General features: G+C 35.2%; 3 protein-coding genes and 3 long non-coding RNA genes across 13 annotated transcripts in view; 4 read left to right on the plus strand and 2 right to left on the minus strand.

Moving 5' to 3' along the window:
* The window catches only part of LOC109799022 (uncharacterized), a 3346-nt gene extending 2649 nt beyond the window's left edge, over positions 1–697 (plus strand). For all 4 annotated transcript variants that reach the window (XR_014428659.1, XR_014428658.1, XR_014428657.1 and 1 more), the window contains exon 5: positions 162–697. This is a non-coding gene — a long non-coding RNA (uncharacterized LOC109799022). The remainder of the gene's footprint in view (positions 1–161) is intronic.
* Positions 698–11555: 10858 nt separating this feature from the next.
* On the plus strand, positions 11556–13726 carry LOC145950872 (uncharacterized). The gene is made up of 2 exons (XR_014428705.1): positions 11556–13073; positions 13153–13726. It is a non-coding gene; the product is annotated as an uncharacterized LOC145950872 (long non-coding RNA).
* A 3284-nt stretch (positions 13727–17010) lies between these two features.
* Positions 17011–17562, plus strand: LOC114915901 (uncharacterized). Its single transcript, XR_003804089.1, has 2 exons — positions 17011–17283; positions 17395–17562. It is a non-coding gene; the product is annotated as an uncharacterized LOC114915901 (long non-coding RNA).
* An 8740-nt stretch (positions 17563–26302) lies between these two features.
* LOC109793961 (phenylalanine ammonia-lyase) lies at positions 26303–31699 on the plus strand. The gene is made up of 2 exons (XM_020353436.3): positions 26303–26781; positions 29727–31699. The coding sequence occupies exons 1-2, from the start codon at positions 26450–26452 to the stop codon at positions 31495–31497; spliced, it is 2103 nt and encodes a 700-aa protein (XP_020209025.2). The 5' UTR covers positions 26303–26449; the 3' UTR covers positions 31498–31699.
* Positions 31700–37396: 5697 nt separating this feature from the next.
* LOC109790060 (uncharacterized) lies at positions 37397–53932 on the minus strand. Of its 5 annotated transcripts, XM_083062235.1 has the most exons (10): positions 53778–53932; positions 53279–53689; positions 52095–52743; positions 50298–50407; positions 50172–50225; positions 49047–49171; positions 43322–43426; positions 39274–42516; positions 38966–39179; positions 37397–38384 (listed from the first exon to the last, which is right to left on the minus strand). In XM_083062235.1, the coding sequence occupies exons 2-10, from the start codon at positions 53670–53672 to the stop codon at positions 37699–37701; spliced, it is 5580 nt and encodes a 1859-aa protein (XP_082918361.1). In that variant the 5' UTR covers positions 53673–53689; positions 53778–53932; the 3' UTR covers positions 37397–37698. The 5 variants fall into 5 exon arrangements, with proteins under 5 accessions (XP_082918361.1, XP_082918362.1, XP_082918360.1 ...); XM_083062236.1 differs by having other exon boundaries at positions 50172–50210; positions 53279–53931; XM_083062234.1 differs by having other exon boundaries at positions 53279–53931.
* A 9596-nt stretch (positions 53933–63528) lies between these two features.
* On the minus strand, positions 63529–64185 carry LOC145950225 (uncharacterized). The gene is made up of 2 exons (XM_083061280.1): positions 64000–64185; positions 63529–63858 (listed from the first exon to the last, which is right to left on the minus strand). The coding sequence occupies exons 1-2, from the start codon at positions 64183–64185 to the stop codon at positions 63529–63531; spliced, it is 516 nt and encodes a 171-aa protein (XP_082917406.1).
* Between the last annotated feature and the right edge of the window lie 7904 nt (positions 64186–72089).

A 72089-nucleotide genomic window follows, 5' to 3' on the forward strand; every position in this document is an offset into this window, starting at 1 on the left:
GTCTCAATTATGCCTTTTTTTGGACAAGACTTATTGAGCAATTCCACTCATCCTTTGCACCATTGCAACATAATTGTTCTCTTTTTGATTCATTTTGTGTGAAGATATAGCTAACCCATAATTTAGCTAAAAATACCTTAATATACCTCATTTTTGTGCAGGTATTGAGCTAGAGACTTGAGGATTGAAGACCCTTAGGATTGGAAATCTAAGGAGTAGGGAGCAGAGCAGAGTGGCTGCGCCGGGCGCAACATTACCCGCGTCGGGCTTGAGAAGAACAGAGTGTCTCGTCTTTGCAAGCAATATGCGTGCCGGGCGCAAAAGGAATTGCGCCGGGCGTGTTCTGAGGCAGAGAATACTTGACCTCACTGGAAGGCCCTGCGCCGGGCGCAACAATTTATACGCCGGGCACGTAAACCCTAATCTAACTCCCCAAGCTCGTATTTGAAGGCATTTTCGGGGACTTTTCTCCCCATTCACGCAGGGGCGCCTCCAGGAGCTGCGGAAGGGATTCCCAGGGCTTGAGACCGTTCGTGTGTGGATCTTTCCTTCGGTTCTTCACTTCTCCCTTCATCTCTATTTTGTATTTACCCTCATTGTTGAGTGGTTCTACCCATTTTTGTGGGGTTAGATGTAACCAACGTACTCTATTGTAATCCTTACGTTTTTAATGATATATATATGTATTGTTTCATTCTTTGTTGTGTACGTTTCTAAGCTTAATGGTTGCTTTGGATTGATCACCCTTTGCATGATTTCAGGTTCCATTGAGTATTGGGAAATACCATTGAAACTAGTTCTGGAACATATGCCTAGTGGAGATTGTATCTAGGGATAGAGCTTGACCCATTAGTAGTCTTAAACCCTAATCTGTAATGCGGGTGTAGGTATTGGGTACTCAAGGGATTGATATTCAATATTCGCACCTAGGCTCTTTCTCTAAGGGATTAGGTTTGAGTAAACTTATGGGTTGACTAAGCAATGTATGTAACAAGAGATTAAGGATTCATTAGTTTGACGTTCGGTGAAATCTAACCCCCACAACCTCACAAAACCATTATACCATCTCTAACCTTTTCCACTCACAATCAATTATTTTTGTAGTTCAACATTCCAATAGTCATAACCTTGAATTCACATGACAACTATGAAATTGGAATCATTCTTTAGACACGAATAGTCAATAAATGCTTATTTTACCTTCTAATCCCTGTGGATACAATATTTTCACTACTTGAACGGCCGGTATACTTGCCGTGTTTGAGACCGTTGATAGAATTAAACTAATTTACAATTATAACAAAAGTACTTCAACGGAAATCTCAACAAAAATATGTGATGCTTTTGGAGCAAATCGTTATCCTTTCTCAAATGACTTGAGTAAACAATTTCAGACGATAACAAAGCTATACGTAATTTTTTCTTAATGTTTGTGCATAGCTTTCAATTTTCGTTATAAAAAATTATGATGAATGCCTTAGAAAGTAAGTTCTCAACACCATCATTTATAGGTTCTATGGAGCAAAAATGAAAAATATGAGATGCTTCTATCCTGAGAAAAAATTGTTTCTGCAGGATCTTATAGTTGTTTATCAATATGATATCTGGTTGTATTTAGTACTAGTGATGTGATAATTCTGTGGTACTCCTTCCATTTCTTATTATAAGACATTTTAACTGAATCTATGGACACCACTACCCTTTTTTCCTACCAAATTTGTTTCTGAGTGGGCATCTTGCATACGATATGCAGTTACCGGTAAAGGAAAGTGTTCTTACCGGAAATCTTCTGTAGAGATGATCCTCCGAGTAAGATTGGTGAGCCTTCTTCGCTGGTACGCTTGATGCTCCAAGATGGGGGTGGTACCTGCAAAAGAGACTTCGATGCTAAAGTTAGGGTTTGTATGAGTGTGAGTCTCGTATAAATAATGCACGTACCTTGGTGTTAATTAGGGTTGTGTTGGGCCTTGGGCCCGAGATCAGTTATGATCTGATAAGGATGACGAGCTGACGTCACACAGCGCGTGTCCGAGGTCATCCTGCGCTGTGGTGCCGGGCTCGGCCCTTGACTTCGCAGTACGGAAAGTACACTAGCCCCCCGAGCTCCGAAGACCGTAGGTTGAGGAGTTAAGACCGAGCTCGTCAGGGAGCAGTGACCTTTCGCGCATGCTTGCCTGTCAAGATGCCATGTGTTGCAACTGTCACCTCGTTCTCGAGAACGTGCAGGCGACGTGGTAACAAGATTGTATTTTTATCTGCTTGATGACGTGGCCTCTTTGGGCCGATGTCGTATTCCGATGTCCATATTTCATGGCCGAGCTGAGGAACTCGGCAATGATGAGTTTACTACTTGGTCAGGCTGGAAAACCTTTAATTGAATCAATAGATTGGTGAGGGACAAGTCGGCAACTTGGCTGGCCAGTACACTTGCCCCCCAAGCACCGAGTGATGTAAGAGCGAAGGGGCTTCTGAGGAGCTCCCAAATTTGTTGTTTGAAGGTTCGAGCTCGACCTTGGTTAAGAAAATGTGATCTCAAGGTTTGGACTCGACCTTGGCATATCAAGGTTCGAACTCGACCTTGGTTAAGAAAATGTGATCTCAAGGTTCGGACTCGACCTTGGCATATCAAGGTTCGAACTCGACCTTGGTTAAGAAAATGTGATCTCAAGGTTCGGACTCGACCTTGGCATAACAAGGTTCGAACTCGACCTTGGTTAAGAAAATGTAGTCTCAAGGTTCGGACTCGACCTTGACATAACAAGGTTCGAACTCGACCTTGGTTAAGAAAATGTAGTCTCAAGATTCGGTCTCGACCTTGGCATATCAAGGTTCGAACTCGACCTTGGTTAAGAAAATATGATCTCAAGGTTCGGACTCGACCTTGGCATAACAAGGTTCGAACTCGACCGTGGTTAAGAAAATATGATCTCAAGGTTCAGACTGGACCTTGGCATATCAAAGTTTGAACTCGACCTTGGTTAAGAAAATGTGATCTCAAGGCTCAGACTCGACCTTAACATATCAAGGTTCGAACTCGACCTTGGTTAAGAAAATGTGATCTCAAGGTTCGGACTCGACCTTGGCATATCAAGGTTCGAACTCGACCTTGGTTAAGAAAATGTGATCTCAAGGTTCGAACTCGACCTTGGCATATCAAGGTTCGAACTCGACCTTGGTTAAGAAAATGTGATCTCAAGGTTCGGACTCGACCTTGGCATATCAAGGTTCGAACTCGACCTTGGTTAAGAAAATGTGATCTCAAGGTTCGGACTCGACCTTGGCATAACAAGGTTCGAACTCGACCTTGGTTAAGAAAATGTAGTCTCAAGGTTCGGACTCGACCTTGGCATAACAAGGTTCGAACTCGACCTTGGTTAAGAAAATGTAGTCTCAAGATTCGGTCTCGACCTTGGCATATCAAGGTTCGAACTCGACCTTGGTTAAGAAAATATGATCTCAAGGTTCGGACTCGACCTTGGCATAACAAGGTTCGAACTCGACCGTGGTTAAGAAAATATGATCTCAAGGTTCAGACTCGACCTTGGCATATCAAGGTTCGAACTCGACCTTGGTTAAGAAAATGTGATCTCAAGGCTCAGACTCGACCTTAACATATCAAGGTTCGAACTCGACCTTGGTTAAGAAAATGTGATCTCAAGGTTCGGACTCGACCTTGGCATATCAAGGTTCGAACTCGACCTTGGTTAAGAAAATGTGATCTCAAGGTTCGGACTCGACCTTGGCATATCAAGGTTCGAACTCGACCTTGGTTAAGAAAATGTGATCTCAAGGTTCAGACTCGACCTTGGCATATCAATGTTCGAACTCGACCTTGGTTAAGAAAATGTGATCTCAAGGTTCGGACTCGACCTCGGCATATCAAGGTTCGAGCTCGACCTTGGTTAAGAAAATATGATCTCAAGATTCGGACTCGACCTTGGCATAACAAGGTTCGAACTCGACCTTGGTTAGGAAAATGTGATCTCAAGGTTCGGACTCGACCTCGGCATATCAAGGTTGTGACACCCTCTACCCCATTATTAATATACAACAAATGTAACAATAAAATATTTCTTTTCTTCTTATTAGGTAAATAAAATTTTTCATAGTTGACAAATATTTCAGATATCACAAGGTAGAAGATTCACATTCGTAACTCATAAATCATAACTCCAGTGTAAAAAATTATAAAAGAAAAGAAGTTAAGATTTTCAATACAATTTAGTGAAAAACAAGAAATCATATATATACAAATAATAATAAAGGAAATATAAATTAACTCCAGTAAAGGTGGCAATGCCTCCTAGTTAGGAATCAATTTATATTTTCCAAATCATGTAATAAAATATAACAAGGATATTCATTCTGGTCTTTTATCAAGAACGTTCAAATTACAAATCTTAACATACAATTTCCTTGAATTATAAACTTTATCTACGATATCTCTTCGTTAGAAATTACAAAGAAGAGAAACTAAAGTTATTAAAACAATAACATATTAAACTAAAAATAACTATGCCCCGATGTCACATCCTATCAGAGCATGCCCAATTGAAGCCTTTAAGCCTCATTACCAACATCCCCATGATGCTGATTATCTGCAACATAATTTAAAACATATACAAAAATAACAAGGGAGTGAGAAACATCTCACTTAGTTTCAGATGCAGAAATAAAGGTTAGATAGCACACACACACACAACAAATACAAGTCATATGTAAATAATACACATAAATAATCAATATCACATATATACTCATTTATCATGCTAGGATGTCATGAACTCAACTCATAAATACATGCATGTGGCGCCATAAGGAAGTTTCACATATCATCACTGGTGACCCTAAGGCACACCTGCACAACTGTCGGTGACCCTAAGGTACACCTGGTTAGCATATCATCAACTGTCGGTGACCCTAAAGTACACCTGGTTAGCATATCATCAACTGTCGGTGACCCTAAGGTACACCTGGTTAGCATATCATCAACTGTCGGTGACCCTAAGGTACACCTTGTTAGCATCAACTGTCGGTGACCCTAAGGTACACCTTGTTAGCATCGTTGGTATGCGGCCTCAGCGGCACACCTGGAGTAATATATGCATATGATGCATGTCATACATTCATTATTTCATGAACTCAATATTTAACTTATTACAAGATTTCATCAAGTATATCATGTCATTATTTGTCATAGTCTCATAATCATATCATGTCTCAATAGTCCATTCATATGTCTCATGTCATTTGTCCATATTTCACAAGGTCATGTCATAAATACTCCTCTTAAGGTCCGCATAGGTATTCACAGATATCCAGAGAGCATTCTTGTTCATATTAAACCTCATTTATTATTAACATTAATTTCATATTCATTTATTACTTCAACAAAGAAAAAGGTAGAGTAAATAGAAAATCAGATAGAACAACGACACTTTCAACAAAAACAAAGAATAAATAGAAAATCGGACAGAAAAACGGCACCTTCAACAAAAAGCAAAGTAGAGTAAATAGAAATTTAGACAGAACAACGGCACCTTCAACAAAAAGCAAAGTAGAGTAAATAGAAATTAAACAGAATAACGACAAAGGATTGGGGGCCAATCCGACAAACAACTATCCAACAATTATCCCCACACCCTTGAGCGAGGTTCTCACTCCCCCCTTACCTGGATAGGCGGAGTTGGAACTTGGGCAGGGTCTCCTCCTCTGGATCCCCTCTTTTTCTTTCCCTCTCTCTCTTTCTTTCTTTCTCTCTCTCTCTCTCTCTCTAAAATTTTCACTTCTTCTCCTCTGTACCAAATTTTCACCCCCTGCCCCTATTTATAGGCCTCCTGGCGCAACCGGAACGGCCGTACTGATTTCGGAACGGACCGTTCCGGATCCTTCAAACGTGGGCAAATTTCTCAACTGGAACGGCCCGTTCCAAAATCGGAACGGCCCGTTCCGAGACTCAGCAGAACGGCCCGTTCTGTTTCTAGAACGGCCCGTTCTCCATACCAGAACGGCCCGTTCTCCATCCAGAACGGCCCGTTCCAGGCCCGTTCTGGAACTTAAAAAAAATAGCATATTCGCTCTTTTGGGACGGCCCGTTCTGCATTTGGAACGGCCCGTTCCGAAACCCAGAAATACCCTTGTCCCTTTATTAAAATTACGAAAATGCCATCAATAATTACGAAAATGCCATCAATAATTACGAAAATGCCATTACTAATAAAAATATCCTTTTAAGGAAATTGGGGTGTTACAAAGGTTCGAACTCGACCTTGGTTAAGAAAATGTGATCTCAAGGTTCGGACTCGACCTTGGCATAACAAGGTTCGAACTCGACCTTGGTTAAGAAAATGTAGTCTCAAGGTTCGGACTCGACCTTGGCATAACAAGGTTCAAACTCGACCTTGGTTAAGAAAATGTGATCTCAAGGTTCGGACTCGACCTTGGCATAACAAGGTTCGAACTCGACCTTGGTTAAGAAAATGTAGTCTCAAGGTTCGGACTCGACCTTGGCATAACAAGGTTCGAACTCGATTTTGGTTAAGAAAATGTAGTCTAAAGATTCGGACTCGACCTTGGCATATCAAGGTTCGAACTCGACCTTGGTTAAGAAAATATGATCTCAAGGTTCGGACTCGACCTTGGCATAACAAGGTTCGAACTCGACCGTGGTTAAGAAAATATGATCTCAAGGTTCGGACTCGACCTTGGCATATCAAGGTTCGAACTCGACCTTGGTTAAGAAAATGTGATCTCAAGGTTCGGACTCGACCTTGGCATATCAAGGTTCGTACTCGACCTTGGTTAAGAAAATGTGATCTCAAGGTTCGGACTCGACCTTGGCATATCAAGGTTCAAACTCGACCTTGGTTAAGAAAATGTGATCTCAAGGTTCGGACTCGACCTTGGCATATCAAGGTTCGAACTCGACCTTGGTTAAGAAAATGTGATCTCAAGGTTCGGACTCGACCTCGGCATATCAAGGTTCGAACTCGGCCTTGGTTAAGAAAATGTGATCTCAAGGTTCGGACTCGACCTTGGCATAACAAGGTTCGAACTCGACCTTGGTTAAGAAAATGTGATCTCAAGGTTCGGACTCGACCTCGGCATATCAAGGTTCGAACTCGACCTTGGTTAAGAAAATGTGATCTCAAGGTTCGGACTCGACCTTGGCATAACAAGGTTCGAACTCAACCTTGGTTATGAAAATGTAGTCTTAAGGTTCGGACTCGACCTTGGGATAACAAGGTTCGAACTCGACCATGGTTAAGAAAATGTAGTCTCAAGATTCGGACTCGACCTTGGCATATCAAGGTTCGAACTCGACCTTGGTTAAGAAAATATGATCTCAAGGTTCGGACTCGACCTTGGCATAACAAGGTTCAAACTCGACCGTGGTTAAGAAAATATGATCTCAAGGTTCGGACTCGACCTTGGCATATCAAGGTTTGAACTCGACCTTGGTTAGGAAAATGTGATCTCAAGGTTCGGACTCGACCTTGGCATATCAAGGTTCGAACTCGACCTTGGTTAAGAAAATGTGATCTCAAGATTCGGACTCGACCTTGGCATATCAAGGTTCGAACTCGACCTTGGTTAAGAAAATGTGATCTCAAGGTTCAGACTCGACCTTGGCATATCAAGGTTCGAACTCGACCTTTGTTAGTCGTCATGGTTAATGTGCCAATACCGAAAATGTATGGGAATGAAGTTGCTTTGTTGATTTATTTCTGAGGGGTGCCTCGTTAAAACCTTCCTTGGCCAAAAACCCTTTTCTTTAGTGGGAAAAAAGGCTGAGGAGGAAAAAGAGTACATCCCCTGAATTTACAAGTTAAGAGAAATAAAATTTGAGGTGGGTGGAATTCCAAGTTCCAAATTTTCCTTTGGAAGGGTCTGTTCTTGCTTCTCCCCGTAATCTCCAAACAAGGTCGCCAGCTTTAAATGTTCGTGGCCTGACCTTGGTCTTGCTTTCCTTGTGGTTTGTCGCGAATTGCCTTGCGAAACTCTGCATGCTCCTCCATCTGGATGTACCCAGCAGCGCGAGCTTGGGGCTCGTCCATATTGTGAGGGGCCTCACGGCATAAGCTGTCGACGAAGGGCCCGAGCTTGAGTGCCATGAGCATGGCATGCAGGGCGACCTCGGGGTTCAGATTTCTGATCTTAACCAAGGTGGCTGCAAATCGCTCCATGAACGCCCGAAGTGGCTTGTCGTCGTTCTGTCTGAGGCTGGCCAGGGCGGCCGAAGTGATGTGGTGAGGTCGGCTCGTTGCATACTGCATTGTGAACCGCCTGACCAGAGTGTTAAAGTTGTCGATTGACTCGGCAGGTAGCTGGGTGTACCAGTTGAACGCGGCCCCTTTGAGCGAGGTCGGAAAAACCCTACACAAAATAGCATCGTTATTGGTGTAGAGGTTTACCTGTGTGGTATATAGGTCGATGTGTTCATCGGGGTCCGTCGTGCCATCATAGCGATCGAGGTGGAGAGGCTTCCACCCCTGAGGGAGTGGTGTCTCCATGATGCTGTCCACAAAGGGATGACGGAGGAAGGTTGCTTGACCCCCTGTGACATGAGTCGGGGCTTTGCTGACTTCATGGACCGATTTGTTCGTTGGAACATGAGACCGATGCGTGGCAGGTCGTGGAGTCGGTGCCCTAGTTGCAGTTCGGGGCTGAGAGACCGAGTGCCCTTCTTTCTCGTGGAGGTTGCTCGCCTCAGGAGGATGATCAGAGGGGCGCCGAGGGAGCTGGGCGCGAATCCGCTCGTTTTCAGCGCGTAGCGCCGCTAGATCTGCTTCATTGGCGGTCCGCATCACAACTAGGTCAGTTTCGTGCTGGGCACGCATGTTTCGCAGATCGGCGTCGTGTTGTTGTCGCATCTGTTCGACCTGGTCGATCAGTCTCCTCAATGTGGCTTCGTTGTCCATGGTAGTTGAGTGGTTTGCGTCGTCTGTTGCGCAACTGCTATGGCTTCTGGTGAATACCATAAGCGTGGCCGATAAAAACTGTCTTGATCGGCCCCACGGTGGGCGCCAAATGTTCTTACCAGAAATCTGCTGTAGAGATGATCCTCCGAGTAAGATTGGTGAGCCTCCTTCGCTGGTACGCTTGATGCTCCAAGATGGGGGTGGTACCTGCAAAAGAGACTCCGATGCTAAAGTTAGGATTTGTATGAGTGTAAGTCTCGTATAAATAATGCACGTACCTTGGTGTTAATTAGGGTTGTGTTGGGCCTTGGGCCCGAGATCAGTTATGATCTGATTAGGATGACGAGCTGACGTCACACAGCGCGTGTCCGAGGTTGTCCTGCGTTGTGGTGCCGGGCTCGGACCTCAGCTTCGTAGTACGGATAGTACACTAGCCCCCCGAGTTCCGAAGACTGTAGGTCGAGGAGTTAAGACCGAGCTCGTCAGGGAGCAGTGACCTTTCGCGCATGCTTGCCTGTCAAGATGCCATGTGTTGCCTGTCAAGATGGTAACAAGATTGTATTTTTATCTGTTTGATGACGTGGCCTCTTTGGGCCGATGTCGTATTCCGATGTCCATATTTCATGGCCGAGCTGAGGAACTCGATAATGATGAGTTTACTGCTTGATCAGGCTGGTAAACCTTTGATTGAGTCAATAGATTGGTGAGGGACAAGTCGGCAACTTGGCTGGCCAGTACAGAAAGTATGGAACAAGAGTTCCTCTATTGAGACAGAAAATTCTGGATTCTTTGATGACACCTTTACCTCCAACAATAGCTACCACTGTAACAGCCGAGCGATATACTTTTCTGCCTGCTGCACTTATAGAAATATCCCCACAGAAAATGCCAGTAGATGAAATCCAGCTCCACAATACACTTCTGAAGGAATTTTTTGGTAATATGTGCCACTCATCAGCCCAAGTAAGTATAGTGCAAAGATTGCAAGAAATTTTATCAAAATAATTGGTCAATTCATTGACTAACGCATGGTCTAGTTGTATATAAAATATAAGATCTCCATTTTTTTCTCTACACATCCCTATTTTAAGTTGAAAGTGTGTCAGTGGTATAAATAAATTGACTCTGGATCTATTTTTTGGGTGAAGTAATATGAATATAAAAGTGGGTACTTGTTTTATTTTTTGTTTATGGTTCTGACCTGTTTCAATTTGTCTGTACAACAGGTGAGGAAAGCTCTAGGGGTTACCCTTTCTGTATTATGCTCTAACATTCGGCTATATCATTCAAGTCATCAGGATAATGCACAGGGTGAGAGAAATGATAATGTTGATAGCTTGATGAAAAATGAAAGCTGGGTTTAGTTTCTTACAAAGCGTGCTGCTGAAACAGTTGCGAAAATTTAGATTGCTACCCAATCAGATAAAGTGGTGAATCCCATAGATATTAGTTCTCAAAATGGGCATCTAGATGGTGATTCAAAAGATGACATGAAATGGATGGAAACGGTACCAATGTGAGAAAAGTAAAAAAAAAATGCAATTTTGTGGCGGTTTAAAACCGCTAGAAATGTTAAATAAAGAAAAATTTAGATGAATTTTATGACGGTTTTAAACCGTCATAAACTGTAAAACAAGTAACATTAAAATTCATTTTGTGGCGGTTTATAACCGCCACAAAGTGATTGAATTTTCTGACGTCTAAAACCAGCGTTTACAAAATCTACACTACAAACCGTTTTTGGCGATCGTGGATCCGACGGTTGTTAATGACGCTGGTAATACCATTTGTGGCGGTTTTTAACCGCCAGAAACGGTCAAAATAACCGCCACAAATCACATTTTTTTGTCGTGGTTGTATTTGTGTTGAAAGGGAAAATTGTGTTCGCTGCAATGTTAAGTTTGAAGTTAGATTTAAAGGAAACACCTTCGAAGTATGAAACTATAGTGTCTTAAACTTAAAAACACGAGATGATAATAATGGGACCTTGTCTTAATAGATTCGAAACTTGTACGAGTCAAACTATGGCTAATAATGAAAAATCTGGATAACCTGCACATCACATTACGAAAACATGTCCAAATAATGTATAATTATAATAGTTTATAAGCTAAACATTAAACTTCATATAGTGCATAGAATTGGGCAGAACGGGCCGTTCCAAAAACAGAACGACCCGTTCCAAACTACTAAAAAGGGCTAAAATCCCTAGTTAGAACGGGTTGTTCCAACATTGAGGTTATGTGAAAAAACTCAACTATAGAACGGCCCGTTCTGATTTAAGAACGGGCCGTTCCAGTTGCAAAATAACACGACGAGAATGCATGCAGAACGAGCCGTTTTAGTTGCAGAACGAGCCGTTCCAGTTGCAAAATTCTCAGATTACCTGGACTTAAAACGGAAAAAAAAATGTAAACAGTAAATGATTCTAATTGGGGAAATAAATTTGCACAGGTGCTATTTGGGTAAATTTATTTTAAAAATATATTATTTGAGTAAAAAATTCGACAACTTTCTATTATTATATCACATATAATTACATCATAAGGTTTCAAGTTTCTTTTCAAACATAACAGAAAAACTTATTTATTAATTAATTAAATACTGTATTAAAAAATTTTAATCAATTAATAATCTGGACTAGTTAAATTAATATAATTCATTTAAAAACCCAAATTCACTAAAAAGGTTAATTCAAGAAATCGTGAATAATCCTCTTTTAAACATATACAACTTATTTTAAGAAGAAATTTAGTATCCCAAATTTATAATCAAATAGAATTAGAATAATTTAATTTCTTAAAAAAAATAAGCCAAACATGAAAAGAAAAAGATAGAAAACAACAGTAAGTTCCTTAGTTTGTGGTTGGTAGCTAGAGAGGAAAAAAATAGGTAAAAAATAGAGGAGAGAGAAATTAAAAAAGTAAAAAAGAAATAAAAAAGTAAAGAAAAATAGGTAAGAAATAAAGTAAAAATTTAGTTATTTAGTTGAATAGAAATATGTAAAAAATGTGTAGAAGTAAGATATATATAAGAGAGAGGAGAGATAAATAAATAAATAAGTGAAGCTCACCACCTTTTAATTTTTCTCCTTTCTATTTTTCTTCAACCAAACAATCTCTTTTATTTTTGAGAATTTCTACGGTACCTTCTATAAAAGAAGGGTACCGGTACTGTCGATGACGTGTCAGATGATATGTCATTTATATAGATTTATGTGTTTTATATAAAATCCATGTCATTTTAAATTTTTTATTTATTTAAAATTTACAACTGAAGTTCTCAGTTTTATAATTTTTTCATTTCGTATCTTTCTGGCTTCTTTCTAGCTTTCTGTAAATTTCCTCTTTTCCCGGTTTCTTCTCGCTGACGATCTGGTCTTGCGGGCCGGCGAGTGGCGAAGGCGGAGAGCGCGACCGCCGGCGAGGCGTGGAGGAGGAGCGTGGCGGAGAGGGAGAGGACATCAAAGCGGCCGTCTTCTTTCTGTGGCTGAACCAAGGCCAGGGCTTCGACCACGTCGCTTCCGCCCGGGATTTCTAAACGAAAAAGGGGTCATAGCGGTCTCGGGCTCCTGAGTGGCGGTTTGGGCTTGTTTTTGGAGCCGGGAGGGCGGCCCCTGGGGCGCCTGACCACTTCAATTGTGGCCCCGTCGCCGGCGGAGGCGGAGGCGGAGGCGGCGTTGGGGCGGGCGTGGTGGTCCACGGGCGTTTGACATTCCCGCGAGAATTGAAAAAGTTGGTGGATTCTTCTTGTATAGAAAGAAAGCGCTAGTTTAGTTTTACCGGATTTGTGAGTTTAGGGTTTAATTATTTCTGTTTGTGATTTATGTGGTTTGTGTAAAAAAGAGGCTCTGTTTTAGATTTTCTTATGTGTTTTTTGTTCTCCTTTCATGTTTGGATTAACTATATTGATAAAATGTCTTGGGAAAAAATGTTAATTAGGTTAGGATATGACTTCCTGATAACAGTGCTTTCTCCTTGTTATCGATAATTTACATAATCAATCATTGATTCATGTGATGTTATTATGATTATCATGTATATACAATCTTGCACAATCTTGCATTTCTTAGTCCCAGTTCTGTTTTTGAGCAAAGGGGTTGTATATCAGAGTTCCCAACTAACACATCAAATGTAAATGCAATTGTTGGAGGTATGTAGAGTTTTTTCACTTTAACTATCTTCATTTTTCCAGCCCTTTAGTCTATATTTATTATTGCTTCTACTACCAGGTTCTGCTCTTTGCTTTGGACATGATGTTAAAGAGATGGATTGCAAACCTGTAGAGGGTAAAGTGGCAGGTGGAATAAATGGCCATAGGGCATTGGGATTTCACAACAAGAGAAACCGGACAATTGGACTTGGCGAGTGTGAGCAACTTGATCTTGTGTTGACTGAATCAGTTATTCGTTGGTCATCATGCACCCAACTTCCCACATCACCGAGATCATCTCTTGTCTGTTGAGGGTAGACTTTTGGAGAGATTGATAGAATAGCCTGATGTGGTGACTAAATTTGGCCTACTGATGCAAATTTACTTAACCCGATGTATATGTTTTCCCAAATTTTTGCATTCATGCTTCTGTCTTCTGCTTGGTGCAAGTTGTGGTTCGGATCTGTCACTTTAATCATGTAATGACTTCTAATTGCTCACTATTATTGTGTTCCTTTCATCCTCATTTACCTTTCCGTGTTTATTATCATGCATGAGTGTGAGTAATAGGAATTCTGCCTGGTTTGTAAAGGAAGTTGTATCTTGATGGTACTCCAAATGCTTGGAAATGAATTGTAAATTCATGTGTTAAATTATTATACTTTTGATTTTATTTTTGAGGTGGTGAGGGATGTTGGTTGGTTTGGAATTTGGATGATCATTGACTCAATAAAATAGTGTAACATGAACCGAGAGTAAGGAGGGTGCTTGTTATTTGTAGCAGAACTGATATGGCTATAAGCAGTAAATATCACCATGAACCGAGAGTGAAGGTTGGTATCATTGGTGGGACGGTGAAGGTTTCTTCTTCTTCTTCATTGAGAGGGAAAATTGTTACGAAAGAAAGGAACTACCGAGAGAAAATCTCGTAAGGAAATCAATGCATACATTTAACATTAACAATAAAATTTCATATAACTGACGTGGATGGAGATTTTAAATAATTAAAAAAATTATAAATGATTTAGATTTACACGTAAGTGACACGTCATCGACAGTACCGGTACCCCTCATTTATCAGGGGTACAGTAGCAACTCCCTTTATTTTTATTCTCTTATTTCCACTCTCCACCATATTTCCCACTCATTTATTCTCTATCAAACAAGACAAAAATTGGACTGCTACTCTACTCTTTCAATAAAGTCGTCTTAAAATTATGAGCTTTTTTTTATCTAAAAAAAATATGACAAAGACAAAACGAAAATTAAACTTAAGTTTTTAATTTTATCCTAACCTCTTCTCTATAACCAATAGACTAATCCTAATAGTGTAAACTATCAACGCTTTTATATATAAATAGTAGTATTATTATCCTACAACTATTTCTCTATTTTGAATTTTTCTTTCTCATCCAGCCTCCTTTGCATAGTAATCTCAAAAATCACAAACAAATTAAAATGAAAGTAGATAAATTTACCAAACAAATTAATATTGGTTGAGGTATTGCATTTTACCATTTGCAAGTACCCTATACCATTTGAAAAAAAAAAAAGAAGGAAGAGCTAGGGGGAAAATAATTAGACAAAGGATTTACACAAAATAAAAAAACAATTGTTACCCATATTTATTTATTAATATCATGGCATGCATATATATTATTTCCCCTGGCAGTCTTTTTCTTCTACATTCTTCGGGTTAACATATAACAAGTTATTACTTGTTTTGACATTTTTGTAAGCAAGAATCTACCATGTAGACAACATGGTCACGAGCATCTGACATGTAAAGTTAATTATCAAAAAACGTAAAAACATAATTAACTTAAAAGGAGATCAAAGTTGTAAGAGAATAAATACCAATGTTGTTAAGGAAGGTGTTCATGCCACAAGCAGTGATACAATATATTGTTCATATCGGTAGACATTTTAGGACATTTTGAAAGGCAAATATCAAAACATATTGGGAACGGCATTCCAGATATTAGACATTGTATGCCACATAATCGAGGACATGTGATTTCAAAATTTGATACAATGTTTGGTACAATTTTCCTAGAGGAAGGATGGTAACTGGCTTGTGCCAAGCCCAACATAATTAAGGCTGAAATTGCAACTACCATTGTTTTCATCTCTTTTCATGCAATAATTTTTCTCAAACTCCTCGTAATCTAACTCAAAATTTCTATAAATGTGAAATTAAGTCTTGTTGTGATGTTTTAAAGGAAAATAAACACTAATTTATAGAAACCAAGTAATGTCGGTAAAATATATTTCTTTTGTCTCATAAGAAATTTCACCTTAAATTATTTTACACAAATTAAAAATAATAATAAATAGATGAAAGAAAATATTAATTTATAAAATTAATCATGTGATTATTTTTTTTAAATGATGCAACACAATAATCACACTCTAAAAAAAATTATTAGGTGTATAAATAAAAAGTTAATAAAATACTTTAACACTACGCTTATTAATATTAATATTATTATTATAGGATAGAAGAATTATAAGAATAAAAGTTGACAATTTTGCGTATGCAGACATAATATTTATTACTGAAATTAATTATGAGTGTATTGTGTATTTATTAACACGTTGAATCTTTTTTTATTACATTTAACACATTAAATATAATTAAACACATTGAATATATTTATAACACATTAAATATTTATTAAATTAATACATTAAATACGAGATCAGAGAATCACCGTTTTTACCTGCTGGCTTAAAAAAATATCTCATTTTTAATTATTAATTATTGTTTATAAAACATATTTTGAGGTAACTAAATTTAAAAAGCATATTAATTAATATATGGCTTTAAAATTAATTTGATCTAATTATTTTTTATCTATCAAAATTACAAAAATATCCTAAAGTTTAAACTTAAAACTTTATGCACTTTACTTGAATCTCCCATCACTATATGAATATTATATGTAATTTATAGGACTTTTTTTCGTATTATAAATTAAATCAAGGAATTAAGTATAAATGATTAATGTACCGGAATTAAGGTTGAATTGTTTGGATAATGTCTAAGTTTAATCCTTGATCAAACTTCCTTATCTTTTGATTGAAACATATTAGTTTAAAGCAAAAACTTCATTTTAGAACACCAGTATGAAAAAAAAAATTATAAATTAATTCACATAATTTTATATAGAATGAATAAAACAATAGGATTGAAAATTTTAATTTACAAAATGTATTAATTAAATTTTATAATAGTTATCTTTATTTAATAATAAATTATACATGTATATATGTAAATTTAATTTTAAAGTCTACATTAATTTGTTAAATATATTTTAGTGTAGAATATATAACATATACATTCATTTAATGTGTTATATAAATATATAACACATTCATTCATTTCGGTAAAAAAATATTATTAAATATATAGTCACATATGTAGTCTTTTTATTAATAATTATTACACTAATTTAGTCACACTACAAGAAATGTTATACAAAATTATTATTATAAATATGATATATGTAAGTATAAATCTATTTAATATATAGTTACACAGTTTTAATATTTATTTTAAATGAGAGTTAATAACATATATATTATGTGTTATTATAATTTATACTTACATTTTCTAATAATGTACCAACATAGATTATATATATAATATAGGTAAAATAATTTTTAGTGACAAATATTAATTATCATTATTAAATATGTACATGACAATTTCTTTTTTGGTGTCAACTTGTTATCCTTATATATTTTATCAGCATTATTTTGTGTCTATAAATTAATATTTATTTTCCTTTAAACATCACAATAAGAATTATATTTGTGCAAATTTTTAAGACAACGGGAACTTCGATAAAATATATATATATATATATATATATATATATATATATATATATATATATATATATATATATATATATATATATTATGGCACGAAATGAGATGAAAATAATGGGAGTTCCTATTTTGGTCTTGATTATGTTGAACTTGGCAGAAGCTGATTATAATCCTTCACTTGTAAAAGTTGTACCAAACATTGTGTTTAATAAACTCACATGTCCTGCCCAATGTGGCGTAGATTGTCTATTATCTATCCTTGGGTATCCAGTATGTTTTGCTATTTGTGTTGCAAAATGCCCTAAAACGTCTATTGATGTCGACAATTGTATCGCTACCTGTGGCATAAACAAGTCCATTATCATCAACATTGGTACTCAATCTTTTACAACTTTGTTTTTTTATTTATAAATATTTTATAATTATTCCTTATATTTTACTTAACTATAATTTTAATTTTTTAATAAATAATTTTACATGTCAGATGCTCGTGGTGATGTGGTCTCCATGGTGGATTCTTGCTTACAAAAATGTCAGAGAAAGTAATTTGTTAATTTTAATAATGTTGAAGAACAAGGTTATTAGGGAAAATAATACATATGCGTGGCTGTAATAAACAGATATTAATCAATGAGTAATATTTGTATTTTTATTTTGTGTTTGTCCAATCATTTTCCTTCTCTTATTCTTTTTTACTTTTTAAATGGTAGCTAGGATACTTGCAAATGGTACAACGCATATACTGTGTAGCCTCAACCAATTATTGTTTGGTAGGATATATCTATTTTAACTTTTAATTTTTAAGGCTTAAAGACATTTTTATTCTTCAAATATTATGGTTGTTCGATTTTAGGGATTCAAAGAATTTTATTAAAAGATTTTTTATTATAAAGTATTCAATCAAGATTTTTTTAATATAAAAAAGTTATGTGATATTTAATTAAGACAATTATTTTTTTTTAAAAATATATCAAAATTTGGTTGTATTCAACTATCAAAAAGAAATTTAGGAGTACATTAAAATATGATAATATTAAATTAATATAGAATTTTTTACTTAAAAAATCCGTTGATATTAAAAAACATAAAGATTTTAATTGATTATTTTAAATGATGAATTTTGTAAGATTTTTTAGTAAATTTTACATATAGTCACTAGTACAAAAGGGGTCTTTTACGTCGGAAAAGGCTCCGACGTTAATACGGGAGACATAAATTTACGTCGCCTCTGAGAGACGACGTAAATTTACGTCGGATATGCCTATGCCCGACATAAAAAGGGCTTGAGATTTTACGTCGGACCAGCCCTAGTCCGACGTAAAATCTGGCATTTTTAAATTTTATTTTATTTTATTTTTGATATATCCAATATAAAACCTGCATATATAAACCAGGCAGTCCAGAATACAAATTCAAATTATATTTCAAAATATTTCAAAATTGAATGACAAAAAGAAAATAATATATAAATCTTAAAAAACATAAATTATGACAATGTAAATCCTATTATCCTAAAAAAGCTATAAAACATATGTTTGTCAATTCTATCAAACTAGAAACATAATATCTAACTAACTAAACTTAGAAATCTAACTATTGTATACTTTGAAGAAAAAAAGTTGTCCATTATTCTCTTATCTTGATGATCTCATCTTCGGGCAATGGAGATGGATCTTGAAAGACCTGAAACATTAATTTAAGTGTCATTAATATGCAATGTTAATTATCGTAAAGGTAAATATACTTAAATAAATTTTGATATGAATTACATGCACCCAAGAATCAGTAATACCCGCAGAAACTATGGCTCTCATCCAATACATGATGTAATAGCCATATTCAAACGAGTCTTGTTGCTTATTACACTAAAATGAGAAACAAATAACTATTATTTCCAAAGTCAATAAATTTAAATATTATTGCCTGTATTAATTAATTTGCTAACCTTAGGGTATATGAAGTGCAATGTCTTTGATGATTTGCTTCTTCCACTTAAAATATTAGCTCCAGACACGATTCTAATTAATTGAAATAAAAACATATGTTAGCGAATATATATAATTACAATTTTAAAACATAATGAAAAATTTTAGTTATCCTTGTAATTGGCATTTAATTTCGTGGCTTGGTTTTCGATGTAGTGAACAAAACCACACCACGGTGTATTCTTTAGGAATGATTACCATTAACTGCCAATGGGACCTACATTGTATGACAAACAAATTAGTTATAAAATTACCATGATTAAAAAACCAATTATCAGTGTAGTCTGTTCCCCTGAGGGATCTGGAGCAGCACAACTCCCTTTAGTGCTGACTCGAACACCATCATGAGCAACTGCAATTTGTTGCTGAGAACGAGGCAAAAGTTCAAACTTCTGTTCAAACTCTTCTCGAATGTTCTTCAATTTTTCTTCAAACTGCATCTCCATTCTCTGCATAGCCTCTTGACTGCAAGAGTCAACAGTACTGCTCCTCGATGATCGTGCACCAAAGAAATCTCGGTGGCTCCAAGAACCACCAACACCACGCACACGGCCTGCGTGCTCTGGCCTTCCTATGACCGTTGTGAGGATATCATCCTGACCATGGGAAACAAATGAGCCTTGGGTGGTCTGCTCAACTAAACCCTCCTGCAACATATTAACAATAAGTATACCTTAAACTACACTTATGAATTAAATGAGTTGAAATGAAGAGTCTTAATTTATATATTTTTACTTACTATTTTATCAGCAACGACCCTTGCAGACTCAGAAGTCATTTGCCCATCTGATTTTGTTCGGGCTGCTATCCACATCTCATGGCGGGGAGGTGACTCCACACGGTCAGCAGACTCAACCCCAGCTGCCTCTGCCCTAGCCTTCATCATTTTATTTTTTTTTAATTCATATCCCCCTCTTGACAATAGATGGGGTGCATCAGTCTTGCTCTGTCGTTCTTGTGCAGCTATTCTTTTAGCCTGCAATAATACAAAAAAGAAAATGAGATTAATTAAAATATACCTTAAGTATTTGTGTCAATGTAAGAGTTATCAATAACTAACCTGCCAAGAAGGGTCCAATCGAGTGGCACGAAATTGCATTCACTCCTCATCAATGATCTGGTACTTTAGATAGGGAGTCTCATTTTGTCGCTCTCCAAATACATACTCCCGTGTCAAGAAAGTCTTGAAGTCTCTCCACCTGGTAGCAAGTGCAGATAACATCTTCCTCCTCATGACCTCAGTGTTGGGAATGTCAAAATTTTTCTATGAAAATAACAACAAATAATAAATAATGTATTTAAGTTATATAATATTGAAGGGATGTGAAAGTATATACCTGAATATCCTGCCACATGAGGTTCTTATCAGCCTCCTGAACGTCACCCCATGATGGAATGATAATAGAAACATGTCGTCGAGCTAGGACTCCCAAATAGCTCTTAAACTTGGCAGCATTTGGGCCTGACGCCTTACCAGAACGAGGATCCACCTCAATCGGTATCCTCTCCTTGGCAATGCGTCCAGCTGTCAACCTAGACAATCAGGTGACAGATCTACCTTCCCTCCTTCCACTGCTAGACCCCGAATCCTCCATAATCCTGAAAAAATTAAACTCTCATTATTAAAATAACGAATTAACTGAATAGACAAATAAAGTAAAAAAGATAATAAAAATATAGCAAAACAAATAATAATAAAAAATTATTGCATCTGGAACAGGCCGTTCTAGATGAACATCTAACAGAAAATTTAAAAAATAATTGCGTACAACAAACTTACCTCAAAGGTTGAATGTGCAGCTCTTAGAGTAGTCAGAGAAACATCCAATGTGCAAGTAAAACGAACGAGAGAACGAGAGAACAGAGAAGTTAAAAAGTTTTTGCAAATGGGAAGCGCGCGGGAAGAGACTGAAACGTTGGCATATAATCACTAATTTACGTCGGACAGGGGTGGTCCGACGTAAATTATACAATCTACGTCGGCTACACACACTGTCTGATGTAGATTGCATAATTTACGTCGGACCCCATGTCCGACGTAAATTATTCACCCTTTATTTACGAAACTGCTATCGCGTTTTTTTTAACGTCGTATTTAGTATTTTCTGACGTAAATTAGGTGACGTAATAGCCCCTTTTTCCACTAGTGAGTTCATTCATCAAACAATTCCACCAAAATTTGAGATTTCACATTACTTTTTTTCTGGTTTATTTCTCCTCAACTTTTCCTCCCTCATCTTTTTTTTTTCTTTTCTCCTTTCCTTTCTCTCTCTCTCATCTTCTCTTTTCTCTATGTTTCTCTTCTATCTGTCAATATTTTTTTGTTGTATTTTTATTTAACAATATTGATGTATAATTTATCCATATTTATTTTTCAATTATTAATATTTAAAATTATTTTTAAATTAGTAAATATAATATATTTTAAAATTTTTAAATTATTAAAATTTAATAAATATTTATTTTTAACAAAAAAATTTAATTATATATAATAAATATGTCTATGCATTACACAGACTAAAATAATTGTCAAATACTTAAAAAAAACAATTAAACTGGGATTTGAAAATCTTATAAAAAAATTAGGGATATGAAAACCAATAGATGGTGGAAAACATATGGCTTTCTCCATAAAATTAGAGTTTAGGATTTAGGGTTTAGGGATCTGAAAACCAACAGATTGTGGAAGACATATGACTTTCTCCATAAAAGAATTTTGGCTAAAAACCTATTTTGGTCCCTTATAATAATTGTTTGTTTCAATTTAGTCCCACTTTTATTTTTAGTTTCAATTTGGTCCCAAATTAATTAATTGGTTTCAATTTGGTCCTAAATGAATTAATTGGTTTCAATTTGGGACTTCCGTCCAAATTATTTAAACGGAGTTAACTATTGGCCATGTGGATGCCACGTAGATGCATGCGTGGATACCACGTGGACGCCAAATTTTGTGAAAACACCTGGAACCAAAACGGCCCGTTCTGGCTTCAGAACGGGCCGTTCCAGATGCAAAATTAACACACCACCAGTACATCAGAACGGGCCGTTCTGGATTCAGAACGGCCCGTTCCAAAACTAAGAATAGAATATTTTTTATTAATTTTATTAAAAAATATAATAATTTTGAAAAATATTTTTTTATTGTAAAAATTTTAAAATTACTTATTTTTATAAAATACAATTGTCTTATAAATAAAGTAATAACTTTTTTTTTTCTCTTTCTGTCTGAAGAAATATTTAAGTGTCACTTTATAATTTTTTGCAACTTATTTAAAATTAGAGGAATAAAATGATAAAAATTAATAGAATAAACATAATAAAATTATTAATTTATTTTCTTTTAGTGTCCTCTAAATTTTTACATTCATTTAAAACAAAAATATTTTATATGTTAATTTGAATTAATTTAACGAAATATCATATGATTTTTAATTTTTTAAATTTTTTTATAAATTTGATCTATACATGAAAAACTTTTTAATTTAACAATTAAATTCTTAAAAATTTGATATAGAACATTAATTATTAAATAGAATAAATCTATCAAGACTTACTCTTGAAGTAAGTAAATTTTTTCTTCATTAAAAATGAAGATAATTTTACCACAAAATAAAAAATAATTAAATAATAAAATAAAATATAAAAATATTAATATATTTATTATATTAGATATAACAACATAATTAAAATATAATTAATAATATATATTTTATAAAATTATTAATATTTTATATATAAAAAAGATTGAAAAAAATTCTGGAACCAGAACGACCCGTTCTGGTTTCATTTTTAGTGTGTTAATTTTGCTCCTGGAACGGGCTGTTCCGGATGCAAAATTAACACACCAAAAGTGAAACCAGAACGGCCCGTTCTGGTTTCAGAACAGGCCGTTCTGGTTTCAGAACAGGCCGTTCTGGTTCCAGGTGTTTTAAAAAAAAAATTGGCATCCACGTGGGATCCACCTATGCATCTACGTGGCTCCACGTGACCAACAGTTAACTCCATTTAAATAATTTGGACAGAAGTCCCAAATTGAAACCAATTAATTTATTTGGGACTAAATTGAAACCAATTAATTAATTTGGGACCAAATTGAAACCAAAAATAAAAGTGGGACTAAATTAAAACAAACAATTATTATAAGGGACCAAAATAGGTTTTTAGCCAAGAATTTTAAAAGACTTTTTTTTTATTTAATTGAGACATTTTAGTCTCTTATGTAACACCTAAGTTTGTATAAAAATTAATGAGTGTTTTTAATAAAATAAAATGGGTTTTAGAAGTAATCTAGAGGTTTTTGAAAATTAATAATTGTGCTCTTCACATAACTAAGTGTGATTTTATTTAAATAATTATGGCTCATGAAATTATATATTATCATATTAATTTATTTGAGAGAGATGTATTTTATTTATTATGTTTTCTTTCAATAAAAGAAAAGGGATGGTTTTAAAAAGAGAAGTTTTAAGATGAATCAGTCAGTTTACTCTTCGTGTTTGTCCCCTATATGTTCATTTTCTCTGCAAACGAAAGAACTGTCTAGAGAGTAGGAAATTGCTAGAATAGGATCGATCCTGATATTTCATGGACCCTAAGCAACACAATAAATTAAGACCTCTTAAATATAAATATTAAAACATAAAAATATATTTTATAAAAATAATAGACACATATTTTTATTAAAACAATTATACATCTTATTATATTAAGTTCATAATATAGTTTAGTGAAATGAAGTATATTAATAACATGTAATACACTTTTATTTTTAAAATAATTTTTATCTAAAAGATATGAAGTTATCTATACCTAATATGATTGCAATAGGTCAAATGTTGTGATTTAGTAGGGTCTATAGCCCATTGCTCACCTCTACTATAGGAGATTTTCATAATTGACATTAGTTACTTATTGTTGTACCTATGTTGATTATGTTGCTATGAGGAAGTCGTTAAGATGTTTTGTGATCTTGTAAGTTGTTGAAATGGTATGATAATGTTGTTTATAAGTTGAAAATTAATGTGTAGAGTTGCATAAGATGTTGAACAAGTTGCTTATGTTTTATTGTTGTAATTATCATGTATTTTCTTTGTGATAAGAACTGCTATAATCATACTTGGTATAAAAGTAACGCAAGATTAACGAGTTGGCATGTCTAGCAATTGGAGGATCATATTGTGATGACCTCTTTTGGTGGTGTCATTATACTCTGTTGTGACTCAGTTGTTGTATAAATACTTGACCGATGACTATGGGTCTTTTGTAAACAATTATGTAGGCTTTATATTTGTACAGGATGTGTATATATATAACTCCATAAGGGAATTTATGATTTTAGTTTTATGTTTTTGCCTCATACATGTATAAATGTCATAAATGATTAAATAATTGATGCATAAGAACTCTAAGATAATTGGAAGTTCTTCACCTTTTTCCCCTACCTAGTAGTTGATCTATAGTAAGTGTAGTGACAAATTGTTACACTAATTGGTAAGGGAATTTTTTTTTCATATTCAAGAATCATAATTCTTGGAAATTACAAATCCTAACAATTATAATTCCTAGAAATAGCTAAAATATCTTTGGTTACTCATAAAAGCTCGTGAGAATATTTATATTGGATTCTTGGGAATTAAAAATTTTCATGCTACACTACTATATTCCTACTAATATAAATATTTTTTACAAAAATATCTTTTATTAAAATAAACTTATTAGATATGTTCATTTACTCAAATATTATTATAAATATGACATTAAACTGATTTTAAGAAGTTACAAATTTATAGTTCAAATTATTCAAATACAGAATTCAACAAAAAAAATAACACAAAGGAAAATGCTACATAATAATTAAGAAGGATAAAAATACATATTTTATTTCATCAAATTAATTAATTAATTAAAAAGTATTAACGAATACCATCAAACTATAAAAGTAAAATAAATTTTAATAATATTATTGAAATTGACAAGGTCAAGAAATAAATACAAGAAAGAGAGAGAAATAAAGATGAGACAAAGATATGGGAGAGGGAGAGGGAGAGAGGGGGAGAAAGAGAAATAGAAGAAGAAAGGGAGAGGGAGAGACAGAGGGAGAGAGGAAGAGAGGGGAATGAGAGTGAGAGAGGGAGAAAGAGAGAGAGAGAGAGAGAGAGAGGAGTGAGAGTGAGAGAGATATAGAGTAGATAGAGAGAGAAAAGAAATAGAAACAAAAAGAGAGAGAAAGAGAGAGATTTTATTTTTAAAAAATATATTATGGCATTTTTATATCCATTAAATTTTTCTCCTAATTTAAAAAAGTTGGATTCCAATCTCCATGATTTTTTTTTTTTTGTGAAAACATAAGATAAAAGTAATTCTCGAAAAATTATATTTCTAAGTAATTTTTAAAAAGTTATAAAATATGATAAAGTAAGATTACGCTTCCTAAAAAAGGATAAAAAATTAGTAGTGGTAATAATTTTAAAGTTAGAGATGAAAATAGGTCAAGTCCTAAATATAGTCTGACTTCTTTAAAATCTAGTCTAATCTGACCTATTAAATAAAAAGGTCAAATTTAGACTTTTAAAAATTCTATTTATATAAAAAAGACTAAACTTAAATTTATAAAAAAAAAAAGTCTGTTAGATTTGATAGGTTAAACTATTAATTTATATAATATAATAAAAATTAATATATATATATATATATATTATTTAAAATATAAATAAATAATTTATAAAAACAAAAAACAAATATTTTCAAATATTTTTTATACAATCATCTTTTTTATAAAATAAAAATAAATTATTAATATTTTAAAAAATCATACAATTATTTTTTTAATTATAAATTTATAGAATTGACTCAATTCATATATTCAAAATCTGATATCACATGATATATTCCTATCTATATTTAATATGATAAGTTATGAAAAAGAGGAGAACCCAATTGGACTTCAGATCGATCCCATTCTCTTTCATATTCATTCTTTGTATGTTTTTGTTTGACACAGCATTCATTCTTGTCCCCAACCCATTCTCTTTCATATTCATTCTACGTATGTTTTTGTTTGATACAACATTCATTCTTGGCTCGTCAATCACTTGAAACAACGTCAAACATACATAAAAAAAAAAAAGTTATACAAATACTTTATTATGACCTAGATTATATATTTATAAAAAAAAAGTAAATAATTAATCTTATTTAATAGAAATCAAATTACGTTGAATAAGTTTTTCGGAATCCAATTTGTATTGGTCCAACATTTCACTACATTATGATAATTAATAACTCTTAACAATATATTTTATAACATTATTTTAGACATATTTTCTTGATCAAAATTTATTAAAAAATATCAAACCATAAATAATAATAATATTATAAAATAAAAAAAGTAACCTCAGATAAAGATACGTTCGAAAGTGAAGTTATGAACAAACAAATTAAACCCAAGCATGAGCACACGGTTTTCTCTTCTGTATCTATCTATAAAACGAAGGAACAAGAAGTAAAAAAAATGGAATACAATTTCTCACTGAACCAAACGCTAACAACTCACCGATGCGGAGCGATCCGTTAAAGTGGGGTGTGGCTGCGGAAGCATTGAAAGGGAGCCACGTGGAGGAAGTGAAGGCGATGGTGAGGGATTTCCGGGGGAAGGAGGTGAGGCTGGGCGGCGAGAGCATGAGGGTGGGGCACGTGGCGGCGGTGGCGGCGTCGACGGCGAAGGTGGCGGTGAAGGAGGCGATGAGGAAGGGAGTGAATGCGAGCAGCGAGTGGGTGATGGAGTGCTTGAAGGAAGGGTGGGATTGTTATGGGGTCACAACGGGCTTCGGTGCCACCTCACACAGGAGAACCTCTCACTTTAGGCCTTTGCAAATTGAACTCATTAGGTACTTGCTTTTTTTTCTATGTTATGGGTATTCTTATTCTATTCCTTTTCAAAACATTAGGTAAGTTATAAGTTTTGAAATTTTTCATGGTTTAACTTGATTATTAATCATTAATCATTAATAATAAGAGAATATTTTTAATTACTTTTAAAAAATATTTCCTCTATTCCTCCTGTTGAGACACGTAAGAATTAAAAATGAACTTTTTTTATAAAAAAAAAAAAGAAAAAGAAGAAGTAATGTTATATTGAATTTTAAAAATGATATATAAATAGAAAAAAAATTAAAAAAATAATTGACAATTTAAAAGAAATGAAAATAATGTAAAATAATTGTCGGAATAGTCTTATGTACTTTACATAAATACATAATTAGACAATAATATTTATATTACCGATGCATTCTAATTAACTATTTTAAATTTACCCCTAATTTCTTCTTAGTTACATAATGTTTAATTATTTTATAATATCCTATAATTTTTTCAACTTTTCTAACTATATTTTATTGAATCAATGTATGGTTATTAGAATATTAAAATTGATGAGACATTATAATGATAATTAAAATGGAGTGAAAAAAATAATAGAATTGGTGAATATTTTAATAAAATTAATTTTGAAGTTTATAGGGTTAGCACTACTAGAAAAATGTCATTTTCTTGCGAATTTTCCTACAAAAAAATATTCGTAGAAATTTTTTATGAATTTTTTTGCAATAATAATTTCACAAAACTTTTTTATGAACTTATTTGTGAAAAATAATTTACAGATATTTCTTACAAATTTTTTTATGAAAAATAATCTACAAGAAATTTTTGCAAATTTTGATATAATTTTAATGATCATAGAATTTTTTTTCCAAGGTAAAAATTTGCAAAAAATATTGTAAGAATTTTATTTTGTTTCTTGCAAAAATAAATTTGCAAGTAATGTTCATTAAATGGTAGAAAAATTTCGCAGGTAAATTTTCCTGCGGATTTTCCTGCCAATTTTAATCCGCAGGAAAAATAAAAAAAATATTTAAATTTATAAGTTCAATATTTTAAAAAAAATTCAAGTCTCACATCGATTAAATATAAAATAATTAAAGAGTATATAAGTTGGGACAACACTTACCTTACAAGTTGATTTGTATGGTTGAGTGTTAAGCTTATAATCTACAATTTTAGAATTTAAAAGATTATGTATCACATGTTGGAGGCGTGGAAACAAATGTTTCGGATGAATTCATTATGAGTATTTGAAAGTTGAAGAATTATTAGTAGAATTTGTAGTAATTTCTTTAATTTTCTTTTGTAAAAAATATTCATGCATAATTTTTTGTAAAAAAATTCTCAGGAAAATTTTCTGCGAATTTTCTTTTATAGGAAGCTTTCCTGCGAATTTTTTCGCAGGAAAATTTCTTTTAAATTTAAAATTCACAAAAATATATTATACATGAGAGTATTACTTGCAAATAAAATTTCGCAGAAAAATTCATAGGAATAATGTTTGTTACGGATTTTAATACAAAATTTACAAGAAAAGTCGCATGTAATTAATAAGAGAAATTCTAGTAAGGTAGGGTAAAGTCTCTCTCGAACTCAAGTATTTGTATTGTAGCTTACTATTTCCGTTCTAATTAATTTATCATATAAAATGCTTAGATTTCTATATATTTAATATAAAAAAATGTAAAGGTATAAAACTTCAATTTTTAAGTTTGCGGTAAGCGTCATATAAATCTGGCTATTTATTTCCGAGTTTCATCTAATTTTATCTAGGAAAATATGATATTTATTTTTGAGAAATTTTTATTATATTCTATTTCTTTTAAGAGATGTGATTTTATATATATTATATTTAATATTTTTTATGTTTCTTAAATTTTATTTCTTTTACACTAATTATGTGACAAAATCTCAAATTTTCAAAATAAATATTTTTATATTATTTCCATTTTAAATATTAAAATATTCATTACATTTATTTTTAAAAATATATCCTATTTTTTAAAATATGAGCTACTTATATAATTATATTGATACGAAAAACACTAGATAGATAATTAGAAATGTGACATGCAGAAGCGAATTTCAGATTTTCTACTACGGTGAATAAAACTTCTGAACCCCGTAATAGTTTTTCTTTTGTCTACAAACAATGTGTTTACACACGAACCAAAAGGGTAAATTTTAATTCAATGAGATTTTCATTACAAACATAAAGGAGGAGGAAAAACTTGTCACAAAAATATGCTCATCTAGTAAGATTTTATAAACCCTGAGAAGAAAGAATATTATATCACATTAATATGGAGAAAATATTTAACTCCTTAAAAAAAATCCACTTTATACAGACAAAACATAACTAATACATTTGGGTTTTAATTACAACCCAATTAATACAAAAACTAACCAAAAATCCAAAAGAACTAGTTAAAGTACTCTTAATTATTAAAACCCTAAATTATATTGATTAGAGCTTATTCACCATGCTAGATTCATATTAATTCCAAATTATTATTTAAATCATATACTTTAATTTCTTATAGACCAAAATATTCACTTTGTTGTATCAAAGCTTCAATCAAGTTCACCCAAGTTATCCCATTTGCTTATACCATGACCAAAATTTGCATCAATTATAATAAACGACGCTTGTCATGCCTTTTATAACTCTCTTAGTTTGAATTCTTGTCATTGGACATTCACCAATGAATTGCTTCTAAATGGCTTTGGTTGGTCTTCTTTATGTCCAATTGTCCATCATATAGTTTTATTCATTTGAATTATGTATATTTCTTATTTTATATTTTAAACTTCAAATAAATTAAAAAAATGCATGAGATACTTGATATCATGCTTGTTACAGGCTTTTAATGTCATTAGCAACCCTAAAATATGTTAACCATGCACTTCCCAAGCACATTGTGGTTCATACTAGAAATCATGTTTGTTACAGGTTTCTGAATGCTGGAATTTTCGGAAACGGGACAGATCAAACTTGCCATACCTTGCCACACAGTGTTACAAGAGCTGCAATGCTCGTGAGAATCAACACCCTTCTTCAAGGCTACTCTGGCATCAGATTTGAGATCCTAGAAGCCATTGTAAAACTACTCAACCACAACATCACACCATGTTTGCCCTTGCGTGGTTCAATTTCAGCCTCAGGTGACTTGGTTCCATTTTCATACATAGCTGGACTCCTCACAGGAAGGCCTAACTCAAAGGCCGTTGGTCCCAATGGTGAAACCCTAAGTGCTGAAGAAGCCTTCCATCTTGCTTCTATTGGGGAACACTTCTTTGAGTTGCAACCTAAAGAGGGTCTTGCACTTGTTAATGGAACTGGAGTTTGTGCTGGTTTGGCCTCTCTAGTTCTATTTGAGGCTAACATCTTAACCATCTTATCTGAAGTCATGTCTGCAATTTTTGCTGAGGTCATGCAAGGAAAGCCCGAGTTCACAGACCATTTGGCACACAAACTGAAGCACCATCCCGGTCAGATTGAAGCAGCAGCAGTGATGGAACACATCTTGCATGGAAGTGCTTATGTTAAAGCAGCACAAAATTTTCATGAGATAGATCCTGTACAAAAGCCTAAGCAAGATAGATATGCTCTTAGAACTTCACCACAGTGGTTAGGTCCTCAAATTGAGGTTATAAGGCAAGCCACAAAATCCATTGAGAGGGAGATAAACTCGGTTAATGATAACCCTTTGATCGATGTGTCAAGGAACAAAGCTTTGCATGGTGGCAATTTTCAAGGTACCCCAGTTGGGGTTTCAATGGACAACACAAGATTAGCCTTGGCAGCCATTGGAAAACTCCTCTTTGCTCAAATGTCTGAGCTGGTAAATGATTTCTACAATAATGGTTTGCCTTCAAATCTCTCGGGGGGTCCTTGTCCAAGCTTGGATTATGGATTCAAGGGTGGGGAGATAGCAATGGCTGCATATTGTTCTGAGCTTCAGTATCTTGCAAACCCTGTCACTAATCATGTACAAAGTGCTGAACAACACAACCAAGATGTGAACTCGTTGGGACTGATCTCTTCCAGGAAGACATCTGAAGCAGTAGAAATATTGAAGCTCATGAGTTCAACCTACCTCGTTGCACTTTGTCAAGCTATAGACTTGAGGCACTTGGAGGTGAATTTGAAGAACACGGTTAAAAACACGGTGAGCCAAGTGGCTAGAAAGGTCTTAACCTTGGGCGTTGATGGGGAGCTTCATCCCTCTAGATTTTGTGAGAAAGATTTGCTCAAAGTGGTTGATCGTGAGTATGTTTTTGCCTACATTGATGACCCGTGTAATGCCACGTATCCACTCATGCAAAAACTAAGGCAAGTGTTGGTGGACCATGCATTGCTGAGTCATGATGGTTTGGAAAGTAGAGATGCTTCCATGTTCCTGAAGATAGGTTCTTTTGAAGAGGCACTGAAGAATGTGTTGCCCAAAGAGGTTGAGTGCACATGGAATGGCTTTGAGAGACGGAGTTTACCTATCCCTAATAAAATTAAGGAGTGCAGATCCTATCCACTTTATAAATTTGTGAGGGAGGAATTAGGAACTGAGTTTCTAACTGGGGAGAAAGTTAAGTCCCCTGGAGAAGATTTTGATAAAGTTTTCAATGCAATTAACCAAGGAATGATGATAGACCCACTGTTTGAATGCCTCAAAGATTGGGATGGTGCTCCTCTTCCTATACGTGGGGAACCCATGATAGACTGATCACTGTAAGGGACACATTTATCGGTGGAATTTAGCACGTCTCACATTTTGAAAGTTCAATAATGTTTTAAACACGTGCAGGAGAGGAGAAATGTAATATCTATTTTATACTAAAATCACACGTGATAATTGATAGAATATTTAAAAAAGTAAATAAAATTTATCTAGTTGAAGTTTAAATTTTAAAACTTTTTCTTCAAAATTGTGAAGGTCTAATGTGTATCCACGCTGAAATTAATCTTTGCTTGTCAATCTCTTGATCGAACAATTTTTCAACAAAGAATATAAGAAAGAAAAAAACTAATTTTCTTATGCTTTTTCTGTGTGTATATACCTCCACAGTAGAGTTGTATATTTATAAATATGTAAACATATTTATTCTCTCAGCAACGGCATCCATATCCTATCTTTTAAAAAATAGGAATTATCAAATATCTAAAAATTAATTTTTATCTTTTTTTTTTTATCAAAATCACTTTTGACTAGGTCAAAATTCAAATTGTCTTTCAATTTGAAATTGAAAAATTGACGTATTTTTCTATCTTAATATAAACTAATATTATTTATATTTTGATGCTAGTAAAAAATAAATAAGTAATATTTTATTTATATGAAAAATATTTATTTGATAAAATCAAATTCTTTAATTTAATTATCAAATAATAAATTTTCGTGAGCAAAGATTAAAACACTTATTAGTGTGTGACCCTGTAAATTCAAAACTAAACCGGTAGTAAATTAACTACATTAATTTACTAATCAAGGTTAGCGTCTAGCAACACTCTTTAACATCTGAATAGTATAAAATAATATTTTCAAGAATCTTTAGAAGATTAACATAAAATTTCCCTCCATCATTTTACCGCTCTAAATTAACTTTAGAATATGGTTTAATTGTCAAATTCTAATAAATTAACATATAATGAAAAATACAAGAAAAATCCTTTTTTCTTTATTATTATTTCAATTTCCTTGGCCAAGGTCTTTATTTTCATTATAGAGCTCAAACCAAGAGTCGATGAATCCCTTCTTGATTAATCATTTAATTCTACAAGAATTTAATTGCACCCAATAATCATTTAACTAACACATTTAGGTATTAGGTGTCCGAAATCAAAATATAATAAATATCTTGTTAATTATTATGATAATCTCAAGTCTAAAGAAATTATATATTTCTTCTTAAGAATTTTCTATTGACAAAATTTTAAGGTAATACATAACTATTAGGAATTCTCTTTTATAGAGTCTGTTCAATAGTCATATCCATATATGCACTATTTATATGAGTAATTTAATAAATGAGATCTATTAATCTCTATCCAATAAAGACTGTTACATATATATTGATCTATGTAGATTAATAATGTTCTATCCTCAATAATCCTACGATTAAAAATAATTTAGATAAAATTAAAAAAAAAATGATAATAAAGCACAATCTTATTAATGCATATTAAATAGATTGGATCTTGGGCATACATCTTATTTCCAACACATTTGTCTCTAAATACATACATACGTATTGATTTGGTACATATAAATCCAATCATATATTAAAATTCATAGATATATAGTAAGAAGTTTATATGGAGTCATGGGTTGCTGGTGTGGAAAAATAGAAAAAACTCAATAAAATAGAGGAGATTGTATTACTCTTGTCGCACAAACTACATGAATTGATACTGTGTTTATAGTAATAAAGTGAGGATAACCATGACGAAACCTTTTAGTTAACAGACAAAATGTATATAATTTCAACAATCCATATATTTGATAGTTACATAAGAATAATGTCCTTTCTAATACTGATTAACGACCCTTTGTTTTCTAATTATTATTTAACATCCCCTTAATAAGAAATTTTTTAAAAGAAATTGCATGCCAAAGTCTTGCTCTCAATTTCTAAAATCTTCAACTTTGAGAGACTTGATATAAATATATACAAGTTAATCTTGAATTTCTTCACATGAACTAGATCTACATCTTTCTTGACAATATATCCTTATAAATGAGATGGTACATTATGTTTATGTGCATGCTTCGTTTATAAAACATTTAATTTTTATGCTGTAAGAAATTGTAGTCACATACTCTACTTTACTGGTAAAAAGTATAAAAGTGATTCTTAGAGTTGTAAGTAAAAATAGGATCACTCATTAAAAATACCCTTGATTAATTAGGAAGTCTTGTCTTTAAGGAAATTAAAAAAACACATTTCTCTTATGTTCTTACCGGAAATCTGTTGTAGAGATGATCCTCTGAGTAAGATTGGTGAGCCTCCTTCGCTAGTACGCTTGATGCTCCAAGATGGGGGTGGTACCTGCAAAAGAGACTCTGATGCTAAAGTTAGTGTTTGTGGGTGTATGAGTCTCGTATAAGTAATGCACGTACCTTTGTGTGTATTAGGATTTTGTTGGGCCTTAGACCCGAGATCAGTTTATGACCTAATTGGATAGCGAGCCGATGTCGCCTAGCGTGTGTCCGAGGTCACTCCGCGCTGTGATGCCGAGCTCAAGCTCGGCATAGCGGTACGGATAGTACATTAGCCCCCCGAGCTCTGAAGACCGTAGGTCGAGGAGTTAAGACCGAGCTTGACAAGGGGTCGTGACTTTTCGCGTACGCCTATTTGTCATGACGCCATGTGTCATAACCGTCACCTCGTTCCCATAACGCGTGGGCAGCGCGGTGACAAGATTGTATTTTTATTTGTTTGATGACGTGGCCTCTTTGGGCCGATGTGGTGTTCCGATGTCCATGTTTCATGGTCGGGCTGAGGAGCTCGACAATAATGAGCTTACTGCTTGGTTAGGCTGGTAAACCTTTGACCGAATCAGCAGATTGGTGAGGGACAAGTCGGCAACTCGGCTGGCCAGTACACCTTAGATTTTCACATTAGAAGAATCACTAGAGGAAAAATTCCCTATTGCCATTTCTTAAAGCATTGAGAATATGGAAGAAACAACTACAACAAAAAGAAAATATCAAAGAACTAGAGACAACCGGAACTAAGAAGAGGAGGGACGAATATAAAACAAATAACAGGGAAAGTTGAGAAGAAGAGAGAAGCAAAGGAAGTTGTTGTTGCTGAAATGGTACAATGAATGAGAAGAAAGAAGCGTATAGTTTTCAAACAATTAGGATATGGATAACAAACTATCATGGCATGTTTTTGTTAGAGAATGTTCAAAGTATCTTACAAGGAGATAATACTAAAACAAAAACCTTATTCCGCTTGGTGAGGTCGACTACATGGATTACACGATTTCATTAGGGTTACTTAATCCTCATAGATCTTATTCATCATGTGATTCCTCTTAAAAACTTCCTGCAATGTTCTTCTTGGTCTGTTTTACAGAACTAAAAATCATGCAATCTACTCCTTCGGCACAACCATCCCCCACATGTAAGACGTTTTTTGCCTCACCTTATTTACCCACGAAACAACTTATGCCTCCTGCGTTTCTTATATCCCCTTCGTTTCCAAAATTAAATGTTTAGGACTACTGGCGTTCTAGTTAGACTGTTGCGAGCGTAACAAAAAAAAAATATGCCGGTAAATATAATCTTTTAAATTATTTATTTTAAAAATATATTTTTTAATTTAAATTGGCCAAAAAGACCCATAAACACTTATCATTATTTTTTTACGGTGGTGAATACTCTAGAGACGGAAAAAAAAAAACACTTATCATTATTTTTATTATTGAGTGCTTGCAATAGTATTGACTCTCCATCCTTTTCTTTATCACGCATAGTAGCTCTTTCTTTAACATTAGCTCTACAGCCCAAGAAAAACACTATACTTACAACAATTATAACATTCGACATTAAGTTTATCATGTTTCTTTTCATTTGTTTCTACCAAAATTTTCTTTTTCCTCTTCCTCTGCCATGGCCACTTTGACTTTAAAGACTTATTCCAATGGTTCATCATATTTTCTCTTAAAACCCTCCATATGATTGAAGTAAACTCGTCATTATTGATACTAAATCATTTGACTCTTTAATCGCACGAATCACATAATCAATTTTTTCTATTAAAAAAAAAACTCTACTACATGAACTTCTTCCACCGCTTCTCCATAGCGCTTTATTTGATTCACGATCATCATTATCCTACTCGTTCATGTGCAAAGATTCAAGCCATCTAAGCGGAAGAAATTAACATTTGATTGGAATATTAATGCATAATAGAAAACTATCTAAAATTTTGGATTCAATATTTACTCGAGTACCAAGACATTCCACCTTAAAAGGGCACTACGTAGGTCTATCACAAACTCCATTTTGAAGCAATACCACATTATAGTTACATCTATTTGTCTCTTCCAGATCAAGAGATATGGTATGATGCGTTAGATGATCCCAATTCTTCGTGCGTTGAGGATGAATTATATGTTGGGCTATGTTTTTCATATAAAAGCTGATGTCTAAAATAAATGACTGTTAAATACTACTCTATGAGTGCTCACCAGACAATTGTAATTGTTGAGTCTGGATTGAATGTTTTGTCTGTACGATACCTTAATAGTAATGAAGGTTACCCTTGGAAATTAAGGACCATTATGTCCACCAAATACAATAACAAGTGGGTCATAAAGAAATAGGATGGTCGACACACATGCATTAATGAAATGTTGTCTCGAGATCACAACAAATTGGATTTCGAATTCATTAGCTTTGGCATATTAGATAACTTTATCTATTTATACTCTTCAAATATTTAAAAATAAAGATTATTTTCGAAATAACTATTAGTAGTATGCTTAACATTTCATTTCAAAAATAGTTGAGAAAGATGATTCCATATCAATTTCATTAATTCAAGAAAGAATAAGTGGATAATTTAATTATAAAGTTTCATACAAAAAGACTTGAAAAATAAAACAAAAAGTCATTTCAAGAGTTTTTGATAATTAAGAAGATTCATACAACCTTTTGCCAAGGTAGTTAGATATATAGGATGCTAAAATGTTGTCTTGAGTTTGGTAAATGAAAATTATTTTGATATCTACTAAATTTTAATCATAAAAAAATTTCTCACTAATATTTTTTTAAAACTTAAAATAAACATAAATATAAACATACTATAATTATTTTAAAACATTAAAAAATTTGAAAAATTTAAATTTACCTCTTATTCTCTTTTCTCCTCCTCTTTCTCTACTCTTTTCTTCTTTTCTTTTCTTTCTCTTCTCTTATTTTTTTTTTCTTCTTCCGAAACACTACTCACACTTTTGTGAGCATTTCCCTTAGCCTCACCATCGTTTTTGAAGGGAAGAAGTGAGAATGTTCCCCTACCCGGAGCATGCATACTGCAGCAAAGATGAGACTCATGCATGTTGGTTTTGCCTCGGTCAACACTACATTACTACAACAAGTCAGGCTACAAAAACGTCACCTGCCCTAACATTTTCTGTTAACGGTGGCTTCTGATGCGGTTCTGCATTCTGCGTCTAGCTTCTCTACGTTCTACGTCTGGCTTCTAATGTGTGGAAGGATTCAGCTGGCAAGGAAAGTCGTCAAACATTGTGATGCTTTCTTCTTAAGTTTGCATGTGCACAAAACGTCAACCTTAATGATGTTTTCTATTGATCCGTTGCATGTGTACAAAACGTCTAGTTTAATGATGTTTTTCGTTGATCCTCTCTCCTATGTACATAGTCATTACCAAAACTGCCATTTTCTTTGTCTCTCCTACTATGACGTGACCAAAACTATTTAATTTGGTAAATAACTTTTATTAATTTATTTTAGTAAAATAAAATTTTAATTTATTATGGCCAAAAAGCTCAAATTCAAGTACTATTTAATTTGTTTATTTTCATAGATGACCGGAGAACTTTTGGATACTTTCATAAAACCTAAAAGAGTAACTTAAATATAGCCTAGAATATCATATGAACAGCAACATGCTTCATTCCAATAAACCCTCATTCATCTCCCTCATCAGAAAAGTACCACCCATTCATTGAATCCAGGGAACCATACAACCAATTACATTGAATATACATTTTAAAATCAATAATAATTACAACACAGTAAAAACACGTGAGCCCGGCACCGTCACCGCAACAATATCTGCCCTCCTAAATTAAAGTTAGGAAACCCCCAAAACGAGGGAAAAGAAAGAGCTATATCATTGCCTAGTGTAAGGACAAATACGTAAAGATATTTGAATTTGAACACTTCTTCTGGTCATTCATCATCTGATAAACAGACTACATCATGTGATGTAGATTGATGAGCCGAGTTAGCCGGCTTGCTACTACTTGTGCCAAATTTGGATAGGTTCAATGAAGCCAAATTTGACATATGTGGACGAACATTTGGCAGATTTTTACCAGGTTGACTACTAGCATCAGAACGAGAATTCAAGGCAGGTAAGTTTGGTGTGGGCAAACCACCAGTACTCCCAGGCCAATGCCCCCTATGAGGAACAGACTGAAAAGTCGCTGGCATTGGTCGGGGCGTCCAATGAGGAAATGGGGTAGAAGTTGAAGGAGCGTTACTGGGTGCAGGCTGACTTGGCCTCCCATGTGGAACTGTACAGAGACTGGGGGGTGGGGCTGGGGTGGATGTTGAGGGTCTATAAGGCTGGAGATGAGGGGCAGGTGCACGTATCTCCCCAACATGTTGAACACTTCCCAAGGGTGAAGAGAGGGAGTTGATATGAGGTAGTCTTGCAGAAACACCGGAGAAAATTCCCGGTGTACTGTTGTGAGTGCCCTGTATTGGTGGTACCATAGTCTGAGAGGTACTTGTAGCGAAGGAACTCTGCAAGCTGCCTGCAGGAGGCCCACAAGAAGGACTAGGACCCAGAGAGGGCCGAGTGGCATTTTGCTGACTTACAAGCTGAAATAATTGCTGCCCAAAACTTGCATCTGCCATTTAATATAAGGTGTGGTTAGAAATGACAAACAGAAAAAGGTGTAGCAGATGGCTGTAAATAAGGAGAATGTAAAAAATAATGTGGATGGACCCGCGCAAAGAGCAAGAGACATGCATAAAATGGCAAATTTAATTAAAGAAAACCCTCCCTTGATCTTTAAAAACAAATAATTTGAATCAACTGCACACAGCAAATGCATTGATAATTTTTGACTTTGTATAAAGAAAGAAAACAGATGTCAGCACGCAAGTTAATTGTTTGCTTGAGAGCTTGATTCCAAATGCCCGAAAAAGCCCATCAAAAGGCAAAACCCTCACATTTGTTTTTGTGCAGACTCATTTCTTTTAATTTTCGGAGGGCTAAAATATAAAAGTACATAAACAATGGAAGAAGCACGACACTATCCATGTTAAGAAGTCTCAGAAAATATCTTAATGGTATCAGGCTATCAGCATTTTAGATATGTTTGTAAGCAGCAGCAGAAACTTGCACAATCAAAGGGAGAAAAATAAAGGGCAAAGAAATTTCCACCATCACTAGAGTCGGTATAATTATTAATTAGAAGAAATATACCTTGCTGAATTCCTGAAGCACCAGATACTTTAAGATCCATGGATTTAGCCCTAAAAGCCTCGGCCAATATCTTATTTACAAGAACTATGTTAAATTGTGCATCCAGGTTCTTCCTTACTTTCTGCAATTCAACCTCAATCTCCTTACGTTTATTGTCATACTTCCTGCATAGTTCCTCAAGTTCCTTCTCAAAATCACACTTCAATTGTGATTTCTGCTCCAACAAGTAGAATAATGTAGTGTTAGTAGTTATCACAAAAGAAAAGATCAAGGATATAAATCATAGCAATCATAAACCAAAAGCTAACCTTATTTTCATAGTCTCTCATATTTTGCTCTGACAGTCTACGTAGTCTTTCCAATTCATTTTTAAGAGGATCATGGCACAAATTTGGAATAATCCTGGAAGCTGATTGGCTTGCAGGTTGTATAGGATGATTATTAATCTCTGTGAGAGTCGACAATTTTCTTGGATCTGAAGACTGAAGTCTGACTTCGCCAGGAAGAAGTGAATCAAGGTCCATATTTGATGCTGGATGTACAGCTTGACCAGAACATGAGTCAAGTTCCAAATTTGAGGCACGATGCTCAACAGCTTGATTTTGAATCTCAATTGATGTCTCAGGAATGTGGTTGGGGAGATCATTTTCATTGGATGGCTGGCATTCAGTTCCAGTCATCAGAGGCAAGTTAGATTGCCCCTCCTTGTCTGGAGGCTCCATGACCAGTGAATTATTAATGGATTGATTAGCTCGTACAATATCAACTGGACTAGATACCAAAGTGTGGTGCATTTCTCTGGCAGTATTCTGGTCAGGTGGAGACACTACAGTTAATAATGGCTGCTCTTGTTCTAGAGGCTCCATGAGATCAACTGGTCTAGGTACTGGAGTTTGCTGGGACAAACTGTTCTCATTCACAGTTCTACATACTCCTTCCAGCTGGGCAGGAATTGAGGAATGCTGCACAACAGCTTGATTTTGAATCTCAATTGATGTCTCAGGAATGTGGTTGGGGATATCATCTTCATTGGATGGCTGGTCTTCAGTTTCAGTTACCAAGGGCAAGTTAGATAGGTCCTGGTTGTAAGAAAGAAAACCTACAGAAGGTAATTGCCCCTCCTGCTCTGGAGGCTCAATGACCAGTGAATCATTAATGGATTGATTAGCTGGTACAATATCAACAGGACTAGATACCAAAGAATCCTGCATTTCTCTAGCAGTATCCTTGTCAGGTGGAGACTCTACAGATGATAATGGCTGCACTTGTTCTATAGGCTCCATGAGATCACCTGGTCTAGATACCGGGGTCTCCTGGGACAAACTGTTTTCTGTCATGGTATTACGTACTCCTTCCTGTTGGTCTGATGTGGCACTTTTATCCACCACCACACTGTCTATTAATTGACATTCAGCCTCTTCATTGCTATTTTCTGGCACTGAGACAGGAATTTGGTTACCATGTAGGGTCCGACCATTGCTTGGGCTTGTAGTACAAGGCCCTGATAATAAATCTCCATCAAATACTGGACCTGCATTAGGTATTTGGTCCATGGATGAAGAACTCAGAGTTACATTCTCAGGATAATCGGTACAATTGACTGTGCCAGGTATTCCCACAACTTCCTTCCCATCTAATACATTTACAGTGGCCCTCTCATGACTAGTTTCTGACACTTCAACTGGAATTTGACCAGCAGGTATACTTGATGAGACTCTATCAGGACTTTGCTGTTGTAAAGAAGGTTGATTTGGAAGAATAGCATTAGCATCAGAGCTATTGCTGGGATTAACAGTTCCATGTGGCCTTGACAACACACTATCTAGAACTGAGACATCTACTGCAACTACAGATATTTGCTCTCTGGATGGAGAGCAATTGGCAGTCTCAAGCATTCTCACATGCGAATCTCTATTTAATACTGTGATCCCATCAGCATTTCTCTCATCCATCAAAGGCGAATTCAGAATGACATTATTTGAACCATTTCCACCATCATCCTCAAGGATCTGTGCAAAATTCCCACAACTTAGCATGCACATGACATTTTCATTATGGACATGGGCTTCAGGTGATTTTGAATTCCAGGGGGAAATCCTTTCATCAGAGAAAGCTGATCTCAAAGGTTCAGCACTATTTGAACCATGATTGTCATCAGCCTCATGGACTTGTGCAGCATTCTCACAATTTGGTGTGCACATGGTATGTACACTTGGGATATGTTCTTCAGATGATCGAGAATTCAAGTGGGGTATATTCTTTGCTCCATCATTGGAACCATTAGCCTCAACTTCTACTGATGGACCACAACCAGGTTCACTCAGTATAGTCCCATCAAGTTCTCCTTGCCTAGAATAAGGAATTTCAGCATGATCATTGTTTGAACTGCTGGTATTACACACCGTAGGAGCCACTTCTCCACTGGGAACATCTAATGTTTCCCCATCACTAATCCCTTTATTAGATGAAGGCAGAACTCGTGCTACACCATCCTGCCCAAAATCATCATGAGATTCACGGCTAAAATTTACACATCCTTGCCCTTTGTCAGGCATGTTAATAGCTCCATCAGAACATTGTTCTCTGGATTTGGAATGCTTAGAGATGATATTTCCTTGACTTTCATGTTCATTTTCAGCATTATTGCACTTATTTCCAGATACTGGTCTATATTCTGAAGCCAGTATGTCCATCTCATTAACATCAGCATGTTTGACCAGAGGAGTTTGCGATTCAACAGGGTTACAGCATGGTACAATTACAGAGGCATTGGTGTCAGGAGCTTCAGGATATCCAACACCAGTTCCAGTCTTTGTCATGACTTCAATTATATCATTGAAACCCTTTCCTTCAGCAACATGATCACACACAAGGGCTTTCGAAGCATTATGATGCTGGCCTTGACCACAAGTCTGCAAGGATTCAACCTTAGTCCCAAGTTCTTTGGAAGCCACTGGGTGTAACAGTTCATCTGATGCGGAAGACTCTTGGAAAATCAGCCTTGTTTTTAATTGCTTGGCCTCAAGTTCCTTGAGACGTATTTCATGCTGCCTATCCAATTCTTTAATTCTTTTAATGTATTCACTATTGAAAACCTTGAGCTTTTCTTTTGCCATCACATCATTGGGAAAACATGATCGAATAGCTGCCCACTCTATTTGGTACCTTCTCCGAAATTCAGTGATTTCATTCTCAATATCGTTTTTCAATTTTTGCTTCTCTTCCTGTTGCATCAGAAATAGCTTGTTCCACTGGCTTTTACGCCTCTGAACGTTTTTTATAGTTTTAGAATTATCATTTTTTACTGATTCGACCTCTGGTGTCACGTCTATATATGAATAAATTCCATTTGGTGATTCGGAAGCTTTTGGATAGCCAGCAACATTAGAATTTTCTGCGAGTAATAAAAATTTTTCCTTCAGACCCCAGAGCCTGGAATTGATTTCATCCACCACTTCTTTCTTGCAGTCAAAATTCAAGTGCTGCTTTGCAAGCATGAGGGAAGCTTCAAAGTCAAGTTTGTGATTTAGCAAAGAAGCAGCAGTCCAACACTGAAATTTGAACAGTACAAGAAAAAGTTTGTCAGTTATTTGTATTAAAGACAACAAAGTGAAAGACACACAAGTTTCAATAAACTAAATTTCCTACATTAAACAGGTTGTGAAGAACTTAAGATGGTAACCATATTGCAAATATGCAGAACATAGAGCAAACATAACTTCTTAGTAACAAAAATGTTTCAGCCAGGCAAGCCTTATATACAAGAAAAAGACAAAAAATCCATAGAAAAGAAGAAAATCCATTATATGGAATGATGAGAAAAAATACAATGTCAACTGAAATACAATCAGGAAAATAACTTTTACAAAGTTACTTTGAGTCAAGATTATTTGACCATGAAACCTGTGCCAGGCATGCATATTGAGGCTTGAACCTAGCCTCATTTGACCAGCTGACTGTGCTACCCAGAGATCAGAATCTCAACTTATACAAAATTTTAAGGCACTCAACATAAGAAACAGGCTAGAAGTTGACTGGTTAGATCAAGTGCAGAGTTAAAAATGTTTGCCCATTAGGTTGCAGCAACAGAAAAAAATGAATAGATGAAAAATCAACAGGCATCAATGAACTATTAGACCTTCCCAAATAGAAGGGCCAAATGATGCATAATGAAGACGGATGTTTAAGGACTATTATGTTATTCTTGTTTCTTAGAAATGATAAGAATGGTGTACTTATATGATTTAGCGAGAGTTGGTGATTACCAACAACAACAAGCAAAAGGACTAGGGCAAAGAAAAAAGAAAAGGGTAAAAAAAATAAGGTGAAAAAGAAGATGCAAGAAAATAATCTGACCAGAGATAGTTGAAAAGCCTGCAATATTGAGACTGGTTCTGTACAGATCTGGTAATTGTTCATAGTATATTCAAGACAATTTTCAACCATACTCTTGACATTGTCCTGCATTAAAAAAAGATGTCAAAATAATATATATAAAGATAATAGAACCCAATTGAAATATATTGAACCAACTATCACAAAACTCATGAGTGACAGTGTACATAGTTTTAAAAATCATTCCTTGGGGATGCAAGGTTGGATTAGAAGAATTCAAAGCAATATTAATTTCTGAAGTCCATCAAAGGCACTCAAATATATATATATATATATATATATGTTAGATATAATTTTATCTTATAGTCTTTTATCTTATAGTTTTTATCTTATGGGCCTAGGCCCACTACTTTGTATTTAAACACATCTTTTGCTTTGCAATACACAAGGAATATGTTCTCTTCATTCACCATCACTCTCAACATGGTATCTAGAGCCTAATCCTTGACCTCCCGGTGGACCCACTGTTCATCGGTGCCCGGAAAACGTGTCTCATTCCGTTTTCCGGCTACCCACCCTGTCGTGTCTCATTCCGACAATTTTTTCCTTTTTTTTAGGGTTTTCTTCGTCACTGCCGCCGCTGTCCACCGCCGCCACCGTCGACTTTCCGGCCGGCGACCAACCCACCCAGGTCGCCCTGCTCCGGCGACTCACCCGCCATCAGTCGCGCGGTGAACGGAGATCGCACGCGCCCTCACGCGCCGATCTCCTCCTCGCGCGTTTTTCTCTCTCCTCCACGCCGGCCGCCGCGCGTGGCGGCGCGTCCGGCCACCTTTCCGGCAGCGACCACCGGCGCCGGACTCGCCCAGACCCCCTCTACCCCGATCTGTGATTTGTTTTGTGATCGGCCATCGTTTGTCACGGGTCTCTTCCTTTTCGGGACGTTTTTTCTCTCTCCTGTTGCTGTTTCTCTCTCCTGTTACAGCATCTATGTCTTCCTCTTCCGCTGCTCGGCCTGACTCTGCTATTTTCACTAATTATGTCAATGTCCCTCTTTCCATTGACAAGTTAGATGGCACCAATTATGATACTTGGGCTTCGGATATCAAGCTTTGGCTTAAGGGACAGGATTATGTTGCTCACCTTACCTAGACAGCTACTTCTGTTGATGAGAAAGATCGTCCTCGTTGGTTGAAAATTGACGCTCAAATTTGTAGTGTCCTTAAGTCGACCATTCATCCCTCCTTAAAGCAAATTTTTCGTGCCCATGAGACATGTGTTGATTTATGGGAACAAGCCCGAGTGTTATACACCAATGATACTCAACGTCTCTATGGTGTATGTCAAAATCTCCAGAATATCATCTCCCCCCGACGCCTTGATGGTTCCATGGCTGAGTATTTGGGCAAAGTTCATGGCCTCCTACATGACTTCAATGAACTTTTGCCTCCTGCTGACACTCCTGCCAAGGAACTAGAGCAACGCCAAACATTCTTTATGTTGATGGCACTGTATGGGCTTCCTGATGAGTACTCTTCCATTCGTGATCAGATTTTGGGATCTCCGACCGTGCCTACCTTGAACTCGGCTTGGTCCACTCTGTTGCGTGTGCCCTGCAAGTCTTCCCCTGACATACCTTCTTCAGCTACCACTGGCGACTCCTCTGCTTTGGTTTCTCAACGTGATGATCGTCAGCGTTCTCGCAAACCGGGCAAAGGTCGTCCCAAGTGTGATCACTGTCACAAACTGGGTCACACAATTGACCGTTGCTATGTCTTACATGGTCGTCCCCCTCGCCCTGCTAGTGCTGTTGCCCACACTGCCTCTCCTGTCTCGACTGCATCTGGTGCTAACCCCTCTGACAGTTCTGGCTCTGGGCCCCCAGCTCTCTTCAATGACTTCCTTAAATGGTATGAAGAACGTCAAGCTTCCAATTCCACTGCTTCTGTTGCGCACACAGGTCCTTTGTTTGTTGGTCTCACTCACTCCACCTCTCTTGGCCCTTGGGTCCTAGATTCTGGTGCTACCGATCATATTTCTGGTAATCGGTCTCTTTTCTCATCTCTTTCTACCTCTACTTATTTACCTTCTATCACTATGGCTAATGGTTCTCGCGCCACATCTCATGGTGTTGGTACTGTCCATCTTTCTCCTTCTCTCTCCATTGACAATGTCCTTTATGTCCCAGAGTCTCCCTTTAATTTATTATCCCTTAGTCGTCTTACTCGTTCTCTTGATTGCCTTATTTCTTTTACTAAAGATTCTGTTTTCTTACAGGACCGGAGTTCGGGACGGATGATTGGCACCGGATGTGAGTCTCATGGCCTTTATCACCTACGCACCTCTACTCCTGTTGGTTTGGTGGCGGATTCCCCTACCCTCATCCATGCTCAATTAGGTCATCCTAGCCTTGCCAAGCTTCAACATCTTGTACCACGTCTGTCTAAGTTGTCTCAGTTGTCGTGTGAGTCGTGTGAGTCGTGTCAGTTAGGCAAACATAGTCGTAGTTCTTTCTCTCCGAGTGTTCACAAACGAGCATCGTCTCCTTTTGCTTTAGTTCATTCTGATATTTGGGGGCCGAGTCGGGTCCCGTCCACTTTAGGATTTCAGTATTTTGTCACTTTTATTGATGATTACTCTCGATGTACTTGGTTATTTTTAATGAAATCTCGTTCTGAATTATTTTCCATATTTCAATCTTTTTATAATGAAATTCAAACTCAATTTGGTGTTTCTATTCGTACTTTTCGTAGTGATAATGCTCGTGAATACCTCTCTCACTCCTTTAAAGCCTTCATGGCTTCCCATGGCATTCTTCATCAGACTTCTTGTGCATATACCCCTCAACAAAATGGGGTGGCTGAGCGCAAAAATAGACACCTAATTGAGACCACTCGCACCCTCTTACTTCATGGTCACGTTCCTCAAACTTTTTGGGGTGATGCTCTTCTCACTGCTTGTTATCTCATCAATCGAATGCCATCTTCTGTCCTCAACAATCAAATACCTCACTCTATTTTATTTCCCTCTCAACCTCTCCACCCCCTACCTCCTCGCGTCTTTGGATCTACGTGTTTTGTCCATAATCACAGTCCTGGCTTGACAAACTCTCCGCTCGGTCTCATAAATGTGTCTTTTTAGGGTATCCTAGGTCTCAAAAAGGGTATAAATGTTTCTCACCCTCCCTTCGTCGCTGCTTAATCTCGGCCGATGTCACCTTTCTTGAGTCTTATCTCTACTTTTCATCTACTTCCTCTTCTCCTACACCTGTCCTTGCCCCTTCACTCTTACCTCTTGTCTTTGATACTCCTCCTGTGTCTGCTGTGTCACCCGACCCACCACCTCCGCCTCCACTTCAAGTTTATCATCGTCGGCAACGCTCCAGCCTTCCCATTGGACCCTCACCCGACTCTACTTCGGTGCCGCCTCCTCTGTCTCCTCCGGCCCAACCACTTGAGTCTGACCTCCCTATTGCCCTTCGGAAAGGTAATCGTTCTACTCGTAATCCTTCCCCTCATTATATTACTCTGAGTTATCACCGGTTATCCCCCTCCCAATATACTTGTCTCTCTTCTCTTTCTTCTGTGTCTATTCCTAAAAATGTAGGTGATGCCTTGGCCCACCCTGGTTGAAAACAAGCCATGCTTGATGAACTGTGTGCTCTTCAGAACAATGGTACTTGGGATCTTGTTTCTCTGCCTCCTGGGAAGTCTGTGGTTGGATGTCAATGGATCTTCACAATCAAGGTTGGTCCTGATGGCACCATTGATCGACTCAAAGCTCGTTTGGTCGCCAAAGGTTATACTCAAATTTTTGGATTAGACTACAGTGACACTTTCTCTCCTGTTGCCAAGATGGCCTCTGTCAGATTATTCTTAGCCATGGCTGCTCTTCGCCGTTGGCCTCTCTATCAACTGGATGTTAAAAATGCCTTTCTTCATGGGGATTTGCTTGAGGAAATTTATATGGAGCAACCTCCTGGGTTTGTTGCTCAGGGGGAGTCTTCCGGTTTGGTATGTCGTCTCCGCAAATCACTTTATGGTCTTAAGCAGTCTCCAAGGGCATGGTTTGGTAGATTCAGTACTGTAGTCCAACAGTTTGGTATGACTCGAAGCGAAGCTGATCATTCGGTCTTTTATCGACATTCCACTGCTGGGTGCATCTACTTGATAGTGTATGTTGATGATATTGTTCTCACTGGTAGTGATCATCATGGCATTTCTCAGATAAAACAACATCTTTGCCATCACTTTCAGACAAAAGACCTTGGTAAACTTAGGTATTTCTTGGGGATTGAGGTAGCGCAGTCTACAAATGGAATTGTAATATCTCAAAGAAAGTATGCATTGGATATTTTAGAGGAAACTGGGCTAATGAATTCCAAGCCCGTTGATACACCTATGGATCCTAATGCTAAACTTCTACCAAGTCAGGGGGAGCCTTTCTCAGATCCTGAGAGATATAGAAGACTGGTTGGGAAATTGAATTATCTCACGGTAACACGTCCTGACATCTCTTTTGCGGTTAGTGTGATGAGTCAATTTCTCAATTCTCCATGTGCAGGACATTGGAATGCAGTCATCCGCATTCTGAAGTATATCAAAGGTGCTTCAGGAAAAGGTTTATTATATGGCTACAACAATCATACCCAAGTTGTGGGATACTCAGATGCAGATTGGACAGGCTCTCCCTCTGACAGGAGATCCACCTCAGGTTATTGTGTCTTTATTGGCGATAACTTGATTTCGTGGAAAAGTAAGAAGCAGAATGTAGTGGCAAGATCTAGTGCAGAAGCAGAATACCGTGCCATGGCCTCTGCTACGTGTGAGCTTATTTGGCTCAAACAGTTGCTTAAAGAACTGAGATTTGGCGAAGTTACACAGATGACTCTCATATGTGATAACCAAGCTGCCCTGCATATTGCCTCAAATCCAGTATTTCACGAGAGGACCAAACACATTGAAATAGATTGTCACTTCATTCGTGAGAAGATTTTATCTGGGGACATTACTACTCAGTTTGTTAACTCTACTGATCAGTTGGCAGATGTCTTCACCAAATCATTAAGGGGTCCTAGGATTGATTATATTTGTAACAAGCTTGGTGCATATGATCTATATACACCAGTTTGAATGGAATGTTAGATATAATTTTATCTTATAGTCTTTTATCTTATAGTTTTTATCTTATGGGCCTAGGCCCACTACTTTGTATTTAAACACATCTTTTGCTTTGCAATACACAAGGAATATGTTCTCTTCATTCACCATCACTCTCAACAATATATATATATATATATATATATACATACATACATACATATATGCGTGTGTGTGTGTGTGAAAACAATAAATCCATATTCCTTGGGTCATGGATTCATGATCTTGAATTCAGGTTTTATGATCTTCAATTCAAAGCAGTATTAATTTCACTATATGGCTATTTTAATGCATTTCGCAGTCACTAAATACAACAAAGTAATCCATCAACAACATATGCCCACTCCAACAAAATCAAACAATCAACACCAAACCCTTGGCAAACCAGCAGTAGAGCATCATATCGGAGATATGTTCTCATTAATTATTTTCAGCTCTTATTAATATTGATTGTTGTTTCTAAGAATGGACCCAGTACAGTAGCTGTCAGTCTAGAACAAGCAATATAGGTCTCTATCTCTACACTTATAATTGGATCCAAAACAAACAGCAAGTATAACTTGACTAAAAGAATACAAGCTGCGTACAGGGAGACCAAGAATTTCACAAAGATTTGCTATCTCTGGCTTCAGCAGAAGATGTAAGCTCCTTTGCTGTTTCCTTATTTTCTCAGTTTCAACGGTGCTCCCTTGAGGCCTCTCTGAGTCCGAGCCTGTCATTTGATAATAAAAAATGAGTAAGAAATGCAATTCACATGGAACAAATTATCAATCAGTGTTTTCATGAGAAAAAATGACAGTTAAGGCAGCACAAAAAAAACTGCCTCACTTTGAGACAGTAAGCCAAGGTGAGTGCCTTTTGAAAGTGAGGCAAACAGACTTGGAGAGGTGGGAGAAGGGGAAAAAAGCAAATGAACTCTAGGGCTGTGACAGGAAAATAATGAGGAAAAACAAGTTAATTCAAATCTTAAAAGTCAGGGACAGAAGAAAAAGAAATAAAGAAAGTATGCAGCATTATCAGGATTTTGTTTGGTAATAAGAAGTTCGTACTTTCAGTTTGAAGAAGGAAAAAGAAATTATCAGAATGTGTCTTAGCTATGTATGATGAGTGAAAACCCATAGAAATAGATAAGAATCTTCATCAAAGATATGAGACACCACCTATATTATTCCTCTGGCACTGTCAGAACCCTGAGGGATTTTTTCTTTTTTCTTTTCATATCTACTTTCAGATAGACCAGGTTGACTACTCTATACCTTCTTATTTCACACTCACTAGGATAAGAGTGATTCAGTAAGGATTTGGTATCATTTTGATCACCAATGAACTTGCAACTCAGTGGCACAGGCCCCAATCTAAGACCATAAGCTAAGTAATGCCAGAGATTCAAACTAACTCTAGACCACCTATACCTCTCTGTCTTTACCAAATGCAAGCACATTCACTGTGCAAAAAGGGAAGAAAACAGCTGTCATTATGGTTGAAAGTTCATGATACAACCGAGGTGAATGCCTCATGGGTCAAGTATAAGACAAAACCACCACATCAACATTGAGGCTCCTCAGAAGATGAGAAGCTATCCAAGAAACCTGCCTTGCCTCATTAAATCTCCAGATTTTCCAAGAAACATTGTTACAAACACAAGCAGTTGAACTAGACAAGAATTAAGAGACATTACCCACTGAACCTCCAGAAATTCCTGCAAAAAGTACCTGATGGTGTCAAGCTCCCATAGGAAATATCAACATCGGCTACAACAATGCTCACTATTTGTCCACGTCATTGAACTGAGAAAACTCATAACAAACTGAAACTTAATGATGATGGAGATAACTAACCTTCCTTGTTCCTAGTAGATGATTTTTCACCATTAGATTTTGAAGAAGGCTGATCAACATTATAGTTTGGTTTCCTCCAATCCCTTTTCACATCTGATAAGGAGATTCGCCTAAAAAGAACATTTCAAACAGACTTCGGGGTTAACAAGATAAGCTTATCCCAAAAGGCCAAAACTAATGGCAGGCAAGGTTTTTTCTTCTTTATGATACCAGAATCATTTTTAATCCACCTAAAAATTGATTTGCAAGCAATTATGCATATCATCTTATTAATGGTATCAAATGTGTTGATAGGCCCCATTTCCCATAAGCTATACAATCTACACAGAGAAACTAAAGGCAGTTATAATAGCCAGGTAGTTTCTTATCAAAATATGTAAAGATATATAACAGCGAGATTGTTGTCACAGCTCCATACCACCTAACATAATCACTAAATGCTGTTAAAAATTGTTAGGAACTCAACAACTAAATGGAGAAAGTATCAACAACCCAAGTAGTTAACAGGTATATGCACAAGTCTGGGAAGGTCAACATAAGATGTGCTAAAGGTGTTCAACGAGAGGAGAAGGTCGAGAAGCACATGGGGGATGCAAGAGAATTATAGTCATTTAAGACACATAGGAGAGAAAATTGAGGTGAGGTATGCAGGGGACAAATCTGTCAGTGGAAGGCATACATGTGTATTTCTATTAGTAAAATTTGTGACAGGGGAGTACCTACATTTGAAGCTTAGGCTGGGGGTAAATTCTCATCTTTTGAGGGTGATCCATTAATTGTTTAACATTACCATAATTGAATAATACTACACATATTCACCTTTATTTACTGCTACTGTGAGAGAAAGTGAGGAAGTGTATCAATGCAATTTTAGAGAGATTCACTTTAACTTTACTACCATTCCCTTCATCCTTTTTTCTTTTCTGTTTTCCTTGGTCATATGACTATTAGAAAAAAGTTCACAACCGAAAAGAAAAAACAACCATAGTTCCATACAATATTACACAAAACCAACATCTTTGTAGATTGGACTATTATTATCTAATTAGCTATTAGTTAGAGATTTTGAATTAGTATTTGTCTTTTAATTTTGAAATTTCTCTTCATTAGGGATCTAGCCTTATCTTCTAGATTTGGTTAGTTTAGATTTTATTCTTTTATTTTCTTAAGTTTTGTTGGGCTATATATAGAGTATCATCATAAACCTTGAACAACTTTAGTCAATATTCCCGCGTTTACTAGCACTAAACCATACAGGAGCACTCTAGGTTTATCAGGGGAACATGCTAGCAGGAGGAGTACTCTTGGATTTATTTTCCATTTTTCTACCCATCAGTATGACAAGTTGACAACAAAAGAATCATGGTTTAATTAAGTTTTTGGTCCCAGTATTTTTTTTTTTCATTTTAGTCCTTTACTTTTTCAACTCATTCATTTTCACCAAATTTCCCTAGATCATCTATCTAAATCATTGTCTATGATGTCAATTAACCCTTGTAGCCTACGCCCAAGAGTGATAAAGCTTGATTATTTATAATATTGCGTTACATGAATCACAAACTCGAGTAGAAAAGACATATTGAGACGAGAACAAAAAATGCAAAGCTTTATTTTTAATATACAGAGAAAGATATCTTCTAAAAAAGAAAAGAGCAAACTATTTGAAAGCTAAACTTAATAAAAGCAACAAAACAAGCCAATTGGCCTCAGCATAGAATGGATTAATACTCTTATTTCATATTAACTCAGGAATAGGATAGATTAATTCCTCATTATTTGTTAAAAATTAACAATTACCTTATCCTTTTGGAACATGACCCACTGGTCTCCACAACATTGCCACATATCCTAGACGGGGGAGCATCCTTCTCAATCATGTTGTTGTTATCATTGTCAACCAATATAGCAGAAGCATCTGAATGCATGTCCACCGTAGTTATTTTTCTCTTGGAAGATAATGATTTTTCACCCTTATCATGCTCAACACATTTCTTAATCAAATTTTCATTTGCTGTGGAACCCAACATTTGTGATGTCTCCTCTTTGCAGGAATCAGACTGAACCCTTTCAGTTTCACAAGATGCAGCATTAGATGACCTAATCCTTTCAGTTGTCCCCCTGGTCTCACAAGTTACAGCATTAGACAACTGAACCCTTTCAGTTGTCTCACTGGGCTCAGAAGTTGCAGCATTAGACAGTGCCAATGAATTTACAGTCACATTATTTTCTATCACTTCTTTCACAGGCCCACTCAACTCGGGCTCGACTCTCATATCTTTACTGGTGACATCATCTTCAGGTGGCAGAATATCCTTATAATCATCGGCAGAATCTAAACAATTCCCTTTAAGGCACTCATCAATCTTGTCCCCATCAATCTTGCTGCCACCCCCATCATCACCTTCCTGAGATGACCTATCCACCCCACTTGTCTTCTCACGGCAACCTGGCAGTCAAAAATTAAAAGTAGAAGAACATTAACAGCAACAACATGCTAACACTAGCACACCTCACTCAACAACATTTTCAATTACCCACATTTTGATAACCAAACAAACCATCGATAGACCAACCACAAATTCCATCTTCACCAATAAAGGCATCACAGCCAAAGAGAATTGAGTGCGTGAAAGATAGAGAACCGTATGCCATTGATAATTGATAACAATGACAAGATGTAACTAGTAACAATCCAATAACAGAACTCCACCTAACCATCTCATTCTGTATAACAGTGTGACTAATCTGAACTAACTCATAACCACCCCCACTAAACTTTCTAACTAACTCTACCACTTTCCAATTCATAACCACTCTCCCTACAATCCCGATAAAAAAACTACTTCAAAAAAATGAGATAAGATTTTTCATAAACTAAAATTAATTTATACGTTTTGTTTTTACTAAAAGTGCTTCTAGACAACTTTATCCAAACAAAACCTGAATTCATTAAACAAACACTCTGCAACCTGATACATTACCTCTGTTTGATTTACCAAAAAAAGTACGATACACGCGCGCATTCGTTCTCGTACTTGTAAGTCCTGCAGAAGCTTCAACTTCCACGTCACGCTCCTCATCCTCATCCTCATCCTCGTCGTTAGCCTCGTACGCCAAACGCTTTCCAATGCAATGCCTCTTCGAGCCCGAACTCTTGGAAGGCGAAGGATCCGAAGAAGCAGAAGGAGAACCGTTCCTAGTCCTTTCAGATCTCCTCAGAGAACTCGGTGTCTTCTTCTTCTGATCGTTCCTAACCGCCAGCGACGGCGGCGTCCGCTTCTCGAGCCGCTCCGACTTGCGGTTCGGAGTGGCGGCGCAAGACCTGGTGACTGGTCCTTTCTCGGCGGCGAGAGTGGAGCCAGTGTCGTTCGCCATAACCTAATTGACTAACCCTAATTCGCCAATAATAGCAATTTGGGAGACATGGTTGGTTTTCTTAGCAATGTTGAGCTCGGAAAGTAAGTAGCGAAGTGAGTTTACCTATAACTGTTTGGGAAACTGTGACCAATGGCGATGGTGTTCTTCCTGTGGATTCGGTGTTGCGAACGAGGGGATTCGCCGAGCACGATTTCGCTGCAGGTATCCCGAGAAAACCACAGAAAAAGTCGTGAGCAACCAAATACATTTGGCTTTGGGAATGGGGTCGAGGGCATTCTAGACTTTTGACTCTCATCATACAACTAATCATTTTTGTATAGTAAAAGAAAGACAGAAAGTAACGCACATGATAATTGAATTTGAAATTCTTTGCTGATGATCATATTCATAGGAAAATTTAATTGGTCCAATTTTGTTTAGTGATTAACTTATTTTTCAATATTTAAATGATGAGAAATGGTAAGAAGAAATAAATATTGTAAATAGTCATTTAAGTGATTTAACTGCACACAATCATAAATTATTAATAAATTTGTTAAAATTATTATGTTGACTTCCACAATAGTTTAGCAACAATAGTGGCAAACTAAAAATTTACTTTTTAAGGAAGTTGAACAAAATTAAGCAATGATATGAATGTGCATATTGGAAATATTAAAATGTTAGGAATCATTCACTCACTTTGTCATTATTCATTCTATTCCTTTTAAATTGTTCTTTTAGGAAAAAAATATACATTGATTTATTTCTTAAAAATCTAAAATAATATTAATTATTAGATTTAATTATATTATTATCATTATTTTTTTAATTAATGATGTAAATAATATATAATCTAATACTATTATATATAAAGGGGAAAGTTAATCAATACTTTCACGGAACTAGCTAGCTAAAAGAAATAAGAACCAAACATATATAGAAATTTTATTTAAAATGTTTGTTATATTTAAAATATAAAAACTATTTAATATTTACTTTAAATAATTAAAAATAATTAATATGATATAGTTTCTCGATTAGTAGTAAGTCACTCTTTAATCATTTTTTTATATGAAATTCAAATTACATGTTATTTTTTTTTCTAATTTGTATACTTAAGACAATCGAGATATTCAGCAAGTAGTTTTTTATTTACATATTTGCATGTTATTTAATAGAATGATCACATTGTTTGTATATAAAAAATCAAGATAAATAAGGCATTAAAGTAATTGAAAAATGTATTTGCATGTTTATATATTATGTAATCACATTATATATAGTAAATTTATTATGCATATCCTTTTTATTACTACAAAATTATATTATTCTTAAATTAAAATGGTTTGATTAATTTTTTTTAAGAATTTTTTTAACACATCATAATTGGTTAGTTTTAGGAATGTTCATGGATTCGTTCAATTTGAATTAGGGTAAATTAATGTTTGAACCAATCAATTTTAATTAGTTTAGTTTAAATTGGGTATATATATAAAAATTGTGATCCAAATCAAATTAAACCAATAAATGATAAGTTGGTTTGATTTGGTTTAATCGGTTTCCTTGAAAAAAAATAATAGATATTTATTTTTTCTAAAACATAAAAATACATTTTTATACTAAAGTTTAAATCAAAATCCATTATTTAATGTATAAATTTTGAAATTAAAATAATCAAATATAGTCTACCATTTAAAATTAAAGTATTTCAACATTTAAAACTAAGGTAATCTCTTAAACATATCTAAATTGTCTAAGTTACAATTATTACTCAAATAGTCTTCATGTATTTTTTCTCAATTTGAATGTCAACATGCAAATAACATATTAAGTGAAAATAAATGTTTAGAATGTTTTTAGTATTTGTCCTAATGATTAAACTAAGTTGAAGTGAATAATAGCTCAAAATTGGCCAAAAAAAATGACAAAGTCAAATAGCCAAGGTGCATCTAGATATGAATCATATGGTAATTAGGAAGTGAGTCTAGGATAACTAATAAAATAATAATACTATAAATAATAATAATATCATAAAATAACCATCATAACTTATTGTTAAAGTGTTAGTATGGTATAGTAATGTTGCACTTATGTGTTACTAATAAAATCATAATAATATAAAATAATATTAAGATAATAGTTGTCATAATAATAAAATAATAATAATAATAATTTTAATTGATTTGATTCTCATCTCATTAAATTTGTAAAATGTAAATTCATGATTTAAATCAATTAAGATTAGATTTAATTGGTTTGAATTGGATTTTATCTGATAAAAAAGAAATCAAACCAACTTAAATTAATTTGGTTCAGATCATCAATTTTAACGAATTGTCCAAACTGACAAAGACCCGCTAGTTATTTGCATATATTACCATCATGTTTGGTTAACTATCAAGAATTATGTTTATATGAAATTCATGTGAAAAAAGGATGAAGCAACCCACATATCCTAAACATGTGGTAGATCTTTTTGTATGAAAATTGAATAATTGATTTGTTTTTAGTAAAATTGACCAATTGTATAATAAAGCATATTGGTTAGATAGAGAATGTTTCAAATAAAAAATTCTTAATACAAGAAATAAAAATTATTGATAATAATTATTAGATTAAAATAGTCAACTCAAATTAAAAGGTTATAAACAAAAATACCATGTACTATAATCATCATAGTTATCTTTATCATAATTGTCATTACAAATGTCATTGTCATCACTTTGACCTCCATTATCACTATTGTCACCATCATCACCGTTGTCGTCGTTGTTGTCACCACCATTGACAATAGTGGCAATGGAAATGGTGTGATAGTAATAATGACAATAATGATAATGAGGGTGGCGACAACAACAACAATAACAATGATAGTACAAATGGAGATAACAATGGCAACAAGGATGACTATAATGGTGGCAGTCATGGTAACAATGACAATCTATTTATAATATAAAAGTCGAGTTTCTTTGTATTACAATAACACATCATTTTAAAAATAAATTTTAGGTGTTGTCATGTCAACAAAAATACTAACTTGTCATTATATGATATCTTATTTTTTTCTAATATATATTCATCTATGTAAATATAGCTATAAATCCACTTCAAAAACCTAGCCTCTCTTGCACCTTCCAAGTAGATTGACAATCTCACCATTGTCATTGTCACACTCCACCTCTCCCTTAATGACTACCTCTTCCCTAATATAATGTCCTTATCCTCCTCTTCTCCTCCTCTTCTCCATCTTCACCTTGACTAAACACAACGCTGACATCAACCTCTTCATGCCAAGACTCTGCTTGATGAGAATAAAAGATCATCCATTTCTTTTTTTTTTCTTTTTTGAGCATATTAACAACCCTACTATTGTCGTTGTCATGCTCCACCTCTTCCTCAACAACTATCTCCTTCACAATATGTCGCGTCTATCCTCCTCTTCTTTAACGTCTTCACATTAACCAAATTTGATGTCGACATCAATTTCTTCATCTCAAAATTGTGCTCAATAAGGATAACAGGTCATCCATTTCTATTCTATCATTTTCTTTCTCTTTTAAGCAAATTGACAACCCTACTATTGTTGTTGCCATGCTCCACCTCTTCCTCAACAACTACCTCCTCCATAATATGACACCTTTATCATCTTCTTCTCCATCGCCTTCACATCGACCAAATGTAACGTCAACATCAATTTTCTTCATGTCAAAATTGTGCTCAATAAAGATAATAGGTCATCCATTTATATTCTATCATTTTCTTTCTCTTTCAAGCATATTGACAACCCTACCATTATTTTTGTCACACTCCACCTCTTCCTCAACAACTACCTTCTCCACAATATGACGCCCATATCCTCCTTTTCTCCATTGCCTTCACCTCGGCCAATTGTGATGTCGACATCAACCTCTTTGTGTCAAAATTGGGCTCGATAAGGATAAGAGGTCATCCATCTCTATTCTATTATTTTCTTTCTCTTTTGATTTTACAAATGACTTATTTCTAAAGGTCTTCATAATTTATTATATGGATGAGGTAGCCTTGCGTATGAGATTCTTGGTGAATGAGACAAACTTACACTATGAGATCTTTATGGATGGGATAACACTGCACAAATCTCTCATGGATCTAAATTATAGATTGTTGATAGATGAGGTAACACTACAAACTCTAAAGGATAAGACAACATCACACTACGAGATCTCACATGGAATCAAACAACAAACTTTGGGAGATGGAGCTAAAGTGTAAACTTTGTGAAAATCATGAAACCGAACTTTTTCTTCATCTTTACAAATTTCCTCCATTATTTTAATGTACATTTCTAAAAGAGTTTTAGAATTACTTTTGAAACTATATTTTTAGAATTATTTAAATTTTGTTTTAGAATCTTTATAATTTTTTTAATATAATTTTAATATCATTGCATTATGTTGTAATTGTTGGTGGTATTTCTTTTTTCTCATATTTCATTCACTCATTGTAGTTGATATTTAAATTGTCACCTCTTATTTTGTTCATTCTAATTATAAATAATTTTTTTTATGTTTTATATAATATTTATCGTCATTTTTTTCTCTTTTAAATTCTTGTAAACTTTTTTTTTCTTTGAACAAGAAATATTCAATGCCAAAGAGATAAAATTCCATTATTTTCTAAATTAAATTATAATCAATATCTCTTAATTATAAATTAATTGTCAATAATAATTTCTAATTAATTATAATTTAAAATTATCTTATTAATTACAAATTGTAACAATATTTAATTATGACTATTAATTATGTCATGGTTGTATAAATTAGAAATTATAACTGTTATAATTAATTATAATTTAAAAATATTTATTATTAATTACAAATTATAAAAACATTTGATTATAACTATCTATTATTTTTATGACATGATTGTATAAATTAATATTTCTAATTAAAATATTTAATAAAAATTTTAATTTTATCATCATTTTCTTCAATATTTGATACCCTATACATATATTTAAATTAATTAATAAATTTAAAATATTATTTAAATTTATACTTTTAAAATATATTTAAATTTAAAAATTTATGCATAATTTATCATTATACTTCAATTTCAAATAATTCTTCATTCATTATATAACAACTCTAAATTATATCATATATAAATATAATTAAAAAATAATTTGTATAATTAATATAATTTTGATTAATAAATATATTTTTACCTATGAAATTAATAAATTTTCTATAATTATTTAATTTTAATATTTAATATGATATTTATTTTAATTTTTAAATATTTATAATATTTTCAAATTATAACATATATTTATTCATGCACTCGTACAATGTACAGGTCAACATCTAGTTATAATTATAATTATAATAGAGATAACTATGATGTTGATGATGCATAATAATTTTGTTTGTAACCTTCTAATTTGAGTTGTCTATTTAATATAATGGTTCTTATTAATAGTTTTAGTTTCTCATTATAAATAGTTTCTAATAATAATATATTACATCTCTTAAGAATTGAATAATTAGTTCGTCCAAATATGCTAAAAGCACAAAAGAAGTTAATTTCTCTATTGTAAATGTAACGACCCGGCTGGTCACTACACACGGAACAACACACTGGAAACACCGCACAGAAAAGAACAAGTGTATACATATAGAGTATAGAATATACATATACATGATCCAATCTGAACAGAGTTAAAGTGTACGGAACTATAATCAAGTGCTACTATCCCAAGTAGCTCAACAACAAAACAATCACAAAAGAGATCAGCTTCGCCGGTCCGCTGAAGACTCACCACTAGTCACCCACCTATCCCTGCTCTGCTCCCATACATAGTATGATCATTACAGTCCAAACATCATGGAAACAACAAAGGGTAAGCTAGTGTAAATAAAAATCAACATACATGTGTCGTAACCGGGATCACGACGGGATGACGCTAACATTTTTATATTCAATGGAGCCGCCACCAATATTTTAATTTAAGGGAAAAACATTGGAAAACCCTTTAAAGGATAATCTTTAAAATTAAAGTTGGGTTCGGGAGTCGATTACGTGTAGGGAAGGTATTAGCACCCTACAACGCCCGTAAAAACAGTACCTTTAATTAATTGTGCAAAATTATATAAATTTATAAATATTTATTTTATTCCTCGAAAGTGTGTATACATACATATATCTTTTTTTTAATATGAGAGATGTTTCTTTTGTATTTTTTTTTATTAAAAAAATCATGAGGATTTAGGTTAGCAATGGCTAATCAATAAACCCTCCCAATAACATGAAAGATAGAATTGCTATTCAATCAATGTTATTGATTTTTATTTGTTGATAATAAAATAGGCTTGAAGGTTAGAACAACAAATAATTATTCAATTAACTTTTATGATTTACATGATATTAAGGGGTAGAAATGCTACGCAATTAATATCATTAAAGCAACATTATATTTATATTTTTATCTTTTTATCTAAAGAAATAGATTTTGCATAAGGAATCAAGTTAATAAATGACTAAACAATAAATCCCTCCAATAACGTTAAAAATAGAAGTGCTACTTAATTAACGTTATTGGTTGCAACATATCTTTATTTTAAAAAAACAAATTTGTTAAAGAGAGTTTAAGCTAGCAAATGACTAGCCATTAAACTCTCAGGACCTAATGATGTTAAAGATAAAAATGTTATTCAATTAACATTATTATTGGTCGCATATTAAATATTTTTATAAATAACAATATTAAAGGCAACAAATCATATTTACTATGTACAAACAATAAATAAAAATAAATAAATAAACAAAAAATAAATAAACAAATAAATAAAATAAACAAATAAATAAAAGAAAAAAAGAAGTTAAGAAAAGAACGATACCAAATGAATTGAATCTTCGAATATGATGATCAAGAAGGTGCTTTTTGGCTACCTTTCACACTACAGAGGTATCTCACAGATCTTAAGAAATACAAAAGAGAGGGGGAAGAGAGAGAGAAAAAATTTCGAGCTCTGAAGAGTACTGGACGAAATTTTTCCCCCCACAAGAAGTGAGCCCCAGCTGTCTATTTATAGACTTCGGGAAGGGGTCCAGAACGGCCCGTTCCAAAATTGGAACGGCCGTTCTGGACATGGCCGTTGTGTGAAAAATTCGTATACTGGAACGGCCCGTTCTGAAATCAGAACGGCCCGTTCCAGAATTGAGAATAACACCCAATTTTTTAGACCGGAACAGCCATGGAACGGCCCGTTCCAGATGTAGGAACGGCCCGTTCCGTTTTAGGAACGGCCCGTTCCGTTTTAGGAACGGCCGTTCCAATATTGGAACGACCCGTTCCAATTTCGGAACAACCCATTCCAAATTAGGGTTTTTGGCCTTTTTGGAGCCTTGGAACGGCCCGTTCTGGACATTGGAACGGCCCGTTCCGATTCTGGAACGGCCAGTTCCGGGCCCAAAAAAAAATACTTAATTTGTGCTTTTGGGCCCTCTAAAGTCCTGTCTTCTTGTCGGCATGTTTCGGGAGCTCCTTCCCTTCATAGTAGATGTCTATTTCATCACTTTTGTGAGTCCGGATAAAATTGATTATTCACAGTTGCCCCTCTTTATTTATTTCTTATTAAATAATCTAAATAAGGTAATTTAGATCATTTATGATAAGAAAGAAATAAAGATGTGAATTAATTTTATCCAGCTATTGTTGATGAAGTAAGTTCTTGAAAGATTCAATGCTTTTGCTTGAAGCTAGTCAAATGCTAGAATGTTGTGTTGGAATCATGAAGTGCTAGTGCTGGATCATCCGAATGTTAATGTTGAATGCTTGTGCTTGATCAACCGAATGCCAATGTTTGATGGAGTGGTCGAATGCTTGTGCTGGATCGACTGAATGCTTATGCTGAAGTAGTTGAATGCTTGTGCTTGATGAAGTGGTCAACTGCTTGTGCTGCATCGACTGAATGTTGGTGCCAATTCAATCAAATGCTGGTGCTGGATTGATTGAATGTTGATAGACTGAATGCTACTGCTGGAGTGGTCAAATGCTTGTGCTGTATCGACCGATTGTTGGTGCCAATTCAATCAAATGTTGGTGCTGGGTTGATCAAATGTTGATATTGGATCGACCAAATGCTTGTGCTGGATTAGTCGATGGGTCGCGCCAGGTAAATACTGGGCTTATAAAAAGAAATTGTAACTTGTGCCAGGTAAGTACTGAACTTATACAAAAGAAATTGTAACTTGTGCCAGGTAGATACTGGGCTTAAGAAGAAAAATATAACTGGTTCTAGGCAGATACTGGGCTTTAAAAGAAAAATGTGATTGGTGCCAGACAGATACTGGGCTTTAAAAAGAAAAATGTAATTGGTGCCAGACAGATATTGGGCTTTAAAAAGAAAAATATAATTGGTGTCAAGCAGATACTGGGCTTAAAAAGAAAAATGTGATTGGTGCCAGACAGATACTGAGCTTTAAAAAGAAAAATGTAATTGGTGCCAGACAGATACTGGGCTTTAAAAAGAAAAATATAATTGGTGCCAGGCAGATACTGGGCTTAAAAAGAAAAATGTGATTGGTGCCAGACAGATACTGGGCTTTAAAAAGAAAAATGTAATTGGTGCCAGACAGATACTGGGCTTTAAAAAGAAAAATATAATTGGTGCCAGGAAGATACTGGGCTTAAAAAGAAAAATATAACTTGTGCCAGTTAAGTACTGGATTTATACAAAAGAAAAATGCAACTTGTGCCAGGTAGATACTGGGCTTTAAAAGAAATATGTAATTGGTGCCAGGTAAGTACTGGACTTAAATAGAAAGTCATATATGAAGTAAGTGCTTAGCCTAAAAACTCTACGTCATAAGTTCTAGGAAGCAAGAGATGCAAATGAAATGTGATGTGATGCAAAAAGCATGTTATGAGACACATCTTTCAAGACTTAAACTTTTGTTTATTTTCGTTTTTATTTTGGCTTTTGCTTTATTTTTCAGAAATTCCTCATCGTGACACACAGTCAAGGATCATGGATGAGTGAGGTCTTTGGATACTTTCGTCTTGAATGATAGTTGGCTACTTCCTGTGGGTTACCCTTAAGCTGTTGTAAACACTTATGAGTTGAAACAACATTATCCTGTTGGTTGCGCTTTGTAACATTTATCAAGAAATTATCAAGCATACTGTGGCTTTTAAAACTCATAAAAATAATTTGTAATGCCTTGAATTTTTCTTTTTTAGATGTAACATGCATTTCCTTTCAGTATATTATCATAAAATGCAAAAAGAATTGGCAACAAAGAGGTAGGATAATCTTATTTAAGAGAGTAAGAATGTGTTTACAAAGGAAGTCATTGTATGACAAGAATGACAAATATGTACAAGGGTAGCAATAGGAGGTAATTGTTATGTGAATGATACTTTCTAGATGAACAATGCTAGTACTACACTTCAATAACCTTGATTGCTCGCCAATAAACTTGAGAGGATAATTCAACGTATTTGCCCCAGTTTGTTTTGCTCTACCGTGTCTGGCCCCAATTGATACCTTGAAATTTGGCGTGATGCTTATCTGCTAGATTGCTTTTTCGAGTTTTCAACTTAGCATGTCGCTTTCAATTTGCTTAGATCGCCTTTTCAGGTTTTCAATCTAACCAGCTCTTTTTTTTGTGTTTTTTTTTTATCCTAATTTTTGCCTAGATCGCCCTTTCGGGTTTTCAATCTAGCGAGCTTCCCCCTTTTTTTGTTGACCCTAATTTTTGCCTAGATTGCTCTTTCAAGTTTTCAATCTAGCGGGCCGCTCTAACTTTTGCCTAGATTGCCCTTTCGGGTTTTCAATCTAGCGAGCATTTTTTCTTTTGTATAAATGGCCATGAAAAATTGCATTCAACTTTTCTCCTCAATGAGATTTAGTTGATCCAAACGGGTTTGGACCCATTCTGCTTCTTCTAATTTGGCTTCCGTCAATACTCTTAAAGATGGAATTTCAACCTCGATTGGAAGGACTGCTTCCATTCCATAAACTAAGGAAAATGGGGTTGCCCCAGTTGATGATCCTCTTGATATTCTTGTTTGCTGCTCATGTAAAGCAAATGGAAGCATCTCATCCCAATCTTTGTATGTCACTACCATTTTCTGAATAATCTTCTCGATGTTCTTGTTTGCTGCTTCAACTACCCCGTTCATCTTTGGGCGGTATGGGGAAGAGTTATGGTGCTGAATTTTGAAGTCAACACATAATTCTGTCATCATCTTGTTGTTCAAGTTGGTTATATTAATAGTGATGATTCTGCTTGGCACACCGTAACGAAAAATTAATTCCCTTTTGATGAACTTTACAACCACATTTCAAGTCACATGGGCATATGAAGCGGCTTCAACCCATTTGGTGAAATAGTCAATAGCAACCAGAATGAAGCGATGTCCATTTGACACTTTCGACTCAATAGGGCCAATAAAATCCATTCCCCACATTGAAAATGTCCAAGGTGGTGAGAAAACATTAAGAAAATTTGGTAAAGCATTGATGTTATCAGCATACATCTAGTATTTAGAGCAATCATTTTCCATTTCCTCACAAGTCTGATTAACTGCACAATCAAAATTATCTGATGCAACACTAGCATTATCACTTTCGAGCACATTTTTTCGCATTCTTTAAAGTTAGAAAAAGATTGGTAAAGAGATTAGGGAGAAAGGAAAAGGCAAGAGATGAAGGAAGAATGAATGCATTTTATTTAACATTTAAAAGGAAATGCATGAGCCCTTATTTAAAGAAATAAATCTTAAAGCCTTGGGCAGAGCAATAAGACTGACATTACAAGAAAATTACTTAAAATTTGAATTAAAAACCAACAGACAGCTTGACAATCTCCCAATTGTTAAGTTCCACGTTCAGTGGACAAGCGTGAACCAGACTAGCATGTTCATTCTCGCAAGAGTCTTGCTCAACAATAGCTATTGAGTTTGGAAACTCAAACCCATCACACCAAAAGCTTTCTCACAGATCACTGAGAGGGACCCCATCTACTCTCCTCAATAGAATTAACTGTCGGCCCTCCATGACCTGGTAGAGGGTTATTCCCAATGTTAGGATTGTCCTCTTTAAAGTTTAACCACCCAGCCTTAGTCAAACTTTGTACCTTGGTTTTTAGTGCCCTGCAATTTTCAATGGAGTGACCAATAGCTCCCGCATGATAATCACATTTGGCATTAACGTCGTATCCCCTAGGATATGGTGGTTCTATGGGCTTCATCGGGCAACGTACTACTAGTGAATTTTGTAGTAGGAGAGGTAACAAGTCAGTATAGGAGATAGGGATAGGGTCAAACTCAATTGGTTTTCGATCTTGGGTATTTTGAGACCTCACATGGTTAGAATTTTGGTTCCATGGCTGGGTAGATTGAGGTGGTCGTGCGGTAGGTATTGTGGGTGAAGCTTGCAGAGCTTGATGGATAGGTTGTTGAGGATGTGGTGAGACGGTAGTGATATTTGGGTAGACCATGTGAGGGGTATAGAAATAAGGAGGTTGGTTGTTAGGTGACCTAGGGGAGTTGAATGTCACTGCATTTGTATCTCCTTCTTTTTTCTTTCCTGCACCATTTGAAAATTTTCTTAAACCAGCTATTTCAATAGAGTTAACCGCAACCTTCCCACTCCTCATGCCATTCTCAATCCTTTCCCTGATGATGACTATATCAGAGAAATTTGATAAAATATTCCCAATCATTTTATCATAGAACGGTGCTTGTAAAGTATCAATGAACATGGCTACTACTTCTCTATCAGACAAAGGAGGTTCCACTTGTGCTGCCACTTCTCTCCATCTCTGAGCATTAAACGTTTCACCATCTTTTTTAGACATGTTAAGTAGTTCAAACCTATCTGGAACCATGTCAAGATTATACTTATATTGTTTAAGGAAAGCATCAGCTAAATCCTTCCAGGAGCGGATATAGGCCCGTTCAAGATGCATATACCAATCTAAAGCTGCCCCAGTTAAAGAATCCTGAAAACAATGAATAAGCAACTTATCATTGCGAGCATACGCTGCCATCTTTCTGCAGTACATGGTCATGTGATTCTTTGGACAACTTGTTCCTTTATATTTATCAAATTCAGGAACTTTGAACTTTGGGGGGAACTCTATGTTTGGAACCAAACAAAGATCGACAGCTTCACCAATATCATAGCTACCTCCTTCCACAACCTTTAGCCTCTCTTCTAGCATTTGTAACTTTTCGCTAGACTGAACATGCTCAATTCCTGAGGTTGGTTGATATCCCCCAGAAGTTTGGTGAGGATTCCCTTGGTTGGTGAAATTAGAATTTTGGGCTTGGTAGGGAACTTGATGTTTGTAAGAGGTGGCATTCATGAGTGGAACCTCATGTTGGGTTGGTGGCATTTGTTTAGGCGGCTGGTTCACCAATGGTTGGTGCTTATCCGAAGGATCCATGATTGTTGGAGGTGTGTAGTTGGGCGGAAGGCCATATTGTGGCCATTGGACCTCTGGAGGGTCAACATGTTGGTCGGGATTGTTAAGATGTAGAGTTAATGGTTGTGCTGGGGCTGGGGTAAAGCCAGGTGGATACGCAGGAGAGGTTGATGATTCTCCTCTAGCTACTGGAGGGGTCCCTTCCATGTTTTTCACTTGTATAGATTGCAACATCTCTATAATTTGGGCCATTTGTTCCTTCAGTTGATTGATATCATTTCTCATTTCTTCGTTGCGTTCCTCCATCTCATCCATGATCTTGGCCTGAGAGCGTGTTCTATAACGATGCCGAGGAAACACTTTGTTTTTTTGCTTTATTGCTTTCAAAATACAAAGTAAATTTGTATGAGTATAAAAGAAAAAGAAGACACAAATTATTATTATTATTATTATTATTTATTATTATTATTATTATTTATTTAATTTTTTTGAAAATATTGGTTTTGTATTCAAATTAAAGAGTGATTCCCCATATCTTAACGCTAGAGGCAAAATCTCTTAGGTTATACAACGGTTGACACTTATTTCAAGGGAGCATTCACTCCTCAATGGATAAGGTTATCTTACTAGCAATGCAGCAGTACGAACCACATTTTCAAACAAGGATCAATCATTTCAAGATCAAAATGTGATTAACAATCACTCAAGGGAGAATTCTCTCCTCAATAAATGATGTCTAAAACAAGTTATCAAGTCAAATGTGCTATTATTTTAGCAGATCTTACCTACCCTTTGGAGATCATTTTTTTAGCACATTTATCCTAATACTCTTGCTTAACACTGATGCATTGCTCGTATGATTTTGAATTCCCTCCATATTGAATACTATCAATTATTTTAAGGTTTAAAAGAAAAGAAAAAAAATGAGATGAAGACTTAATTAAAATGTGACTTACTATGCCCCTAATATGCATGTATGCATGACTTTTTATCATCTATCCTTTATTTATTAAAAAATTTATTTTAGGCAAGAAAAACAACCTAAAAAATTGATATTGGATATAAATTTATGATGCATGAATGTATAACATATTTTTTTTGTTAGTATGAACATATATCAAAAGAGGGATAGAAAGTACTGCGATGTGACCTATTACGGTAAACCTAGGGAAGGAAAATTTCTAAGGTTAACACCCTACTTTGGAAGGTCGTTAAGTCCACCTATTAGTGCATGGTTTTGTGGGTGGATCTAAAAACTTCTCAAGAATTATTGGTCCCCAGGTTGCCCTTATCATATAAATAAGGACCTAGCGCATGAATCAATCACAAGTAGGTAACATACCCTCTCAATATGATTAACCCATGCTACTAGTAACAACTTGAGTAGTGACTCAACAACGGTCAAGTGAGCATCAAGCCCCTCAATAACATTCATCAAGCCACTTTCTCTTCTATGCTCGCACAGGCTCGGGTATAGAGCCCAAAGTGTGTGAGGTACAAGTGTTAGTGGGTGTAGAGATGCAAATAAAATAAATAAAACCATAATTTAAACTTAAATTCAAACAACACATGCGTAGCAAACAAAAATAACAAAACAAATAAATAAATAAAAAATAAAATAAAAGGAAAGGGAAAAAAATTAATATTTATAAATTCATAATTTTGCGCAATTAATTTAATAAGGCCTGACTCTCAAACGTCCCCAGTGGAGTCGCCATCTGTCGTAACCGGGATCACGACGGGATGACGCTAACATTTTTATATTCAATGGAGCCGCCACCAATATTTTAATTTAAGGGAAAAACATTGGAAAACCCTTTAAAGGATAATCTTTAAAATTAAAGTTGGGTTCGGGAGTCGATTACGTGTAGGGAAGGTATTAGCACCCTACAACGCCCGTAAAAACAGTACCTTTAATTAATTGTGCAAAATTATATAAATTTATAAATATTTATTTTATTCCTCGAAAGTGTGTATACATACATATATCTTTTTTTTAATATGAGAGATGTTTCTTTTGTATTTTTTTTTATTAAAAAAATCATGAGGATTTAGGTTAGCAATGGCTAATCAATAAACCCTCCCAATAACATGAAAGATAGAATTGCTATTCAATCAATGTTATTGATTTTTATTTGTTGATAATAAAATAGGCTTGAAGGTTAGAACAACAAATAATTATTCTATTAACTTTTATGATTTACATGATATTAAGGGGTAGAAATGCTACGCAATTAATATCATTAAAGCAACATTATATTTATATTTTTATATTTTTATCTAAAGAAATAGATTTTGCATAAGGATTCAAGTTAATAAATGACTAAACAATAAATCCCTCCAATAACGTTAAAAATAGAAGTGCTACTTAATTAACGTTATTGGTTGCAACATATCTTTATTTAAAAAAAAACAAATTTGTTAAAGAGAGTTTAAGCTAGCAAATGACTAGTCATTAAACTCTCAGGACCTAATAATGTTAAAGATAAAAATGTTATTCAATTAACATTATTATTGGTCGCATATTAAATATTTTTATAAATAACAATATTAAAGGCAACAAATCATATTTACTATGTACAAACAATAAATAAAAATAAATAAATAAACAAAAAATAAATAAACAAATAAATAAAATAAACAAATAAATAAAAGAAAAAAAGAAGTTAAGAAAAGAACGATACCAAATGAATTGAATCTTCGAATATGATGATCAAGAAGGTGCTTTTTGGCTACCTTTCACACTACAGAGGTATCTCACAGATCTTAAGAAATACAAAAGAGAGGGGGAAGAGAGAGAGAAAAAATTTCGAGCTCTGAAGAGTACTGGACGAAATTTTTCCCCCCTCAAGAAGTGAGCCCCAACTGTCTATTTATAGACTTCGAGAAGGGGTCCAGAACGGCCCATTCCAAAATTGGAACGGCCGTTCTGGACATGGCCGTTGTGTGAAAAAATCGTATACTGGAACGGTCCGTTCTGAAATCAGAACGGCCCGTTCCAGAATTGAGAATAACACCCAATTTTTTAGACCGGAACAGCCATGGAACGGCCCGTTCCAGATGTAGGAACGGCCCGTTCCGTTTTAGGAACGGCCTGTTCCGTTTTAGGAACGGCCGTTCCAATATTGGAACGACCCGTTCCAATTTCGGAACAACCCGTTCCAAATTAGGGTTTTTGGCCTTTTTGGAGCCTTGGAACGGCCCGTTCTGGACATTGGAACGGCCTGTTCCGATTCTGGAACGGCCAGTTCCGGGCCCAAAAAAAAAAAATACTTAATTTGTGCTTTTGGGCCCTCTAAAGTCCTGTCTTCTTGTCGGCATGTTTCGGGAGCTCCTTCCCTTCATAGTAGATGTCTATTTCATCACTTTTGTGAGTCCGGATAAAATTGATTATTCACAACATGTATACACAGTATTATAATAGAAAATGACTACGGCTAACAACACACCAGTACTACATATACCACTCACAGCATACAACAATCTCAGCACCGCAAAGCGGTAATATCAGCACTGCTTAGCAGCAATAACAACACCACCCAAGTGGCTATAACGGCACCGCAAAGCGGCAACAACAGCACCGACTTAGCGGCTATAACAGCACCACATATGTGGCTAATAACAGTACCGACTTAGCGGCTATAACATCACACAGCTCAGCACAACACAGCACAACACAGCACAGCAATTCAACACAATTATTACTCACAACTCAGCCCAACAATATACCTCTAGTACAACTAAACATTATTTTCTCAACATTATCACCTAGTCAGCACGGCATATTCATCAAGTTCGGCCTAGTTCAGCATATAACAACATTGATTATCAACCTCAGCAAAATTCAACAGCTAATAGCATGTACAACAATATCTCCTTGCGCGCCCGGCGCACTCGAGGTCACGCCCAGCGCGGCTCAACCCGAGAGCACCAGGAGCCAGCGCGCCCAGCGCAAGAGTACTCACACCCGGCGAGACTCAACCTGAGAGTCCAAGGCTCTCACGTGCCTGGCGCAATTCCAATTACGCCCAGCGCTTGCCAGGCAAAGACTCTAAGGAGCCTCATGCGCTCAGCGTGGCCTAACCCGCGCCCAGCGTGGGGAAGGCAGAGACCTACCAAGGTCTCGTGCCCGGTGCAATTCGCATTGCGCCCAACGCTCTCTTGGCAGAGACTCCTAAGGAGTCTCCACGCCCAGCGAGTCCAAACGTGCGCCTAGCACGACACCAGCACACCCCAACAATGTCACCATTGATATCGCGCCCGGCGCAGCTCAAGTCACGCCCGGCGTGGGCCAACCAGAGACTCCCATTTACAAGCTCGCCCGACGCACACAACTTTGCGCCCGGCGGGCTTGTCTATATAGAGTCCCCTGGTGGTCACGCGCCTGGCGCGAAGAACAGCGCCCAGCGCGAACTCAGCAGCAACTGTCCCCAAGTTCAAAAATTGTCCAAATCCTGCAAAACTTAACAGTAAAACCACATGCAATCCAGCCAAAAGTTCCCATTCTCATCAAATATCAATAAAAACGCCTCATTTGCAACAAGCAAACACAAATCAAGAATTTCCCAAAATTTTTCCCAAAGACCCTGAGAACCCGAAAAACCCCAAATCAGCAATTTCAGCAGTTCTCAGCTCAAATGTAGCAGACATCATACCACCAAAGAGTTCTTAGAACTTGTTTTCAGCCAAACGAAACAAAGGACTAGCTTCCCTTACCTCGACATGAAGAAATCCGAGCTTCCGGGAATGAGAAATGGAGAAGAGGATTGAAGAAGAACTTGAACAATCCAAAGGAGGAGAAAAGAAGGTTCTGAAAACTCAAGTAGGAAACCACAACTACTTCGCACTATCACCTTGAATCAGCAAAATGAAGAGAGTGGGTGAGTGTCTTAGAGTTGAGAGGAAGAGAGTGAGTGAGAATGGAAAATAAGAGAAAAATGGGAGGGTGAAAACGGGAAGGGAAATAAGAGGGTCTCACAGTAAAAGACTTATCTATTGATAAAGAGTTAGTAGTTACAACTACTTCTAAATTTAGGGTAAGAGAGAAAAGAGAAATAAGATTATAAAATAAATGTTCAAATTCTCCATGCATTGATAATAATCTCTAAAGAGAAATACATTTATATAGACCTAAATTGATGTTAATCAATGAATAATAATTATTCATGTGTCAACATCCTATTATTTCAAGAAAAAAAATATTTAACTTTATTCACTACCATCGCGATTTCCATCTGTCGCAACCGAAATCGCGACGACTATAATCATTCAACCACTTTAATTTTAAGATATCTTTGAGTCTATTTAGATCCATCCTAACATCCATAATATATATCCTACACAAGTCATTCAAATAAGGGTGATAATGAATTCAACTAACTCAAAAATAGTTTGAAACTCAATTGGTAACAAACTCGTTGAACATAGTTCATGAACCAAATAAACTAAACTTGAGTTAAAGATTGAGTTCAATAAATAAATGAGCCAAACTTGAGTTACATATAATTTAACTCATTTAATTCATAAATTAGGTTAACATATAAATATATAATATATAATTAATTTTCTATTTAATTTCAACTTTTTAAAATTTTAAAAGAACCTACAAAACTTAGTTATAAGTTAATAATAATGAAATAAGTGAGCATTTAAGAATTTTATGATTATGAATTGAGTTTCTATTATTTTATGTAAAGTGAAGTAATTTTTATTTATACATAATTTGATTGTAATTATGTTTTTTTTGGAATTATATATTGTAATATTAGAAAACTAATAGAATAAGTCATGTTTTATCTTTTAAAATAATAATTAATTATTTAATCTAAAATCTATTATTAAATTAAATTTTTTTAAAATCTATAATGTTAAAAAAAATTGATTCTCAATTCATGTAATTCAAACTAATGAGCTAAAATGAGTTACTAATGAACTTGAATCGAGTTGAGTTTTAGTTGAAAAAAATCAAGTTTATGTCAAACTCAAATCGAGTTGAACTAAATATTATCAATC

The sequence above is a fragment of the Cajanus cajan genome, chromosome 8 (assembly GCF_000230855.2).
Source record: "Cajanus cajan strain Asha chromosome 8, NIPB_CcT2T_4, whole genome shotgun sequence".
Taxonomy (NCBI): Eukaryota; Viridiplantae; Streptophyta; class Magnoliopsida; order Fabales; family Fabaceae; genus Cajanus; species Cajanus cajan.

Bases quoted from the DNA above. Each gene is read 5' to 3' on its own strand.
- LOC109793961 (XM_020353436.3), top strand. From the start codon at position 26,450: ATGCGGAGCGATCCGTTAAAGTGGGGTGTGGCTGCGGAAGCATTGAAA. The intron at 26,782-29,726 runs GTACTTGCTTTT...TGTTTGTTACAG, and splicing joins TTGCAAATTGAACTCATTAG to GTTTCTGAATGCTGGAATTT.
- LOC145950225 (XM_083061280.1), bottom strand. From the start codon at position 64,185: ATGTATGCTGATAACATCAATGCTTTACCAAATTTTCTTAATGTTTTC. The intron at 63,859-63,999 runs GTGACTTGAAAT...TTCAAAATTCAG, and splicing joins AAGCCGCTTCATATGCCCAT to CACCATAACTCTTCCCCATA.
- LOC109790060 (XM_083062235.1), bottom strand. From the start codon at position 53,672: ATGGCGAACGACACTGGCTCCACTCTCGCCGCCGAGAAAGGACCAGTC. The intron at 42,517-43,321 runs GTCAGATTATTT...TTCAAATTTCAG, and splicing joins AGGCTTTTCAACTATCTCTG to TGTTGGACTGCTGCTTCTTT. The intron at 39,180-39,273 runs GTTAGCTTTTGG...TTGTTGGAGCAG, and splicing joins TGAGAGACTATGAAAATAAG to AAATCACAATTGAAGTGTGA.